We start from the raw sequence: 72089 nt of genomic DNA on the forward strand, positions 1-72089 counted from the left end.
TCCCTTCAAATTTGGCTGTTAGTGAATAGTTCCGAATGATCTGAAATAACGAATGCCGCATCTAAAACAAATGGAACGGAACAAATAATAAATATTAAAACTTTATTATTTAAGTACGTTTCATTTGTTTAGATACAGCATTCGTAACTTTGGATAAATTCATATTTGTTACTTTCTCTAACAGCCGAATTAGAAAGTAAATTCCAATACCTATAATGTAAGTCCCCTTTCACACCGAGCCACCCATAGCGTCGGCAGTAAAACGCCGCTATTTTTAGCAGTGTTTTACCGTCAGATTTGCGGCGCATTTCGGCCACTAGCGGGGCGCTTTTACCCCCCGCTAGCAGCCAAGAAGGGGTTAAAACCGCCTGCAATAGTGGTGTTTTGCCGGCGGTATCGCAGCGCTGTCTCATTGATTTCAATGGGGAGCAGCGGTGGAAGAGTGGTAAACACACCGCTCCAAAGAAGCTGCTGGCAGGACTTTTCCTGATGTCCTGCCAGCGCACCGCTCCAGTGTGAAAGCCCTCGGGCTTTCACACTGGAGACAATGGAGCAGCTGTTTGAGGGCGGATTGCAGGCGCTATTTTTAACGCTATAGCACCTGCAAAAACGCCCTCGGTGTGAAAGGGGGTCTTATAGTTAGTAATAGTAAGGTTATTATTAGTCAGTTATTTCAGCTTTTCAAATTTGTGGGTTTTCGAATTTACGAATTTGTCAAAATTCGTTAAAAAACAAATTCGGAATGAAACGAATTGCACATGTCTAATTGTTCTGGAAAGGGAGGCTCGGAAGTACTGCCCATTCATTAATTTCGTTTTTGGAGCACTTTTTACAGCGCTCCAAAAGATGCTGCTTGCAGGACTTTTTTGAACGTCACGCAAGCGCACCACCCAAGTGTGAAAGCACTCATGCAAATGAATGGGAGACAGTTTTCAGAGGCCATTTCTAGCGCTAAAAACTGCCTTGGTGTGAAAGGGGTCCTAGGACTAAAGACTGTCCCCTTACAGCTGCTACACAGAGATCTATTGCTTATGTGAAGAGGTACCTCTTAGGGGACATTGCACCCTATCCTAGCCATGCACTGTGGACTAGTTATAGTACTACAATACTAATATGTACGGTTTATTGCAGACTTTGCTGACTTATGTGTTGATGCCAGTCTAGTGGTACAGAACTCTATTCTAAGTTACCTTGGCATAGTAATTATACTGTCTAAGGGACAGTGTCTGAACCTACCTTCTGTATGTTCCAACCACCATTTACTCTAATCCATAGTCTAACCAATACATGGAGTTACTTTATCACTAAAACGGTCTTGTGTCTACTTCCCAGTACTAAGGCTGGATTCACACCTATGCATTTTTAGTGCTTTTTGCAGATTTGCACTACAGTCCATTTACCATGGTTTCCTATGGAACTTGTTCTGTAGTGCAAATCTGCAAAATGCAAATAGCACTAGAAGTGCATAGGTGTGAAGCCAGCCTAAGTCACAGTCAAGTTAAAAAGGTATGCACACTAGCTTTCACTCAACCAGGTGTAGAACAGAGAACCCAAATTACCAAGCGGCTCCTTCTGGGGTAGCACTACAATAGATAATCACAAGCATTCATAGTATAAGTAACCAAAAGTCACTAAGTTTTACAACATGTTTTATTGTACGGTCATTAAAATACAATCAATAAAATATGTATAAACCCATATGATTTTATTGAAAAACGCAATGATAGCAAACCATAATATACATAAAATATCTAGATTACTGAAACGGAGGTTATACCATGCAATACTGCCCTGTATGGTAAGTTATTGTCTTTTGGAGAACTGGAAAAATTCAGAACTTGTGTGGCTCAATAATGTGCAAATATTATGACACTCGTGGTTCACAAATAGAAGGCGTATTGAGAAATGTAACAGTGTGAAGCAGTGTGCCACATAAAACGTTCCCTTTCTCACGTAGGCTGAGCCTTCCTTACAGCTGGAAAGTGGAAAATACTTGAAGGCTGTGTGCTTTGCAGTTTGTAGTGAGACAAGTAAAAGTACCATCACACCGCAGCATAATATAGAATTATTTCTCTAAAACAGAATAGAAGATACATGTTATGCCACCTCTAGAAATACTACAGGACATGTAGTGCAGGCCAGCGGAAATCTCATTGGACTTTATTGAAGGCAATATACAGGGTACATTGAGATAGAGTTCTGGGTCCAGCATACACCATTTTCTGAAGCTAGGAAGCTGTTGGAAAAGTATTGTGAAATGGCTACTCAGTGCTGCATTTGCAGCTTAGATCTAGGTAATAAATGTAACTAACTAGAGGTAGTGCGTAAATAAATAATTAAAGCAGAGGTCTGGATTAAACCTATCTTGGCCTAAAACCCTCTCCCATCCCAAGCCCTATACCAACTAGTCTGTAAAAGGAAAGATGTGTACACATACCTGTTCTGAGGGAGCTCCAGTCCGGTCATGTGATCGACTCCCAGTGCCATCTTTAGGGGAGAGGAGGGACAGCAGACAATGCATGCCCTATAGTAAGTCTATGGGTGATGTCACCGCCCAGACACGGCGGTTTCTGCTCTCACATGACGAGACCGGAGTGTCCTTAGATTATATAAAAATAGACATCTTTTCTTTACAAGATAGCTAGTATAGGGATTAGAGCAGGTTTAAGCTTAGATAGGTTTAGACCGCACTTCTACTTTAAGATGTACCATTAAATAGCACTAATACGGGCATGTTTAAAACAGAAGGCATTGCCAGTATTTAAAAAACTCTAATAAAAAAGGAATACTTTTAAGATCACTATCTAATAAGACTGATCACTTGAGGAAATAATCTTTCATAAAATGGGCACCTCATTCTGGAAGGGGGGAAGATCTGTTATACATAAACACCATTTACTATATATTTTAAGAGGAAGAAGCAATTATATTGCTATTTTAGTTAACTAGTAAACATGGCCAGTCATTTGTAGGTATGCATTTATGCAGTACCAATAATGGGTCTTGTCTGAACATAAAGTAGGTGTTGCATATAGCAAGCCATACAATTCTTTCAATTTCGGAACCTGCACTGGGTAATGCCAGCTAGAATGTGACTGGTTGTTATTGGTAACATATTTTCCTTGATATCTTGGATCCAGCTTTTGTTAGAAGTTTTAGCTGTAAAGGAAAGTGGATAAAGCACAAAGGCAATCATTGCAGATTCATTTAGAAAATACTAGCTGGCATCTGTCATGTCTTCTTGTTTCAATGCTTTGAATCACTGACCTGGAACACGTTTGCAGATAAAAGACTTTTGACTCTTCTCTAATTTTGCTAATCAGAATATTTGGTCTAAAGCTGGCCATAGACAGTTCCTGCTAAACCGTTCGAGATTTGAACCATGATCAATCAACTTGGGTACAACCAGCCTGACAGATTTTACATTTGATTGCTAGCGGCTGTCGCCAGTAGCAATAACCACTGTGTACTTCCAGCGGGGACGGCTTCCTCCACCGAGAGAACACAGTGGCTCGAGGGAGGGATTCCCCTGTCAGCACCTGTAGTTGTAGGTAAGAAAGTTGGCTCGAATAATGTCTAGCCTTATGGGCATCAAATTTTGTCTGATTCGTAGTAAAATTGGCGAAAGTGGTGTCAGCTACCAGAATGCAATAGACTGCAACAAAAGATCCATTCAACTGCGCTGAACAAAATAAATCTTTAGGCATGACCACCTTAAAGGCCTCGTACACACCGTTTGATTGGACGACCGAGCATCTGATTTTTGTCAAAAGCGCACGTGCAGGATTTTGTCTAGCATACCAACTATCCGCAAATTGTCGCGATTTTCAGATCGTACAAAACAAATGCCTTTTAAAATCCATTTGGCATAAATACATGCAAAGCAGTTTCATTATTATCCCATTAAAGATGAGAATGTGCGCTGCATTTCGACATTTCATCAATTGCCACGTCACAAATGTTAATTCTAGATTGCGAACAGTAGTTTACAAGACTAAATTTTTACCAGTCGTTCCTTGATTCCGAGCATGCGTGTTTGTACTTCGACTTTTGTGCGACAATTTCTGTACTGACCATTCTAAAATCGGACGTTGAGTTCACATCCGACAAAAATGTTATAGCCTGCACATCCAGCTTTTGTCTGTCAAAAAAGTCAAAAATCGGCTGTCGAAAGCACCGTACGAATGATCTGAAAACCCGCAGACAGCTTGTCTTACGAATTTTCCCTTCTGATTTTTGTATCGTGTGTATGAGGCCCAAGTCAATGACTCAAGGTACTGAAACCAGAGGGTCAGCATAACAGCCAGGAATTCAGAAATTAAAAAATGGGTTTCCTCAGCTCACCGCTTGACTAAAGGTTTATTCAAAAAGATGCACGGTGTAGACAGATCTCAAGATCGCATACTAGGCACTTAACGGTAAGGGCAACCTTTGTGCGGAATGTGTAGAAGTTCCGTATCCTGATTGTCTAGTGTGCATCTGAATAATAACCTTTCGTTCTAATGAAATTCCTTTGCATTAAAAAGGGAAGTGTTACAAGAAAAATCAGTCTCAGGATTATAAGATACAGTATATGAGTATTTAAACAGTCTTCCTTCATGACTAAGGGCTTCATAAGTGTTCAGTAGACAGGTGGAGACAACTTCTAATGGGCTTCCCCTTTCTTTGGACAGTCTCATAAAAAGGAATTGTGATAATATTACACGTCATACTTTAGATGTGTTTTCCTCCATAGGAACAGCAGCTGTGTACACAACATTCTTGGTTTTCTTGCTCCTGCAAAATTCAAAATGGCAACACCATTGTAAAACACTTTACAGAAATGCCCAGGTGCAGGACCTCTTAAAAATGGACTGTTTTTCTTTTAAAATATACAGTACATGCAAGTGATTAGTAAATCTAACCTGTTCTAATATTCAGATTTTTTTTTATATACAGTGGGGGTGGGTGGTCTTAGACACCCGTTAGAATTCTGTCCGCTGCTACACCAAAAGCATGAGTGCTTGCGGCCAATTAATGTACTTGTCACTTGTACATAAAATGGTCAGTACCGGACATTGAGGTTTGAGTGTTCATACTGGACACCACTTCTTCAATCCGCCCCTTCCCTTCCTGGCCACTGCACCTGTCATATTGACTAAAAAGGTAGAACTATCTACAAATAATGGCACTTTTTAGATTTGGAGAATGCTGGAGGGGTTAGAACCACTGTGTGTCCCCATCTCTCGAACTGTCCTGATCACCAATCTCACCTATATTAAAAGGGAGGGTGAATCCATAATTTCAAGTTGCCACAGAACAGGAATAGGAAAAAAAAAAAAAATTATCTTCCAATGGGGACTCTTGACAACTGCATAAGAGGATTTCTGTCACACTGGAAAGATATCACCCTACTTTCTGTTGAGTCTATAGAACTAGACGTGAAGGGAAATCTCCCCAAATGTGAAACAGATATAGATGGGATTTTTTTTTTTTTTCTCTTTTGATCAGCAGTTTTACCCCTCTACTCTATCCAGGGGGGAAAAAAAAAAAAAAAAAAAAAAAAAAAAACACCACAAACACACAACTATACTATATTTTCTAACACATTGCTATAGGATTTGAGGCCATGCACCAACATTCCATGTGAATAGGTCAAAAGAGTTTCCTACCGTTTCTTCCTGTGAAACAACCAGCAGGTGATTGAAATAATGACTAAAACACCGAGCGCACAGGCCAAAACAACGGAAAGGACAACACCTGTGTACAGAGAGAAACATCAGCCAACAGGCAGATTTTTCAGATTATAGTTCCAGCTGAGCGACCATCTTCATCCAGACTGCCGACTTACCTTCCCTAAACGAAACAGAAACCAGCCTGTCACCTTCTCGCTGTAGCCGCCTAAAATTATTAGTCATCTCTATGGGTGCTGAAGTGTTCCTCCCTGAGCAGTATAGTGCCGTCTCCAAAACCGACAGCTGCAAGTCAACAGATTTGACACTTACCAAAAAATAGCATTGGTTTATTATTTTTAACAATATTAATGAGATTTGATTTTAGATAACAAAACAAAGCCCTGTATTGGTTGTTCATCTCACCTGCCTGTCCCTCCCTTTGCTCCCCCCCCCCCTTACCAAACCAGTTATTTGCTGCAAGGTGCATTATATGTACATTAGTGTGCGAATGAGATACTAGAGGACATTGAAGACACCACATTACCTGCTCCTCCGAAATGAACATAGGGTGGTGAAAAACAGACCATAAGACACTGGGGTAGCAGGGTGGAGTAGTAAGGGAACCCTCATACCGATAATATTCATCCAGGCTCTTGGGCACAAGATCTTGTATATTAAACCCTGGAATTTGGACAGTTTGCCCTGTATGACAGTGAAAAAGTTTAAAAAAAAAAAAAAAATCCATTCAAGAAGCCTTCCAAAGAAATCCAAAAAAGGTTGCAGAGAACAAAATTACCATAAAGTTAAGTTAGAACTACAGAAAAAAAAAATATATAAATAAATAAAATAAAAACACACAGGATATTGGTGGTAGGCAACAATTAGATATGCTTTAGCAGAGAGCCCAATTACTCACTGCGCTCAAATACAGGGTCATTTAACTTTCATATCTCCATGAGTTTCTGGACACCCCCAGCAAAGACAGGTATCTCTGCTTTCCTTCCTTAGCAGCTCAGAGAAGCTACACCTGAGGAGGCAGATGAGCTGGGCGAATGATCTACAGTCAGGTGAGGCCCTCCATTGTCAAGAACTGGTGTTGGGACAGCTGAACAGAAACCTAAAGACCCAGCAACTGTGGGATGCACCTCCCCAATTGCTACTAGAGTAATTCAGTTTCAGTGGGGCGGCTCTTCATTCTTTGATGCATCCACCTGTTCATCTGTGTTACCAGAATTATCTTGAACTTCTTTGAAAAGGGGTGCTGTATACGGATAGCTGCAAGTAGCAGTTTGTATTCTGTGCCATTTTACTGAATAGGCAATTCTCAGCTTGACTATTGTACAGTCTTAGAGACTTTACGCACATTGACAAACAAAATATTTGGGGGGCACACCCTAAAAAGATGCATTAAAGATGGTAAAGAAGAAGGAAGAAATTATAGCGCACACATGGAAAAAAAAACCAAAAAAAAACAAACAAACACATACCACACGACATTTAACTCATGCAAGGCTATTTAACACACCTGAACATTTTCAAAACAAAACATGGGGCTTTTCTCACACCATATTGCTATATGGTGCTTAAGCCCACTTACTGCGACAAAGTACCCCATTATTAGTGGGTCTTATGCACATTGAGTCACAGAAACATTGCTGTGAAGAGTCCATGTTTGTGCAGCTTTCATAGTCGGTTTTGTATTATTCTGTCGTGTATGCATGTTCTTTTTCATTCTAAACCAGTTTTGCATTACCGATTTAACTTTGCACCCGTTTAGAAGACTGCAAGCTAGTTACGCTGTCTGATCTGATTGATTTACTAGCATTGTAACAGAATGGCTAAACTAACACTCACCTTTGTATTTGACATTTGTCAGCTGACTAAAGATTTTATCATATGCAGGGTTGAAAGAACCAGTCTGTAAAAAAAAAAAAAAAAATTATATCTATATATATATTTTCTAATGAGCTCATAAAAGGGCATTGTATGATTATGTTCTGAAGTGAAAAATGTGTACATATACACTGCTGCAATACAGTAAACTATAATAACAATAAAAGTTTCTACAACATGCTGGATCGACACCCCACAATCATTTCTTGCAAGATGAATAAGTAAAACACATTTCTTAAAAGACATATATGGCGTCAAGACAGCAAACTTGAATGGCCAAAAAGTACAAGCTCCCATTTTAGGCAAACCCACAATCAGACAATCTTTTGGTACCAATGCTTTGGATCTCTAAAATACAAGCCTAGGACTTCCCCACTGGCCATCAAAATGGTCCTCTTTAAGTCAATAATCTCTTACAGAGTCTCTAGATCATATTGGTGTTGGCTGGAGGGTTATTTGGAAAGCTATAGTTGGGAAATCATGGAGGAAAATCCTGCTAAGATTATACACCAAGCATACTGGGCACTTGATATCCAACTCAAATCACCTCTTAACGTGTTACTTTCTTGCTCAAAACTTAAGCTACAATATCCCAATCTCACTCACCTTCTTCTGAGATCTTGTTACTACAAAAAAACTTTGGAAATTCTGTCTTTATGCATAAAACAGGTATTGAGAGCCCCCTTCATCCATGAATGATCTTAGGTTGTACTCATTTAAGTTACATAATGCTGTTGGAAAAATTGGACACAGCTCATAACAAGCCCAGTTAGAGGAAGACACTTTTAGGTCCATGGTACAGTTTTCTTACCCAAGAATACCAGACTAACCAAATGAGAGCTCATGCTAATCCTTTAACACATGATCTGGTATCATACCACAAATTACAGAGGACATTGGGCAAACTCAATGTTCTGTGATAAGTCTCAGTGTAAACTGGTTTCCAAATCACCAAGTTATTCTTAGATCCTTTCAGGCCATTTTGCTATATTACAGGGCCCTACCACTTTCCTCTAATCAATTCTTGCAAGGCATTGTTAATGTTTCTGCAAAGTCTACTATGTCTCCAAGGGTGGGGATGTGAAGTTGAAACATTCTAATAGTGTTGGTTCAGAAGAAGGCAAAACAAATACTGGCTAGACAGATAACCATGACGAAGTATGAAATGATGCAAAATATATTTCCTAGGCATGTCATCTTTGAAAATGCTCCCTGAACGATTCCCTTGGAAACCTCATGCAATGAGTTTATTGAAACTGCAGTATCTGTGCATGGCAACCAATCAGCCTCTGACTTCAGCTTGTTCAGTTAAAGCAAAACTATACTCTGCTCCACTCCAGCAATGCAATATCCTCAAAGTAATATTAAAATTTTTTTTTTATTTTTTTTTTTAATAACCAACATGTCATACTTACCTTCTCTGTGCAGTAGTTTTGCACAGAACCACCCCAATCCTCCTTTTCTCTGGTCCCTTGCCGATGCTCCTGGCCCCTCCCGCCTGCTGAGTGCCCCCAGAGCAAGCAGCTTGCTGTGGGGGCTCCCGAGCTGCTGGCTCTGCATGTCCATTCACAGAGTTGCATCTCAGCCCTGACCCCTCTCTCCCCATTGGCTCTCTGGCTGTGATTGACATCAGCGGGAGCCAACGGCTCCCACTGCTGTCTTAGCCTAAGAGGGAGAGTCGAGTCTCTTGGCACATTGCTGGATCATGATGGGGCTCCGATCAGTATTAGGGGGGGGACTTCTGCACAGAGAAGGTTTACCTTTATGCATAGAGAATGCATGAAAGTATAAAAGCTTGAGCCTTTACAACCACTTCAAGCACTCTTGCTACCCACTGACATCACTATCTCTCTTCGGCATTTAGAATCCTGTTGGTATATAAATATTTAGTAAAGTTCCACTTTAGGCTTTCAAAATAAAAAGGAAACCGATTGGTTGCCATGTACAGCTGCTCCAGTTGTGATGAATCGCTCTGTGTGCCTGGATGTCTAGACTGGCCTACTCACCCTGTTTCCCCCTCTAAGATAAGCAGTGAAAATAAGAACAGTTATATTTGCAAGACAGCCTCACCTCGTCTGAAAAAAATAAATAAACTTAGATGTCCGAATCAAGACGTTAAATCAACATCATATCACACATTTGCTCCAATTCTTTATATTTAGGTTTAGCTGTTTTTAGAGAAAAACCTAGGGCCCAATATAAGAAACAAAGTACCTAAGAAGCTCCATGTTAGAATACATCAAAATATCCGGAGAGAACGTGAACATAAAATTAATTCACACATATACAACAAATATGCTCTGTGTCTCACCTCAATGAGAATTCCCAGCACAGCCAAACCATCTGCCGCCTCCATCGCGATGGCCATGTTTGCATACTTGGTGTTATAATGCACAATGTGCAGCTGCAGAAAAATAAATAAAGTGTTAAATGTACTTGCATTGATAGCTTGCACGTTGGGCAATTAAATTGTGAGAGAGAATGGTGTTGTAATAAAATTAAAAGTATGTAGGGTGAAATAGCAAAAAGGGAATAAAAGTATTTAAAGTGTAAATTATGATAAGGGATGTTTTACAAAACCCAAGCACACAACTAGGCATTAATGTGTAAAGATCATGTACAAGACTGAACAGGAAAAATTAAATGATGTGCCCCTCCCCCACTTCTGTGTGACACCCACAACCCCAAACTATCAGGGTACAGTTTCATATACCCTACATCTATTCTAGCCAATCCTTACTGTCAAATAAAGAACACATTTGGGAGGTTGGACTTCCACATTGGAAGAGTTCAGTTGTAATGGAAGTGGTGGGCTTCTTCTATTCATATAGCCCAGGGAATTAACTAGGCTTACTGCACCATTATTATGGCACAGGAAACAGTCAGATGTTGCGAGCACCACATTAGAAGAGCAGATAGAAAACTAGCACAGGTCTGCCTTGAATAGATGGAATGCGACAGTTTGCCATATAGAAACCCCTGATGAGGTCAGTTGTGACGAAACGGCCGTAGAGTCACAACGCAAACACGCATCGCGCATGTGCGATTCCATTTTAAACGGCGGTGGAATTTTCACTTGCATTATCTCTGCTATGAGCCACATGTTTATGTTTTTAACTTTAAATAAACCAGCCAAAGATTTTCTACACTAGTGGAGTCTCTTTTGGCACTTATGGCTCACCTTTGCTGGATTCGTGGAAGCAAGTATTAACTGCTCTATGTGAAGCGCTTCAAGTTGTTGCTAACTAGTTGTTCATGAAGGAGGTTGGTGTTTTTCTCAGCAGTGTCTCCCGGAGCATACCCTCTGATCTACATCTTTCTACTAAGCCTGTTTTGACCCCCCTGAATAAGGGCGGTCGCAGGCTTTCCGGTAAGCCTCCATTACTTCTTCACCAGGTGGTGGGCAGCACTAGCGGTGGAATATTGACCCTGGGTCTTGCATTGAATACCAACATATATTTTTTGGACTTTATTTCACTTTGATCAAATGAATTAATTTAATATTTATGAGCACTTAATTGAAATATATTTGTAGATCTGTTATTAGTGATTGGGTGCTAGTCACTGTTGCTTGTTTTTTTATTAACTTATCACTGTTCACATAAATTTATTTCATATGTCCAGCGCTGCACTTTCCATTTTATAACTATCTTCTGTGCCCTCATATCGGGGTTATAGTGTCCAGCAGCAGGACTCCCCTCACGTCTTTATATATAGCTTACGCACCTAGCGCAATTCTTTTCCTTTATCTTATATAGAAAACTGCCACAGATTCTGGTGTTACCTGGCGTATGGGATGTGAGCCACAGCAGACAGCTCACATCCTTCTCTCTGCCTGTGTTGCAATTACACTGTATGTGCAGAGCCTGTAGAGATGATAACTCTCCTCCTTCCTCCCGCTTTGTGGAAGCAAGGGCTGGGATGGCAAAGAGCATAGGCGTACGCCCAGGGTGTGCCAGGTGTGCCTGGGCACACCAAGTGATGCAGATTTCACCTGTGTAGACCCCTGATATTTCCCCCAAAGCCCCCCCCCCCCCCCCAAGGGGTTTCCGAAAAAGTTCTAAACAAAAAAATAAAAAAATAAAATAAAATAAAAATAAACTACTGACATTGTCCACTGCCATGCTGACATGGTTCATTGTGCTATTGACACTGCCAGTATACTGTACATACATGCACATGTGTTTGAGCTTTTGGGTGCACACCCTAATGCAATAGGCTGTGCACACCTATGGCAGAGAGATAGGAACATGCAGCTCCAGCTCTCTATGCTGTATCTGTCACACCCACAGAACAGAGAACTGATCACTCCTAATTAACAAAGGGGCTTGCATCTTTTTTTAATTAGGTGCCAGCATCTGATTAAGTGGTTGTAAACCTCAGATGTGAATAATAAACAAAGCACATCAGACTATAGTGTGTACTAACCTGAAACCAAAGCACAAAGCCTGGTTCCTCTAATCTCTCCACTCTCTGCTAGCTGCGCGAGTCACTCCTATTATATTAAGCCAGAGGTAGGCAACCCTGGGCGCGCTAGCTGTTGTGGAACTACATTTCCCATGAGGCATTGCAAGGCTGGCAGTTACAATTACTCCCAAAGGCATGATGGAACTTGTAGTTCTGCAACAGCTGGAGGGCCCCAGGTTGCCTACCCCTGGATTAGGCTGACACCTTATCCTCCCAGAAGATGTACACAGCAGAGTACTCCCTTAGCTTTAGGTTTCTCTGAGCCTGTATAGATGGGGGCTCACTTTTCTTTCTTCTAATCTGATCTCAGATTACATTCAGCTGTTCAGTATGTGTGAAGTCAGATCCCTGTCCCCGCTTTTTGCTGCTGAGAAAAAAAAAAAAAAAAACACACACCACACACACACACAACCCTTTCAGCTGTGTATTTTAGAAGGCTGTACAGGACAGATGGCTGCAGATAAACAGGTTCAACGTACGTAGGAGGATTGGTTTCATCTCTATGTATCATTTGAGGGCAGTCACTTCACTGGGTATATGTAACAACTTACAACCACTTTAAGCATGGTGCTTGCAAAACCCTTTGTCGTCAATTCCCCCCTGTGTGCACAGACCCTCCACTGAGAAAGCAATGTCACCAGAGGGAGAAGAAAGTGTCAGAGAGCCCAGAAACTCCAAGCTCAGCCACTGGCAACCCATTCTTGATGAATGACTGTCTTAATGGCACCAAGTTTAGTGTGCTGATCTAACCTAACCCCCACCCCCACCCCCCCACCCCCCCCTTTGCTGTATACTCTCACAGATCTAACACCAAGTCTACCAATGTTTTGCAACATTTTATGGTGACTGGTGTTTTTTTTTTTTTTTTTTTTTTTAACTTTCCACTGCCAGCACATCTGCCAGTCCAATAGACTATGGGGCCAGGAGACTAAACTCCCAGATGTTTACTGGGCTCTAAGGAGCATGCTGCATAGGAAGCTGAGCAGGAACAAGCAGTTAGTTGCAGTGCTCCTGATCTCTTCTAACCTCCCAATTTCCCCACACATACCAGCAATTAGCTTCCAGCACAGAAGTCTTCCATCACCAATAACTTGCAGCACTCTTCATTAGATCTTGAGTGCTGCAAGGACCACAAGTTATGGGAAACTTTTCATGCTAGGAGCCCAATTTCTGTCACTACTACACATGAACAGTATGGACAGTTAAATGACAATTCCCAGAATTAGGAAGAATCCACCCTTGCAGTGGTGCTTTTATGTTGTGCCTAAGTGGGGCACCCAACGGGCAGCACATCCAAAGTTGTCCCTGCAGCAGATAAATCTATGTTGCAAAGGGAAGTTGCTTTCTAAATTTCTGGCCTTCCTACCCCTCAGCTTCCCCCGTGGCACCGATCTCTGTCCTGGCAACGTACACATCTAACACCCTGCCCAAATTATGCTGCTGGTCAGGAGGACTGCATCTGAAGTTACAGCTGATCCTCAAAGAGGCTCCACTTACCACCAAGCCAGCATCAAATCAATCCTCCTCTGCACTGCTAGACTGGTTCTGGCAGCCTCTTCTCCATTGCACTCCAGCAGTCTAAGGTCCTCTGATGCCATCATGGCCGATGTAGGGCCCATAGCCCTTTATTGAATGTGAGGACCCCGAGGGGGTGCTGGAGGATCAGGTAGGTAGAAGTGCTTTTCCCATCCCCTAGACAGAAACAAACATAACCCTTGCAGTTCAGGCGCACCACCACTGCAAGGGAGGTTTTTTACATTTTCCCAGAGTTGGGCTTTAAAGTTTAATCACACTATCCTATTTAGCGTTGTCCTTTTAAATGCGTTCTTTTGTTGGAAGGTACGAAAAGGTTTTTTTTCGTTGTTCCCACTCTTCCCTCAGATGCTTTATCCAGGCATATTACCTCAGCTGAAAACCTTTTGCCTTCAATACAGTGCTCTGAGCCTTTAGGACTGTCAAGGGTGCCCCAATGAAAGTGAAGCTGTGCTGCAACATAGCGAAAAGGTGGGATGTCCAGATACATATTTGAAAGCAGACTCATAGACACTGTTTGAAAAAAATAAAATAAAAATTGTATTCAGTATCTCACATTGAATAACTGCAAACTAGAAACAAAGAATTACCTAAGTATTGCGCTATACCTGTATGTCCGTTGTTTGATATAGTGAAGGATTCTGTACTGGAAACATTATATCCATACAAACGTATGGGTTCTAGTCTGGAATCATACTGCAAGATGCCGCGATGGAAATCAAGAGGTGACTGATGGACACCACCACAAAAACCATACTGTACTGGCCAGTTGTCCTCTCCATCATTACCTAGATTATTAAAAAAAAAAAAAAAAAAAAAAAATTATCAAGAATTTAATGTTTAGAAAAAAAAAAAAATATATATAGCAATTGTAAGGTCAATCCGTTAAACAAGTCTTCCTAATCGTATCATTTCTGCTCCCCTTCCAGTAATAAAACCAATGTATCAGCTAGAATATATCTTCTTCAGAAGTACACAAAACGTTACACCTATTGATACTGCAGTTACTGGATTTTAGAAGTGTAGAGAGTTAGATTTTACTCATCATAGAGGACATAGTATCCCCCCCCCCCCCCCAACTTGCATTTGATTGTAAAAGCAAAAAAGGTGATCAAGCAGTATTTACCAACCCAAAAACACTCCTTCATTCATATGTTTGAGAATGATAAAAAGGAAGGTGGGACTTTAAATGAGGCTATTGATTTGTGGGGGGTGAGACAATTAGAAAATACATTTAATTGGCATATGGAGTCTGACAATACATAACAATGATGCACATTAGTAGAAAAGGTTTAATATGTATAACACACACACACACACACACACACACACACACACACACACACACACACACAGTGTTGACGTCATGAATACATTTCATATACAAGGGACGGCATATACAATTGACAAGAGATTTAATATGGATAAAATGAATTATTGCAAATTCATATATGTACATATCATCTAAATGACACTATGCAGAGTAATCAATGGTAAGAAACACAGTATAATCATAGGTTTTGTTCAAAATGCAGTGCAACCAGCTGCGTGAAAAAAAAAAAAAAAAAAAAAAAAAAAAAAAAGCAGTTTCCTTAGGAGGTAATTACCAGGTGCATTTATCATGAACTGATACTACTGAAGAGCTTTGTGCTGCCAGTGACAAAGGCTCCAGTGTCCTACTAACAGCGATTGTCAGTGACAGCAAGAACTCCATAAGGACTTCCTCTTTGGAAATGTAACTTCAGACCCAAGCCGAATGGGGAGATGGAATCCTTGTTCATCACATGCTGAGGATACTTTACCTTTTCCATTACCAAACCTGGCCCAGTCATTTCTAAAACCACCAATACCAACATGGGTGCCATATGCAGTACGGTTTTCATGCACTTACTGTTTTTGTAATCTCATTTATAAAAAAGGCTCTAATCTCATTTATAAAAAAGGCTCTGACTACTGAAATATCGTTCATAGGTTAGTCTCACAAATATAAGATCTTCAGCAAATATTGCACCTTGTGCATTTGCTTGTTGTAGCCCTGAAGAAGAATTACCCTAATTTTAACTCTCAAGAGGACCAAGTGACAGATAGTAACCAATGTTTAAAAACCATCAGTTGTGCCGTGTTTAGAATAGTTTTTTGCATCTCCATTTAAAAAGTCTATAAACGAAACACGGCTAAACGCGAGTTAAAATCTGTTACAGGCATTTGGCATTTCAAATGCCTCTGAACATCTGTCCTGAACGCTTTTTTTTGCTTTCCAAAAAATGCTTCTAACTCAACTGCCTGGAAACGACTATAACCAACTCAGTGTACTGATAAGATAACATTGAGGAGAGTTCAGGGGCAGTTGGGGGGGGGGGGGGGAAATGGGGGAAAAAAAAAAAAAAAAAAAAAAAAAAAAAAAAGGAGAACGCCCAACTGCTCCTAAACATCTGTTTACCAGCAGCAGTGTATATGAGGCTTAAGGAGTCTCTTTTCTCTGTCCCCTACCACATCGTGGCATCCAATTCTCTTCTCAAAATTTTTTTATCCGTTGGAAGCACGAAAAACTTAATACATGCAAATTGCTGTCAAATTAGGTACATATATGCACTGAAGAAATAGCACTATGTCAGTATTGCTGAGATACGCATACATTCACTGTTTAATTTCCTAAGTAATCCTAACTGTGCAAAACACAGGTCTACCAATGTATTGTGCCATGGATATTTTAAAATGTTGTATCCGATCGTAATTTGAGGTACACTCTGACACATGTGAAACCTTAAAACTAATATAATTTAAATTATATTTTATTAATTACACACACAAGAAAAAAAAAAAAAAAAAAAAAAAAAAAAAAAATTGTTAAGGTTTGGTGTGGCAGAGAGGCAAATGTCAAAGTCCAATGATCATGGTGTACTGCATGACCTATTAGTTGTGCATTATTACAGTGGGGATGGAAAGTATTCAGACCCCTTAAAGTTTTCACTCTTTGTTATATTGCAGCCATTTGCTAAAATCATTTAAGTTCATTTTTTTTTTCCTCATTAATGTACACACAGCACCCCATATTGACAGAAAAACACAGAATTGTTGACATTTTTGCAGATTAAAAAAGAAAAAAACTGAAATATCACATGGCCCCAAGTATTCAGACCCTTTGCTCAGTATTTAGTAGAAGCACCCTTTTGATCTAATACAGCCATGAGTCTTTTTGGGAAAGATGCAACAAGTTTTTCACACCTGGATTTGGGGATCCTCTGCCATTCCTCCTTGCAGATCCTCTCCAATTCTGTCAGGCTGGATGGTAAACGTTGGTGGACAGCCATTTTTGGGTCTCTCCAGAGATGCTCAGTTGGGTTTAAGTCAGAGCTCTGGCTGGGCCATTCAAGAACAGTCACAGAGTTGTTGTGAAGCCACTCCTTCGTTCGTTATTTTAGCTGTGTGCTTAGGGTCATCGTCTTGTTGGAAGGTAAACCTTCGGCCCAGTCTGAGGTCCTGAGCACTCTGGAGGTGGTTTTCGTCCAGGATATCCCTGTACTTGGCCGCATTCATCTTTCCCTCGATTGCAACCAGTCGTCCTGTCCCTGCAGCTAAAAAACACCCCCACAGCATGATGCTGCCACCACCATGCTTCACTGGTGGGACTGTATTGGACAGGTGATGAGCAGTGCCTGGTTTTCTCCACACATACCTTAGAACTTTTTGGCCTTAATTCTATCTTGGTCTCATCAGACCAAAGAATCTTATTTCTCACCATCTTGGAGTCCTTCAGGTGTTTTTTTTTAGCAAACTCCATGTGGGCTTTCATGTGTCTTGCAGTGAGGCGAGGCTTCCGTCAGGCCACTCTGCCATAAAGCCCCGACTGGTGGAGGGCTGCAGTGATGGTTGACTTTCTACAACTTTCTCCCATCTCCCGACTGCATCTCTGGAGCTCAGCCACAGTGATCTTTGGGTTCTTTACCTCTCTCACCAAGGCTCTTCTCCCCGGATAGCTCAGTTTGGCCGGACAGCCAGCTCTAGGAAGGGTTCTGGTAGTCCCAAACTTCTTCCATTTAAGGATTATGGAGGCCACTGTGCTCTTAGGAACCTTAAGTGCAGCAGAAATGTTTTTGTAACCTTGCCAGATCTATGCCTTGCCGCATTTCTGTCTGAGCTCTTCAAGCAGTTCCTTTGACCTCATGATTCTCATTTGCTCTGACATGCACTGTGAGCTGTAAAGTCTTATATAGACAAGTGTGTGGCTTTCCTAATCAAGTCCAATCAGTACAATCAAACATAGCTGGACTCAAATGAAGGTGTAGAACCATCTCAAGGATGATCAGAAGAAATGGACAGCACCTGAGTTAAATATATGAGTGTCACAACAAAGGGTTTGAATACCTAGGACCATGTGATATTTCAGTTTTTCTTTTTTAATAAATCTGCAAAAATGTCAACAATTCTGTGTTTTTCTGTCAATATGGGGTGCTGTGTGTACATAAATGAGGCAAAAAAAAAATAAAAATAATGAGCTTAAATGATTTTAGCAAATGGCTGCACTATAACAAAAAGAGTGAAAAATTTAAGGGGGTCTGAATATTTTCCGTCCCCACTGTATTTATTAGATATCTTATAGTGATTTATATCTGGTTCTTACAATTGCTGATAGTTACCAGTTTGCTCTTACGAAAAAAAAAAAAAAAAAAGTCCATTATATGCACTGTATTTATTGTAGCAACGCAAAAGTTTACAAAATACATGTTAAAAAGAAACATGTCAATTTGAAACATTATATACAAAAGTATGATGTATAGAGTTCAAAATCAGAATGGGCTGCATATAATTAGAACAGATTTCCAGATAAGGCCAGATGCAACAGGCTGTACCTAGATGGTAAACGTAGTGACTGCAAACAGGAATGCAGACTTGGGCTCCTATGCTTCTAAGAATTCTTTTGAAAGGGACAGTTCACGTGATCATCCTAAACCTTTGCACGAGTTTAGAAAAATAGTTCTGTGACCTTGAGACTTTGGTGTAAAATCCTTGCAGTCAAAAATGGTCCAACCTCTACCCTTTTTAGTGAGCTGGCTAGTGGAGTGGCTGGCTGGTTTATTACAGATCACATGTTTTCCTGATGTGATGTGTTTTTTTTGTTATTAGGATGTAATACATTTTATACTCTACTGGAAACTATGCAGCTCGACTTTGTAACACACTCATCAACCTTGGTGTTGCGAGTAACTTTTTTTTTTGCAATTCTTCAATAAAAAAAAAAAAAAAAGAGCTCCAGGCACCTTCAAATACTGTAGCTGCTTACTTATGAGAACACTTACCTGTCCACGAATCCAGCAGTGTCTTCACCTGAGTCGATTTTTCAATCAGCTCTCAGGTGCTGCTGCCACCATTTCGGGTAAGCGAAACCGGCAGTAAAGCCTTGTGGCTTCACAGCCAGTTCCCTACTGCACATGCTCGAAGCATGCTGCGCTTTGCGAATGGCCCAGCGGTGGGAGAAGGAGGAGGAAAGGCCGAAGTTCCAGGTGACTACAGAAAACCCATTCTTCTTGCCCTGCAGGGGATGACCTAGCTAGGCAATTTCACCACAGCCACCATAAAGCAGTACAGCAAGTAACATTTTTAGGTTTGCACAAAGCTATTGTAAGATTTTTGTGTATAGATTTGTTGAATGAAGGATAAATGGTGATGTAAAAAACCCTCAGGGATAATATTCCGTAGTACATGAATATTACCCTTTATGTGGTTCTAAAGTCAGAAGGTTTTTTTTTACCTTGGTGCATTTTATGCATTAAGGTAAAAAAACAAAAAAAACAAAAAAAAAAAAAAAAAAAAAAAAAAAAAAAAAAAAAAAAAACCACAAAAAACCTTCAGTGTGCAGCGGCACGAGTGCCTCGGCCATCCGATTGGCTGAGACACAGCAGTGGCGCCATTGGCTCCCGCTGCTGACAGACAGATTTTTATTTTTTCCTTTCAAAATAACAAACTTTAGCATCACTTTAACCTGGGTATACACTACTACAATTTTGTTCAAAAGTTTTAAGAAAGTCTGTTCAATTTTCTAATGGCATCAAATCTTCATTTGTTTTCAGCTGTCGTGATGAGAAAATTTGAAGGATCGGGATGGATTTTCTCAAAATGAACAAATGTTTGTTTAACAGTGTACATGTTTTTTCATTTGTTAAAATCCATTACTTCCAAAATCAAATATTAAGTGCAAATTACATTTTTAACTACTTTTAACTAACGGGCTCAAGTCTGGGAGTACCTGTTCTCTGAGAAAAAAAAGATCCCCAACTGGCACCACATACTAGCAGATCTACTCTGATTCTTCACCCATAAAAAAGTTTTTGTTTGTCAGTTTGCAGTTTATATGCAGGTGGTTTTCCAAAGTGCACACAAGCAAAATTATTAAAGGGTATGCAAAACTCAACAAACTTCTTCCATTTGGTCCCCTGTAGTCTGTTAATGTACCATTAAAAGCATTTTGTACATTTGAGAAGTGCAAAAAATACCTGTTTAGCCTGCCATTTAACCCCTTCCCACTTAAGGGTAAAACAAATCTTAAATGCCCAAGCAAAATTTTGCAACTTAGAAATATGTTAGTAAAACTGTACATATTATCACAACTACTACGTGCGTCCAGGTGGATCTTACCTTGTTTTTTTCAGGACAAATTGAGCTTTCATTGTGTGGGTAATGGTAGTATTATTATTATTAAACTGGGCCAAAAAATAGATATATAATTTTATCTTATCTATCTATCTAATTTCTTGCTACTACCATAACCTTCCAAAGAACAACTCAAAATAAATTCTCTTGCTCCTAATTGCAGAGATACCACATATGTATGTTAGTTGTTGTTAATACCCATGGTACAGCACAGAAGCAAGTGTGCGTTTTGCTTTTTTATTTTATTTTTTAAAATCATACCTAAAACAGACACTGATAAAAAAAAAAAAAAAAATCCACCCGTGACCTTGGACTCAAACACTAACCCTAGCACTGACCTTGATCAAACCTAGGTAATTAGGTCTAGGTATTTTTCTGTATTTTTTTTCCCCCCATTACCATTTTTATTTATACACATTTCCCCCCCCCCCCTTTCTCTGCAAGGGAAAAAAAAAAAAAAAAAAGAAGATTGCTGTAACTGCTTATAAGGATTCATGCACACTGGATACTTTGGCCAGGTCTCCTAGGCACCTTGCTCTATGGTAACAGCAGATTGGCAGCAAAAACGCGTGATGCTTGTAATAGCACGTAAAGCATGCTCAAGTCCTAAATGTGCCTAATGTTGTCATGCATTCAGGTGTGTCAAGCGCTTTATTCTGCCAAAACACTGCTGTTCCTGGAGGAGCTGGCAGTGGGGTTTTTTTTTTTTTTTTTTTTAATGCCTCTAAACCCATATGTCTTCATGGGCATATAGGCTAACAGGCAGGGGTGTTTAGAGGCAGAGGAAACTCTCCCCCTCCCCCAACAGCAGTGCTAAAAACATCCAGTGTGCATCTTCAATTTGTTAGTGTATTTAAATCTGCTAATACATCCAATAACCCTTTTTTCCCCCCGGAGGTGTGCAAGGCAGGCCATACCCTATGCAATTTTCTTTCCTTCTACCACAGCTTGAAAGTGATGGGGGGGGGGGGGGGGGGGGGGGGGGAGAGGGAGGAAAAAAAAAAAAAAAAGAAGAAGGGGAAGAAGGTTGGGTGGAGGGGTTAATACACAGCACCTGGAAAAAAGGTTCTTGTACAACATGGGTGCTCGACCTGGCCCTCCAGCTGCTGCTGAACTACAACTCCCATGAGGCATTGCAAGTGGCTGACAATTACAAGCATGACCCCCAAAGGCAGAGGCATAATGGGACTTGTAGTTTTGCAACAGCTGTAGGGTCACAGGTTGAATGCCCATGCTCTACAATAAACATTATATTTTTGGATAGGTTGCCTACTGTGTTCAGTTAATTAGGCTTGTCTGGCTTCCCAGGTTAGAGGGAAGGGATTAATACCGCCTTACATCCTTCCCTGCTCACTGACTTTTTTGGGGCCTAGCCTCCTGTCCTGTGCGATTTAAAAAAGGAGAGGTTCGGGTCCCAAGAGAGTGCGGGGTAGCGGGCTAAAGAACAGAAACATTGCAGGAGTTGAGACTTGTACCTCATCTATGGAGCCACTGGTCTCTCGGAATACACTCAAGCTATGGACTTCTCAAGCTGAATCGTGCCAGTCATGGACTTCACCAAGAAGACCTTTACCTATGCACGCGGCTAAAAAGTTAGTTAGGAAAAGGACATTTTGCTTTATTATGTATGCCATGCTGAACTTTCAGTAAAAGTTGTTTACCCACACAAAGCCTGGTCTGAAGTTACTCAAGGGGTGCATGTGGGGTCCTGGCGCTTCTTCTGAGTCTTCAATAGCATACTAAGGATCTTGCAACATTACAACAAAAAAGGTCAAGTTGCAACACTAAGAAGATAAGGGAGTTACCATGAGTAAACAGCAAGAAGAACTGCAACCAGTCGTTGGCGTGGTACCTGGTTAGGCATCATGTCCTCCAGTAGCGAGGAGGTCCAGTGTTAAGGCTTCCTCCCTAGCGGTCCATCTCCGTCAGTCACCAGGAGCGGATTGGCATTATGGAGATCTATAGCCTGATCACTAGGTACGAAGAGGCAAGAGAGTTAGGTTGAGCACGTATGGAGGTACACGCTTTGTGCTTAGCGGGACCAGATTCTGTTACGGGGAGAGAGGTAACAGAGGTACGCTGACTGGTGGAGTGGGCATTGGCTCTGCACGTCTCTCCTAATGCAACACATACACCTCTACAAGTGTGTAAGACAGGGGGCGACATGGTATGGAGAAACTCTGCACATTACACTACACACAAGTGGCTCATCTCTGAGTTGGGAGACTGCTCCAATGCTGGTTTTGCGCATGACCTAGGCCCCTGCCTGGTCCCAGGAATTGGTGTGCGAGCCATTGGGCAAGGTATGACATCTACGCTAGAACAGGTGACCCTCTATATTGCCTGGCGCAGCCCAGGGTATGCCTTCTATGTGACCCACACTTGGCACCTAACAAATCGATTGGGAAGCATGGAGGAAGTGTCACCCCCACCTACAAGAGCTGAGAATGTATGCCTTCTGTAACTTAAATTCTTTTTAAAATAGTTGTACAAAAAAAAAATTGTAATATTGTCTTTAACTTGTCAGAGATTTCCATTAAAAGACTTCATCAAAGTGACTTAATTGGTAGAGATACAGAGAAACAAAAAGCAATATTTCGTGAACATTTGCTGCCTTTACATACAGGTTATGCTGAATCTACCAGACCAGAGAGACTTAACACTCAGGCTAAAACAAATATAGAAAAAGGGCTACTGTCATTACTTGGCTGAAAAAAAGTTCAGTTCAGTTTTGAGATCCGTCATTTACACTTTCACTGAGTGGGGAAAGCATGCTATCCAAAAAACAAAGCACTATACTATAAAATTTACCAGTCCTGCTATGAAACGTTATTTTTTACTTGGCCAACGAATAAAGCACTGTCTGTTGTGGGGAAAAAAAAAAAAAAAAAAAAAAGTTTGGTTTGAGTACTCAGCAAGGCAGACTTTTCCGCCAAAATGCATGTTTTAGATATTCACACCATATACAGTTAAAAATTAATCAGCACACCGATAGACCAGGTGATGCACATTTGTATATAACCAAAGTACTCTTGTAGGACAAGATCCTTTAGGGCCGGTTCAGAGTGATCTGACTTCCAGAGCACAAGTCGCATGACACGTCATAATCAATGGTTCCCTATGAGAGCCGTCTTAACTGGTCCAACTTGAAAATGCTTCCTGCACTACTTTGGTCCAACTTGGGCACAATTTCAGCCCATTGATGCAAAATGTAAGTTGCATCAGCATCTTAACTGATCATACATACATACATATATATATATATATATATATATATATATATATATATATATATATATATATATATATATATATATATATATATATATATATATATATATATATATATATTTTCTCTCTCTCGAACTTTTGCATCACCAGCGGTCCTGGGATTATTCTTAAGGTTCAGCTTTATTCTTGGTAAAAGCTACTGGCATTGAAGGATATCTGTCATGAAGAAATAAGGAGTTGCTATTGCTGACTCTCTCTTGAAATATTTAGTCACCTGTTTTTGATTAACATGACAGACAGCATTCTACATTTTTTTTTTCTCTTGAGCTAGGCAAAACAGGGAGAAAAAAAAAAAAAAAAAAAAAAAAAAAAAAACCCCATGCGGCAATGAACATCATTTGGCAATTGACATACCTGTACTAATGAATGGTTTAACTTTAAAACAGTAAACTGCCGAGGTACAGTATATAGCTCCCATAAACAGTTACAAAGATCAAACATGCTGCATACAACAGTCGTGCTAGTTCATTGCAGGTTTGAAGAAAGAATATTTCAGAAAAACCAAGATATAAAAAAAAAAAAAAAAAAAAACCACCACAAAACAAACACCAACCCCACAACCTAATAAAGAAAAGAGACTTTACACAAGAGACATTGGTACACCCTCTAAAACCAGAGCCCAGAGCTTTTGTGCAGCACATTAGGAGCCCCTGAATAGATACACTGCTCTAAATGTAGAGATCAAACCACTTTCTGCCTCTTTGCAAGTTCACAGCTTCACTTTGCAAACCCATTTTATTTGTCCAAAATTGTATTAAAATACTTAGGCGCTGAAGAATCCTAATAGCTGCATCCTGTGCAGTGAGCCATCTTCCAATGGAATGGATGGTTTCAATGTCCTGGTTTTTAAGTGAAAATCCTGTCAAACCTAGAGTGTGGAAGAGTTAGGCCTCATTCACATGGGCATACTTAAGTGTACACCTCCCAATATGGCAGCCATGTAGGGTCTCAGCCCAAACCCAGAGACAGTGCAGCTGCCGTGTCCCAATTGACATGAATAGGACTGCATGGAACAACTTTGCATCCCTGGGTGGACAAACAAGGCCCTCACACAGGTGTACCCTTAGGTATGCCTATGTGAATAAGGCCTTAGATTGTCATTGTGACCCAAAAAGGTCCATAAGCAGCACATCATGAAGCAGACCCATGTGCATGATGCGAGATGAATGGCAGCCTCAGTCCAGACTCCAGCCAGGCCATATCCCCCAACACGTTTCGCCATGGCCTGGCTGGAGTCCAGGCTTAGGCTGCCAGGCATCTCGCTTTGTGCACATGAGTGTCTTCTTCATGATGTGCAGCTTATAGACCATTTTCTTAGAATGTCATTGTTATGGCAGTCTTTGTCCCCATTTAGAATATTTCCCCTCATTTATTTTTTATGATTGCAAGAGGACTTTAAAGTGGATAGATATAGATATAGAGATATATATATATATATATATATATATATATATATATATATATAAAAAAAAAAAAAAAACACCCCACACAAACTCACTTAACAGCTGTTGCAGCGGTCCCTGTACACTGCTGTGACCATGTGACCATCAACATGTCTCCCAGAGTTTTTCCTGGGTTCGCGGGCTCTGCACGCGCCCCAGGAGTCGCCAGTCACGACATAGCTACTGAAGAAATGGCATGAGCAATACAGTGAATTTCTCCGAAATGGTGCAAGTTTAGGAGATATTCACGGTACCTACAGGTAAGCCTTATTATAGGCTTATCTGTGGGTAAAAGTAGTACAGTGTTTACAACCACTTTAATACTAATAGCATTTAGCTAACCAGATACAAATTGGATTTGCCTATATTCTACTGCTGTTAAAATATATGGAGGTCTGTCATATTACCCAAATACTTTCAATAGTAAATCAGCACAACTAGGAAGTGGCATCAGCCATAGAATATTCACACATAGAAATGGGAAATATTCCTTTCTGAATACCTAATAAAATATCAGACATTGGGGGAGGAGAGACATAAGTTATAGCACTGCCTTCACAACTATAGGGGATATCACAGTAATGTAGAACAGTGCCTGCTGTACAGAGGAAATGCCGATAAGTCAGATCGTGCATATTGGTATGGTGAAGACTGACAACTAATGGTTGAATTGGTTTGCATTACATTCACTGAATCACCGGCCTTGTGCAGTTTAAGGGTTAAAACCAGGCATCACCAAATCAACTGATATGCACATTATCCACAATTCTGTAGTTTTACATATGAATGCGCAGTCCGATTGGTTGATCAACTTCTGTACAATCGACTTCTGTACAACCAGCCTGTGTTTTTTCCTGAACAATCAGTGTCGATGTCGCTGTCTATAGCCAGAAACACTGGATGATTGGTATTTTCTGATGGCAGGGGAAGGTACCCTGCTGTCAAAATACGCTAGCATAGCGGGAGCAATTCTCAGATAATTTTTTTTCGTTCAAACCGCTGGTTGACCGAAAAAAATAAATAAATTGACCAGACAAAGTCACCTGGCCAGCTCTCCTCTAGTTAGAGCTCTTTCTGCTGCATTAAGCAGAGGGGCACTGCAGGCTGCACACCATTCCTCACATTTTATGACTGTATCCTATAATGAGGCGCGAGATATGCTTTCATTGCAAAGCAGAACAAATGCATAGCAATATCTGCTAAAATCAGTCCGTCATTTATGATAGTTTGTTACAGAAGTTGAAAGAGGATGTTACGCAAAGCAGAAATTGAGCATCAATGTTGGAAGGCTGGCCGCAGGCTAGCCTGAAATTGTAGGAGGAGTCTGAGGGCTTTATATCCCAGATCCTTCATCGGCTCATTTCTGGGTTCCCACCCACCCGTTCCCCATACTTTCATCTTTTAATTTACATATTCATTCAGGGTATACCCTCTTTTAGGCATACCTCAAGTCTTGATAGTTAGGATTATTGTATTTCCAAGTGAAGACTGACTACAAATTATATATATATATATATATATATATATATATATATATATATATATATATATATATATATATATATATATATATATATATATAAAAAAAAATTATTAATAATAATTTCCCAACGATTCACTATCGCTCAATTTTGCAAGTGTTCTAATTTACTATCGCTGTTTTCTAGCTGGTCTAAAGCCACTTTTGACGTAAAGGGACACTTTTTGGTTGCTATGGACGATTTCAAGTTTCCAGGCAGAAAGAACAGTGTGTGTGTATATATATATATATATATATATATATATATATATATATATATATATACACACACACACACACACACACACACACACACACACTATAAACTGCATGCAGGGCATGGGCCAAAGCACTGGGGACAAAAGGGAAGTGAAATGATTTCATACAGTACTGTAAGTTATGACTGTTACATTTTTTGAATTTGCTGCCAGGCTCCGCCCCGTGCGTCGCAACGCTTGCAGGGAACGGAGCCTGGCACTGAGAGGCTTCGGAGATGGACAGAGCCCATGGACACCGCGGGGGGACATTGCAGGACCCTGGGGACAAGGCAAGTATACCACACCAGGATCCTGCAATGCAATCCCATGAGCCACACTCTGGAAAACTGTCAGGGAAGTTAAAAAAAAACAAAAAAACAAAAAAACAAAAAAAAACACCACACACTCTTTGGTTGCTTTCGCAGTATGCTTCGGGTCATTGTTCATCTGCACTGTAAAATGCCTTCCAATGAGTTCTGAAGCATTTTGCTGAATATGAACAGATAATATTGCCCGAAACACTTCAGAATTCATCCTGCTGCTTTTGTCAGCAGTCACATCAATAAATACAAGAGAACCAGTTCCATTGGCAGCCATACGTGCCCACACCATGACACTACCACCACCATGCTTCACTGATGAGGTGGCATGCTTTGGATCATGAGCAGTTCCTTTCCTTCTCCATACTCTTCCCATCACTCTGGTACAAGTTGATCTCGGTCTCATCTGTCCATAGGATGTTGTTCCAGAACTATGAAGGCTTTTTTAGATGTTGTTTGGCAAACTCTAATCTGGCCTTCCTGTTTTTGAGGCTCTTCTCTTGATTGTTGACTTTGGACACACATACACCTACCTCCTGGAGAGTGTTCTTGATCTGGCCAACTGTTGTGACAGGTGTTTTCTTCACCAGGGAAAGAATTCTTCGGTCATCCACCACAGTTGTTTTCCGTGGTCTTCCGGGTCTTTTGGTGTTGCTGAGCTCACCGGTGTGTTCTTTTTTAAGGATGTTCCAAACAGTTGATTTGGTCACACCTGATGTTTTTGCTAGCTCTCTGATGGGTTTGTTTTGTTTTTTTCAGCCTAATGATGGTTTGCTTCACTGATAGTGACAGCTCTTTGGATCTCATATTGAGAGTTGACAGCAACAAATTCCAAATGCAAATAGCACACTTGAAATGAACTCTGGACCTTTTATCTGCCCCTTGTAAATGGGATAATGAGGGAATAACATACCTGGCCATGGAACAGCTGAGCAGCCAATTGTCCCATTACTTTTGGTCCCTTAAAAAGTGGGAGGCACATATACAAACTGTTGTAATTCCTACACCGTTCACCTGATTTGGATGTAAATACCCTCAAAATTAAAGCTGAAAGTCTGCAGTTAAAGCACATCTTGTTTGTTTCATTTCTAAGCCATTGTGGTGGTGTATAGAGCCAAAAAGATTAGAATTGTGTTGATGTCCCAATATTTATGGACCTGAGATATAGATATTCCCCCCATCATCATGTACTAGTACCAACCCCTGCATTGATGGTCAGGTGGCATCTTTCACACATCCATCAGGGTGGTCAAAGTTATTGTAAACTCTCAAAAAATAAACAACCTGCAAGACAAAGGCATAATGAGCTAGTATGCATCACATACTAGATCATTATGAAATACTCACCTTAGATTGAAGGTGTGACGGCTGGAGCCGCGATTACTTCACTCCTGAGCATGCGAGCCACCGGTCACGGCACAGCTTCTGAAGAAATGGCACGAGCATGTGCCGATGATGTAGACACATACAGTTACAGTGAATATCTCCTAAACGATGCAAGTTTAGGAGATATTCACGGTACCTACAGGCAAGCCTTGTTATAGGCTTACCTGTAGGTAAAAGTGGTAGTATAAGGTTTACAACCACTTTAACTAACAGAACAGTTGCACTTCTGCAGGATTTGACAACACACACAAGTCGTGTGAATATTCCCATAGCTCCCAACTGTCCCCGCTTTTTAATTTTTTTTTTTGAAAGATAAAAAAGTGTTTTGCAGTGTTAAACCTTTCATCCAAATGGCTGCATTTTTACATTTAAAAAGGAATAGTAGTGGGGAAAAAAAAAAAAAAAAAAAAAAAATTATTATATATATATATATATATATATATATATATATATATATATATATATATATTTAACTTTTTTTGGTAATTCTTCTTTAAGGGGTGTGGCGGGGGCGTCCTATGCCTACATACATTTGCTTGTAGGTGTCCCTCATTACAATCTCAAAATGTTGGGAGTTATGTATTCCCTTCAATTATCCAGTCACGTGCAGATGAAATAAGTAAACAGGGATTTTATTTTCACATCACTGAATAATTGAAGTGAATCTTTTCACAATTTATGGTGTGAATTCTCTAAAATGCTTTAGTAGATCAGCCTCATTGTGTTCCTTCTCTTCTACAAGATGGAAGATTGGGTTCACTTGCAGGAAGAATCTCCAACAAGCTGCAATGATGAGTGCCACATTGTTCAAGTACTTCTCACTCCCCAGGAGGTCAGAAATGGCCTCATCAAAAGGTAATGCTCACAATCAGGAGTATCACTTACAATTATTAGGCTGGTTAACACTTTTAGGGGTTTATTTTTCCTCCACACAAGATTCACTTGAAAACATTAAACTGGAAATTCAGTAAATCCTTGGTAAAAGCATTTGTAAATAGACCACTTTATATTCAAAGCAGGATTAAACCCAAATTTTTTTTTTTTTTTTTTTAAAGGCTTTTCTAATCAGTTTTCACCTGGTGATCTGGCCAGTAATATATCTCCTGTATAAGGCCTGTACACAGGATACGAAAATCAGAAGTAAAAATTAAGTCCAACAAACGATCTGCTGATTTTCGAATCATTCGTACAGTGCTTTCAACAGCCGATTCAGGATTTTTTTTGTACGACAAAAGCTGGATGTGCAGACTAGAACATTTGTCAGATGCGAACATAACATCCTGATTTTCATCCGAAAAAAAAAAAAATAGATATAATAGATAGAGAGATAGATAGATATATATATATCTCTATCTATCAGCAAGACTACGCATGCTCAAACTAATGAATACATACAAAACTATTCAACACATTACATCGCTGAAGTTGAATTCGGTCGGACGAGTATCCTCTTCAATGTCGACATCAGACTAGCATGCCACAAAAACAAAACACCCCAGTTTGCAGTCTGGAGCATTTCTGTTCACCAGTTCAGGTGCAAATTTTTTTTTTTTTTTTACCCGAATTCGCACCTGAACTGGACCCAAAAACCCACAGGACCCTTTTCAAAGCCGCACCACGGCCACCCCGCACATGTGTGAACTGGCTCCAGTAAAAGTCGGTCACATTCACATGTTATGCGAATTGGATGCAGTTAAGACTGCATCCAATTCGCATAGATGTGAACCCAGCTTAGAGTATTGGGCAGCACCATTGTTAATCTGAGGGGAGGAGAGTTTTAGATGTACTAGCAGATTTAGAGACAACACCAAATGCCAAACTCCAGTTAACATGCTTTAAAGCAGTTCTTCAGAAAAGTTCCAACACACAGTTTTTGTTCCTTTTGATAAAGGTAGAACATAAATAAATATAAAAAGCAGAGCTTAGTAAGCACCACGGTCGGTGTTAAACAATTTGTCAACTCTCTAACTGCTACATCTGCAGGACAATTTTTTTTTTTTTTTTTTTTTTATTCAACAGAACAAACAAACAGACTTACTGCCTGGATCACCCAGTGGAAATAAAAAGGAAAGCCTAAAATAGAAAACTAAGCCAATTGGTAAGCTGCAATATAAAATAAAATGTTTGTTTTTTAATTTAATACCACTTTAGGCAATAACTAAATCAGCTAGAGATCTGTATTACTAACCTTAAACGCCACAATCTTTTTCTATTGCTTAATTGTAAGAGATTTAGTGCAGTGTCACTACACACAGCCTTAAAATGCAACAATTCCACAAGGAGGAGATCTAAAAGCTTGTAGGATTACTTTGCTCTGGATTTTACAACATCATTACCTACCATAGAGAACATCAGTAAGGCTGGCCATACATTATACAATTTTCTCATACAACTTGCCTTAAGATTTACCAAAACCATATAATATTAAGGTCCAACCTAAACACTTTGTATGTAATCAGGCAGGCTCCTGCACTACATAGTTGAAGACAAATCGAATAAGAAAATTTTATAATGTATGGCCAGCTTTAGATTGGCTCAATAAACCTTTATAGGCATTACAACCTGCTTAAATAAATAAAAAGTGCAATTTATATAACAAATCTTTCAGACAGCCCCGGTTTACCAACCAAATGACAGCCCCCTCCCACGGTGAGATTTCTATACAATTCAGCTTACCATTAATAAAATCTGATGCAAAAACAAAAAACAGAAAGCACAGCAAAAGAGCCGCATAAATGCTCAAAAGCAACATGCATAGATGTGAATCGTACCTTAGGAAAAAAAAAAAAAAAAAAAAAAAAAAAAAAAAAAAAAAAGGGGGGGGGGGGGGGGGGGCTGGGGGGGGGGGGTCGAAGGTACGATTCACATCTATGCATGTTGCTTTTGAGCGTTTATGCGGTTCTTTTGCTGTGCTGTTTTTTTTTTTGTTGAGGTGGGGAGGATTTGTGTTTGGGCAGATTTTAAAATTAAAATCTCAGGAGAAATTGCAGAAAAGAAAAAAAAAAAAAAAAAAAATTTATATTTATATATATATATAAAATTTTTATTATTATAATAATAATAATAATAATAATAATAATAATAATAATTTAGATAAATAAAAAGCATGAAAAAACGCATTGGTGTGAATGGAGCCTAAGCCTATACATAGCAATAGCATTTCTCATCACTTACCTGTATATGCCCATTGTCCTGCAAATAAAAGGAAAAAAAAAAAAAAAAAAAAAAGACAATCACAGATCATCATCAGGTATCAGAGAAGCTCAGATCCTAGCTGCATTTAGCGATTATGGCGTTTAGCATTCAAGTTATTGCTGGAGTTTTTTTTTTTTTTTTTTTATCTGCTAAAAAACAAAAAAAAAAAAAAAAAAAAAAAAAAAAACCACCACTAAGGACTTTGAGGTTCAGGATATCTGTACTAAGCATCTTTACCTCTGATAGGGTTCCTTAGACATACACCCGTGCATATTTCATTCAAACAAATGTGTCTTTGAACAAGGACAGGTAAAATCAGACATTGGGAATTCTAATGACATTTCTCATGTAAAGGGTCTTACCATCAGAGGCTGCCTGTGGAGCAGATAGGGTCAGCAAGCAGAGGATGAGTCTGTACATCAGTGAGTGTTTCAGTAACAGGAGCTCTGATTCACCTCTATTCCTCTAGCCCTGTCCTCACTCCCAGCCCATACACAATCAGCTCTCAGTTACATACAACTGTCTACTCTAGCTCAGCCCAAACTTCTTCCTTCACCAATAACCTGTAACCTGGCTCACACTCCAACCCCTCCTCTTTCTACCTGCCCTGCATCCCAAAGAATGATTACACCTGAGCTGTTGAGAGCTATGCTGTTCAAGAACCTTTAGGTTTCTATTTAACTTCACGGCTAGAAACCATGCTGTCATGGATTGCCACTGTAAACACAAAGCTAATTGTTGTACACGTACCAAAACAGTAAAGAGTATATATATCACATATAAGTCATTTGACAACTGGATCTGCCTATGTATTGTGGTCACCTTGTGATTTTTCTTTATTCAATGCAGAAATTCAGCATCATTTGGATTTTCTAAATCTGTCAACAATCATAAATTCTATATGTGGATTGCCATCTATACACTAGTTGCATGAGAATTATCTGACACTAAAAAGTGGATTTAATGTCCTGCATATTTTTTTCGCCCTAAATACATGCATGATAAGTAATGCAGTAAAGTAAAACACGGTTATTTATTGAGAAATCTCAGTACTTGACGATGCCTTCATCCTCCTTCCCCTCTTAGGCTCCATTCACACTAGTGCGTTTTTTGATGCATTTTGCAGAAATGCATGGGAATTTTTTAACATGGGTTCCCATGGAACATGTTCACATCAATGCATTTTTGCATAGAATTCAATGAACCAGCATCAAAAACACAAGTACAGCGTTTTTGCAGTGTTTTTTGTAAAAAAAAAAAGAAAAGGAAAACGCGCCAAAAACGCAGCAAAAACGCTGCTCAAAAATGTGGCAAGCACCAGAATAAACACTGCAGAAACGCTCAAAAGCAACATGCATAGGTGTGAATCAAGCCTAAAAGCCCCAAGCCCTTTTTATTTAAGTAAAATCCTGGGCAATCACTATTTGTGGATTTAGGCTGTCCATTAAAATGGATGTAAACCTAATGTCATCCTTTCTAAACTACTGCCATAGGGGTTATCTATAAGGATATACATACCTCCTGCATGTATCTTTACCTGTCAAATGTCTCCCCTCTGTCTGTTATGAGAGCCGAAAAACTGCAGATTCTGTGGGTGGGTCTGTTGTCTGGAGCTCGGTGGGTGGAGTCGTGATGTCAGTAGACTCCCCGCCCACCTCTACACTCCCCTTGTCAATATGCATTTTCTCCTGTGTATTTCTTACACTGAACTTCTGCTATGATCTCTAACATCCAGTGCAAAGACAGCAAAGTAACCACATGACTTAAGCATGCCCAATTATGATGAGGTGTGGAACAGCCAATCCTTGCAGAGCTGCTGAAGAAAGGAGTGGGGGTGGGAATTAAAAAATAATGCATGTCAGGCTAGTGCACGAGATGTAAATCACCTGTCACTCACAGCAAGGGGGAGGATTTGACAAAGTTTTTCTCTGTCAAGTTTTATCTCACTGAACAATAAAAGAGGATTGCTCAGAGATGGATTAACTATTTGTGGCAAGACTGGGCTCAAATGATAGGAAATCTTATACTCTACATTATAACATTAAAAAAAAAAAAAATTCGGGTTTACATCCACTTTAAGGATGAGCACAGGCATGTTCGCAACTCCACATGCCTGCGCCCGACAGGAAGCTGACACTCCGCAGCGCTAATCACAGGCAGTGAGACATGTCCTGATCCGTGGCTGCACAGATCGGGAAATGTCTCACTACCTGTGATTAGCGCTGTGGATATGCCTGAGCTCATCCTTACTGGACATACACATGTCTTTTTTTTTTTTTTAATTAGCCAGTGGGCCAGTGGGCCAGGGGTGCGATTTTGGTGATTTTTTTAATTAGCCAGTGGGCGAAAAAAACTGAACAGATTCCCCCATCCACACAATTGAGGTGGATTGGGGAATCCTCCCAGGTGTGTCATTGGATTCTGACAGCGGGGTTCCCCATTGTCAGAATACACTGATCAGCGCTGAAGCTGATTGGCTGCAGTGCCGATTAAGTATCCATTTACACTTGTATGACTCCAAAGTTGCTCCGACTTTGGAGTGCAACTTTGGTGCAACTTTGGATGAGTGCAACTTGGATACGACTTTAGCGTTGACGAGTGACAATGGACAACTGTTGCATTGTATAACATTCAGGTACGAATTTCATGCAACTTTTGAGGGTTATCATTGAAGTCTATGGCCCTCAAGTTGCACGAAATTCGGACCAAAGTAGTGAATGAACTACTTTCAAGTTGCTATAACTTGAAGTTGCACATATATGAATGGGTATCATTGGAAAATATGGGGAACGACTTTGTCATGCAACTTAGGTGTCCGAAGTTGCATGACAAGTTGCACAAGTGTGAATGGAGCCTAATGCCCCGTACACATGGTCGGAATTTCCGACAGAAAAAGTCAGATGGGAGCTTTTGGTTGGATATTCCGACCGTGTGTATGCCCCATCGGACTTTTTCTGTCGGCATTTCCGACGGACTTAGAGAACATGTTCTAAATTTTTCCGTCGGAAATGCCGACGGAGGTTAGCCCGTTGGCAAGTCCGACCGTGTGTACACGCCATTAGGCTACAGAATGTTCATACTGATCTGACACGAAATTTGTACGACTTCCGATCCGACTTTGCCCTACGACTTCATGTCCGACTTCCATGTGACTTCAATGAACGGGACCTGACTTTGATCCAACCATACCAGGCCCTTTGAGTCTGGTATGAATCTTGAGGGGGGAACCCCACGTCAAAATGTAAGACAAAACGGCGTTGGGCCCCTCCCCAAGACCATATCAGTCTGGTATGGATTTTGAGGTGAAACCCTATGGCAAAAAAAAAGGGGGTACAATGGGTACCCCATACCCATTCACTAGGGGGCCGGGATAAGACCCCTGCCTGCAGACCCCCACAACCACTGCTTAGGGTTGTCGGGAAGAAGCCCTTGTCCCCATTACCATGGAGGCAAGATGCTTTGGGGTGGGGGGGGCAAAGCCCCCTCCTGCCCCAACCCACCCCATGTTGAGAGCATGTGGCCTGGCATGGTCCATGCGGGGGGGCAGCTCACCCGTCCCCCCCCTTTTCTGACCAGCCTGGCTGCATACTCGGATAAGGGTCTGGTATGGATTTTGGGGGGGGGACCATTTCTGACATGGGGTTTCCCCTCAAAATCCTTACCAGACCAATGGGTCTGATATGGTCTCCGGGGGGATCCCACGCCGTTTTTATTTTTTTAATCTTGGTGTGTTTACCCCTCAAGATCCTCAGAGCACAAGTCGCATGTCACAAGTCGGATCAGTTACGATTATTCCGACTTCCACTCAAATCAATGGGCTGAAATCGTGCTCAGGTTGGACCAAAGTAGTGCAGGAACCTTTTTTAAAGTTGGACCGACACAAGTCAAAGGGAACCATTGATTTTGACATGTCATGCAACTTGTGCTCTGGAAATCAGAGCGCATGTGGGACTAGTGTGAACCAGCCCTTAACCAAAGTTTTCCAATAAGCTTGTTCAAGAGCAGTCGGCCCTTACATCCACTGCTCTTGAATTCTAATGGCCATAGACGGATTGAAATTCGTCTGATCCCTGCTGATCCACGTGAATTTCAATCCATCTACTGTATGACCAGCTTAAGTTACCAACCTTGAAATGATTCAAACATTTAAAATCCCATTGCCTTTGCAATAGCCTTTGGATCCATGCACATGGATTGGATATCCTTCAAACTCATCTCTAGCTGAACTCCAAACTCAAGCACTTTTTTTTAATCCAGTGATCTGTGTGCTAAGTCATTACTTTAGATCAGGTAAACAAAGATGCCAACTGCGGGGAATGAATGACCCAGGCTGCACTCACTGGAGTGAAAAAAAGAGCGCAAATTTGGAGTTCAGCTAAACAAGAGGTCAGAGAATACCTGAGCTCATCTTTAAAGCTTATGACCATAGAATACTCTGCATTCAGATCTGTAATTTATATGGATCTGGATGCAGCAATATTGTATTCTATGTTCATTACATTATTTGGTCAGTGATGTCACCCCGGATTCCGAGATGGTTTCTTGACAGTAGCTGACCGGGAATCTTTTGCAACACAAGATCATCATGTGCAGAAGTTCATCATGTTGGGGGGTCAGAATCAATGGATTGGATTGATGTGGATCCTTCGTAACAAGGGGTACTATCTATCTCATATCCATTCACCTGGGAAGGGGAACAAATATCTGGGAGCCACTTTATTTCAAAGAGGGCTTCAAGATTCTGATAAGCCCCCACCCCTGCAGACCTCGACATCCTTTCTGAGGCACGATATGCCCCCCAGCATGGTGACAATGTGCCTTCACAAGGAAAGAAGGCTTTGTTGCATGGTATGCTACCAATGTTGAAGGAAAGTGGCCTGATATGGTTCAGGAGGAAGGGGGGGGGCATGCTCACTAACCCCCTTTCCTGGCCACTTAGGCTGTATATCTAAATAACGGTATTAATTTTTAATTTGATCCTACCTCACACTTTTTTTGTCAATGATCTTTCCCCTAAAGGTATGTAAAAGTCTCTGAGGGGGAATTTGTAAGCCTTATTTAGTATAAGATGGCACCCAGGTATCCCTCCCCTCCAGGCGAATTAGTAAGGGGTACATAGTACCCCTTGTTCTCTGTCACAAAAAATGTAAATAGTAAATAAAACACCCTAACAGTTATTAAAAACACATTTATTGGAAAAAAAATCCAACAAAAATCTTCTCATCCAGCGATGAATGTAAACATAAGGACCAGGGATGCTGGGTGATATGATTGACCCAATATGGTCAAGACTATATTGGGTCAATGACATCACCCAGGATCCAGGGCCCATATGTTCACAAACGAGCTGGAAGGAATCTATCATTTAGCTGTGATAACACTACCTTCCCCAAAATGACAGATTCCCCTATTTTTTGACCATCATTAAGTGGCCGGGGATCTATCGTTCAGTGGCAGTTGTGCTACAGACAGATCTATGGCTGCTTTTTGCAACAAAAAAAAAAATAAAAAATGTATGTCACTTTTAAAGAAGTACATAATACTGCTGCACAACTTCCCATGCAGGTTCAGGTTTCCCCAAAGCATGTTGTTTAAAGGATTTGTGTATATTTAATGTCACTCTTTAAAAGAGAAGTTTGGGATTTAATAAAAAAACAAAGTAATATCATTTACCTAGGTGGATGCAACATCGATCCAATGCTGCATCTGTTCCTTGCCGAATCTGCAGTGAGAACAGACCGATCAAACACTGCTGATCACTCAGTTCTCCCCCTCCGCTCTGAGCAGAGAGCCATGACTGTCAGTCACTAGCTCTCTGCTCTCCCCTCCAGCGCTCACTGGAGCGCTGGGCTGTGAAGGAGGTGGGAGGGGTTGGTTAAAAAAAGAAGATTTGGCTCTGCATTATACAGTATTTGGGTATAGTGTTTTTTTTCCCCGTGTTGGCCAAACCTCCTGTTAACCAAACTTTGCCCAGTTTGCTCATTCCTACCCAGGAGTTGTCACTAACTGGGGGTCCTGATCTGATCTGTCTGAAAGGTGCAGTATCTCCGCTCAGGGCCATCAGCCCAACATATCATATTTGTACTGGCCTGGAGGAAAAAATGTCCCCTTGCCTGCCAGTCCAGTTCTCTGCTGGTGTATATATGTTTTCCTATATACATCACCTTGTTAGCAGCAAAAAAATAACAATATTACAACAGTACAAAAGTGTACTGATCTCTAGAGGAGGGAGTCTGTATTATTTAGAGTTTACACAGAGCTAATGGCCTACATCCTGTGCCTAGCGATTAAGCACTCTGTCATCATTCAGTTGTAAGAATGAGTGAAGGAGGGAGATTGTCATATAAAGAAAATATGTTCTTTTACTCAGAAACTTACATGCATTAAAGGACATTTGGCTGTCCATGCATAAACAGGCTGTTAAACAATATTTCACATGAAAGGCTGCAGATTGCCATCCCTCGTTTCACATAGGGGTTGCCACTCTCCTTTAGAGGTTTAGATAATGAGACCTTCCAGAAGTGACTAACAGTTCCACTTTGTTCAAACTTAAAGCATGAAGCATTTTAAATGACCTGTGTAATTTCTGACTACTTTGTTACGAAAATGCTTGATTTGAAATGTGGTTAAGGAATCCAGCGGATACAAGAGCATGGTCTTAATCCGCATTCGGTCAAGCCCGTCCTGATTCAAGATAAAATGTATAGTTCCACCCTTGCCTGCCTCCTGGAAAGTCTGGGTGCCATATCTCTGGGCAGAGAGGGTAAAGAACAGGAGAGATCTTCAAGACCGGAAAGGTCCTACGTACAAAGTTCTTTAACCTTGGCTGAGGTGAAACTGTGAAGTTTGAAGTGTGAGGAATTAACTAAATATAATCATTAATTATAGTAGCGCTGTTTTAATGACATTTGGATATCAATGTTGCCTAGTAGAATTCATTGTATGCACTTAAAAAATTGTTGAAAAAAAATCTAATGTATCTTATTATTCTTTCTTCTTATTCAATATGGCTTTTCATGTAAAAAAACGGCTGTAGAATCTGCATAAAGTCTGTTTCCATCTATGAAGGTGAAAGAATATGGTAAATGTAACATTACAAGTATCTGATAACAGCACGATGATTCCCGAAACTGGGTCCAGACAGTGAACTAAAAAAACTGAAGTGGAGCGTCATACCTATATTTCTGCACCAATGGAAGAGACCAAAGACTTTCTATCGTAGACAATCCTGTTGTCGATGTCTTCTTCTTAAGCCTATGGAATTCTGATCCAAAGTGATTAAAGGTGCCAGCTGCTGGTCAACTCTGCTATGGCATTGTCTGGACACAAGTAGTTATACAAAATAGCTGCCCCAAGGATGTACCTTGTATGACATTGTAAGATTAATGTGGAATGTAAAACCTCTAACTATTGACAGGAGCATGTATAGTACAAATCTTTTGCTGATATATGATTTTTTCAATGTACTTTAGACACTTCCTGATTTTGATGCCTTTTTATACCAGCTTAGCAGCATATGTGCTATAAAACTTTGCATTACACATGTCTTTGAGCCAAAAAAAAAAAAAATAATAATCAATCTGTCGGAATGTAAATGTTCATCTTATTCCCACTGAAAATTGTCTGAATGCAAATTTTGAATAATTATTGTATGGACTGGACTGTTTTTGTTTTTGTCATACGTTACATTAACTATTAACAGAACTATTAACTTAACCAGTAACTTTATTACCAGCTGTTCACACTTGCAGAATTTATAACATTTCCTGTACTGTTACAGGTACAGTACAGGACTTTTTATCAATTTATCTTTTACAAAAAACATTTAAAAATTGTGTAGTTCTCCATGAGAGATAACCACCTGGCATACCAGAAATCTATGCTGGTGTTCAAGCCTAAGGGAGATGAACATTTGGCTCCTTGTCAGTATAATTGCAGCCTTTATGCCCTCTGGCACAAGGAAGTTTCTTAAGAAAACTTTAAAAAAAAAACGTAAAACCTATAGTGTTAATAAACCTAAAAACATTTTTTACTATAATGCATTGTAAGGTAAAAAAAGTTTTCAGTTTCTCTGTGCCCCCCCCCCCCCCCTCCCTTCCCCTGTGTAAAGGGGAAGAGAGAAGAGAGGAGAGAAGAGATGAGCGCTGTGCACGGCTGCATTTATTTTCCCCTCTTTTCCTCTTTACACACCATTCGAGCAGCAGCAGAAGCCATTGGCTCTTGCTGCTGTCAATCAGATGAAGTGAAGAGGAAGTGGGGGGCTGGCCTAGGTCCTGCTGTGTAAGTCTATGGAGCGCGGCTCCATGGAGACACAGGTCAGGAGCACGGGGACTTCTCCATACTGTACCTGCATTTGGAAGTTTAGCTCCATTATGACTAATGCTAACAGAACTGGACTGTGGGATTCTGAGAGAGTCTGAAAGAACCTATTTATTTTTTATTCTTTTTGGTTTTACGTAAATGACTAAAAACTGACCATTGTAAGCAACTCTGTCAGAGGTAAATTGTTTGCCTCAACTCTCTAAATGAAATATTTGCTGGACAGCTTGGTCTGTTAAAGAAAGAAAATTGAAAAATTGAAAAAAGACTTACTGGTCAGATCAAATGAAGAAAATAAAGGAAAAAATACTTGAAAAAAGACTAATGCAGCCACCAAATCTAGGAATTTAAGCTTCAATATAACACAGTTTATGCTCTTAGGCAGAGTTCTGCTTAAAAAAAAAAAAAAAAAATTAAAAGTCAGCAGCTACAAATACAGCAGCTGCTGACTTTTAATAATCGGACACTTACCTATCCCAGGGTCCAGCAATGCGGGGGAACGAAGCCCCGCTCATCTCCCCCTCCTCTCTATGGCTACAGCATTGTAACTGTGGGCGCCCGGCTGTGTCTTCACAGCCGGGCCATGCACTGTGACTGTCCGGGTAATTATCTGGGACCTTTGAGGTGTCCCAGATGATTGCCGAGAGGGAGGGGGAGAGGTGATCTCCCTTCCAGTGCCGCAGTGCGCCGGGAGGAAGTGGGAGCTGGGACCCTCTAAAAAGAGGGTACCGGCTCCACCCCAAAAAAATGACATACCAAAATGTGGCATGTCAGGGGGTCACCTCCCTTAAAGCGGAAGTTCCATTTTGGGTGGAACTCCGCTTTAAGTCTTTTTTCACACCGATCAGTTTTTCTTCCGTTTTTGCGTTAAAAATAAGCGGGAAAAAAAGAGCATGACCATTAAATTCTATGGAACTCATCACACTGGTCAGTAGCGGGTCCATTGTGTTTTCTAAAGTCCTGCAAGCTGCAGTTAAAAAGTTGCACCAAAAACGCACCTCCCCATTGAAAAGAATGGAATACTCGCACGCGGTTTTTTGATGCATTAAATGAGTCAGGCATGCTTTTTTTCACAGGTGCAAATTGCACTGGAAACCGCATTTTTGCAATGAAGCACTGTGAAAGTAGCCTTAATACTCAATGTATGTGTTTTGTTTAAAATTTTCTTGCATTAATTGGACCAAATGATTTTTATTTATGTACTGTAGTGGGGTTTGATGGTGTTTAGGAAGAATCTCCTTTTCCTCTTAATTATTTTTCCCCATTATGATGTTATGTTGACTTTGAACAACTTTCACATAAACAACAACTAACAAAATGTACATTATAAGTGCTTCAATCAGAATTTGGCCCAGTCAAGAAAGGTTTACATATCACTTCAGAAATAAAGAGGTGTTGACAGGCAGGTACAGAAGCCTAATACTGTAGAAACAAACTTGGCTGAGACATTATTTTATTTGCTCACACATTATGGAAAGACTCAAAGGACACATAAAATATGTTTAAGCCACAAGGAAAGTTTATTCTGTATAATATCACAGGCTTGCTTTGGACTTTTTACATGAAAAGGACATTGTGGACTGAGTTCATTACAATTTCTGGTTGGAATGTTTATATACAAATCAGACGATTTAAGCAAAGTGTACCACGGTTCGTATTCCTCTTGGTTAAAGTAACCCCATTGTACTGGTCTTTTTTACATTCTCTATAGGCCAGATACCTATAATTTGGCACGACCTGTTATTAGAAAGATTGTGTCCTCCTTTTTACCCAAGTCAAAGCTCTCATCAGGTTCAAAGAAGTGAGCAGTGATCTCCAGGAGTTTGTATTGTGATCCCTAATTACACACCGATGATCATAATTACCATACTCAATTTTAAAGCCAAGCATTTCATTTTAGGCTGAATATGGTGATTAAATTAAATACTTCTGAAAAAAACATGCGTAGCATTTTGTTTCATGCGCAAAAGAAGTGACCACAACTTGTAAGCATTTCGTTCTCTATGAAGTAAAACAGAGAAAAGACAACAAGAACAAATCTTTTTTATGTGGACTCATCATAAATACAGTATGAGAAAACATATAATTTACTCAAGAGTAGCCTATCTCAACCTTTTACACCAGAGGAACAATGGAAATAATTTTTAGGTCTTAGGGAACCCCCACTTAATCATATTCATTGGTGGTCAGTGGGAAAATTGCCCCTTACATTGGTGGCCAGTGGAAAGAATGTCCCCTACAGTGGTGGTAGGAATGGCACCCTTACAGACAGCTAAAAAGATCATTAGTATCCTGCAGCTGGTTCTGCCAAGTGGTGTTCGCCCTGGAACTCTGCAATGTACCACCAAATGGCAAAATAAACAGTAACAACTCAAGGAACCCTTAGCAACCTCTGGAGAAACCTTATGGTTCTATGGAACCCTGGTTGAGAAAGGTTGCTCTAGAGCAGTGGTTCTCAACTCCTGTCCATAGGACCCACTAACAGGCCAGGTTTGCAAGATAACTGAAATACATCATACAATACATTCTAGTCTGCATCTCCCCAAGGCAATACTTAAAATACAGTATACAGCAGGGTTTCTCAACTAGGGTTCCTCCAGAGGTTGCTAGGGGCTCCTTGAGAATGGGTAATTTCTGCCTCTCAGATAAGTTCCCACTGACTCCATTGATCTTTTTAGCTATCTGTAAAGGGGTAATTCTTCCCAATGACCACAAGTGTAAGGAGTTTTCTTCCCACTGACCATCACACTAAATGTATTATGAGTTGTAGATATAATCATTTTTAGCAGGAGTTCTTTGAGCCTGTAAAGTTATTTCAAGGGTTCCTCTGTGTTGAAAAGATTGAGAAAGGCTGGTATACAGTATGCATGAAAGTGACAACGTGTAGGATAAAGCTGTTTTCAATATTTATAAACAGCTAAAGGACTTTTTAGGTTATCCATTGTATATGAAAGGTGGATCCTGCTTCAGACTATTCATAAACTTAAACTGAGGAGTTTCCACTTGCACATTGGAATGGCAAGATAAAAGATGGCACAAACCCTGCTTCCTTATGTCTAATAGATGTCTCAGTTACTTAGGCTGTCCTAATCTGCGCCGTCCAAAACAGGCTTTTGGTGTTTGGGTAGGGCTTAAAGTTGAAGGGAAGCAGGATGTATTTAGTTGCTTGACTGGAGTTCAGCTTTAATCAGTTATAAACAATCATTACAGAAGGTAATCTATCCTGCCTATAGTGGCTAATCTACAAATAAATACATTTAATAAAATAACAAACGTTCACTTTAAAGCAAAATAAAGTTTACGCTCTCTGCACAAATACTTAAGGTTCACACTGCTGCACGACATCACATGTGAATCGCAGCGCACATGTGATGTCTGTGCGATGCAAATTCAGCCAGACTGTATGCCGGCGCCTCCAACCGGGAGCCGAGGGACAGGTCGGCTTCGGGTGAGGACATGGTGGGCGCCCTGGACAGGTAAGTGTCCTTATTTTAAAAGTCAGCAGCTGCAGTATTTGTAGCTGCTGACTTTTAATTTTTTTTTTAGCATAAGTATTAAAATAAATTATTAGTAATTTCCCTTTTTAATAAAATTTAATTTTAACTTTTAAATATTTTAACAAATTGTATCACCTTATTTCATAAAACTAACAAAAAACATTATTCTCTAGTTCATTCTAAGAGGACAGATATGGTTGCCAGACAATTGACATATAAAAAGGATTGTATTTTTGCAATGTAAGGCATGGTGCAGTTTCCCTACCTGAATAGCTGCTTGTTATTTTTCTTATCTTTTTTTCTGTCTTTCCCCATCTAAACTTAATTTAGGTAATGCAGCCCTGCTACAAATTACACACAGTGGCCAGTGTTCCAGATCTTGAACTGATAAGGGCTTTTAAGATCAAAGCAGGCATATGTGTTATGTATACAGTAAATATATGGATGCCCTTGTGAAACTGACTTCCAATTTTACAATGTCTATATTTTGGCCCTCAATCCTTTAATAGGGACCACATTTTAAATTGATTATGATCTATTGTTGTGATCAGTAATTGTTGTGATGTGTTGCAGTAATCTACAGCATCCACCCAAATTTCACCTTTTATCAGCTTAGAGCATTCGGACAAGTAAAAGAGGATTGCTACTTGGTTGCTAGATTGGTATATTGATTAAAGAAGCCATATGGCTTAATTTAAATAGACAAGTATGGGTGTGGGGAGTGCAGTAACCTAGAGTAATTCTTATTAACAAACTGTTCTCAGTGGATTTAAACTTGAAATCTGAATGACTGTAAATAGAGACCACTTTGAAGAAAAAAAAAACAAAACAGAAAAATGAGCACAAGCCCTTAATTACGTAGAAGTAACACATTCCATTACGCAGTACTCAAAAACTATGTACAGTAGCTGCTACACTAACAGAGCTTAAAATCTGATTTAGCTTGTCTTATACATTAGATGCCTGGGTTCAGTTGTAGCTTTCTGATCATAAAAAGTAACAGAATGACCAGTACAAGAACTACTAATTACACTCAAATTTGTTTTAAGGTTAGAAGATGAGATGACACAATAAAGTACAATGGACCAGAGCATTTTCAAAGTAACTCCAGTTTGTGCTATTAACATCTGTATTCCTTAAATATTAAGTACAGCAATGGGACCCCACAATATAAACCATGCTGGGGAAGCTCTGCCTACAACATGGTTGGTGGCAGTTTTCAAGGAAAAAAATTGTCCCCTTCCTATATTTGTTTATTAAAAATAACATTGCCCCCCCGTCTGAGGGCCGTGTATGCAAACTCAAAGACCTTCTACCATGATCAATTTATGGCTGGGGTGACCCCTCATCTTAGATGAGGACGATTCCCGGTCATGGGAATCTTCCTCTTTGGAGGATGTATTCTTTGCTATTAAGAAATATAGTCACAGCCCAGAATTAACGATACCTTTGCGATCAATGATGTCACTAACGCTATCATGTACCGGTACTTTTCTTTACTGTAGTGTATGGTTTTATATTTGTATGGTTTATAACCTTAATGAAAAAGATTGGGAAAGAAAAATAACATTGCTAGTCCTGTTCCATTAACCACCATTGGAGATTTTTTTCCCCTGCAAATATGCAGTGATTTGATCACCTATCAGTAGTGCATAATTACCACCTATCATTGGACGTGGTTATTGTTAAGAAACATAACTTTTGTACAGCAGGTAGAATAAAATCAAACTGACAGATAAATAAAACAACTAAATACAAATTGCAGGGTGCAAACAGAGCAAACCTGAATAAGGGCAACCATTAGAAATGTAGCCCCTACGTTTTCCAAAGCAAATTTTCAGCCATCGGCAAATGTGGGCTGTGTGCTTATGTCAAGAACTTTGTGTAGCAAGTGCTGATTTTCGAGTATGACTTGCACATACTCGTGAACATAGGACTTCAACAACACATGCAAGGGCGAGAATGTGCATGCGCATGCTCACGCATGCGGCACGGCACATGTGCACGCACAGATCCCAATGCCCAGTGGCCTATCCTCATTGTTGGATTGTCTTCAGCTCTGATCCCTGTGTTTTGTGCTCCTGAAAAACTGCTGATCTTGCCACTGACCTGCATATGTCTGAAATTTCTCTTCGGATCCTCTTGCTTGTTTTATCTGCTACTGATCTATGTTATTGACCCTGGCTTGGACTTTTGACTAAGATACGGCCTGCTGATCTTGTACCGCACTGCCTGCTCATTGCCAACCCTTGCCTGTATCTGACCTGGTATGCGATCGTGATCCTGTACCTACCTGCCTGGCCGTTACTGAACTTGGCTTGTGACCTGACTGCTTGATACTGCACATACATCCTCCGTATCTCCAAGTTCAAGTTTGTTGAGCCAACTTCCTTGCCCCTGCGCCCTTCCATTGCCCAAGCAATTATTCGTTTTCATAATGTTCTTTCGATCTTCTAATGGTTACTGGAGTCAAATCGATGATCGTTTGTGTTGAGAAAATTTGCAGCAGGATGGAAAATATTTTATAAATTTGAATTCATTTCTAACAATGTATACTGTGTTGTTCAGGAAATTCAAAGTATTCATAAATGGAATGTTAAAAGCAAACTAAATTTTATTTGAAAATCTACCAGTGTACGGCCAGCTTTAGGCTATGAGGAGCCTGCTGCAGACCCCTCTGGTCTAGATGTTCAGGGGTAAATAATTATGAGTTCATTTATTTCCCCCAGAAGCTTCAGCCTGCTATATCTGTGACACTATATTACGAAAAGTATTGTGTCTTTACACGCGCATGAACTTGGCATCCCAATCTTAGTCCGTAGGGTTCAAAATTGAGTTGGCCCACCCTTTGCAGCTATAACAGCTTCAACTCTTCTGGGCAGGCTGTCCACAAGGTTTAGGAGTGTGTCTATGGGAATGTTTGACCATTCTTCCAGAAGCACATTTGTGAGGTCAGGCACTGATGTTGGAGGCATGGCTCACATTCTACGCTCTAATTCAACCCAAAGGTGTTCTATCGGGTTGAGGTCAGAACTGTTGACTGCAGACCAGTCAAGTTCCTCCACCCCAAACTCGTTCATCCATCTCTTCATGGACCTTGCTTTGTGCACTAGTGCACAGTCATGTTGGAGCAGGGGCCATCCCCCAAATTGTTCCCACAAAGTTGTGAGCATGAAATTGTCCAAAATGTCTTGGTATGCTGATGCCTAAAAGTTCCCTTCACTGGAACTAAAGGGCTAAGCCCAACCCCTGAAAAACAACCCCACACCATAATCCCCCCTCCACCAAATGATTTGGACCAGTGCACAAAGCAGGGTCCATAAAGACCTGGATGAGCGAGTTTGGGGTGGAGGAACTTGAATGGCCTGCACAGAGTCCTGACCTCAAACCGATTGAACACCTTTGGGATGAATTAGAGTGGAGACTGCAAGCCAGGCCTTCTCGTCCACATCAGTGCCTGACCTCACAAATGCGCTTCTGGAAGAATGGTCAAACATTCCCATAGACACACTCCTAGACCTTGTGGACAGCCTTCCCAGAAGAGTTGAAGCTGTTATAGCTACAAATGGTGGGCCAACTCAATATTGAACCCTATGGACTAAGACTGGGATGCCATTAAAGTTCATGTGCGTGTAAAGGCAGGCGTGCCAGAACTTTTGGTAATATGGTGTATATCTCCATAGACATTAGACTGCTGCCTAAGCCGCTAGAAAAGGTTGAATTGGGTGACCGTAACCTCATCTTTATTGATATTTTCGAAAAGTATGTAATATCTGGCTTTGGCTCATTCATAATCAATGGTAGACCAGCCTTTGAACGTAAGCAATGACACTTTGTAACATCACCAGGGCATTTGTCAAATTTGTGAAATGAAAAGAACATTGGTAATAATCATAACTATAATGGTCATAGTGCCTATTATTTACATAAATTGGTAACTTATCTCGCTTTATGGCCTGTTTACGCAAATTCTTTAAAATGGAACATAATGCTGTGTAAAGTATGAACAGACACAGCTAACCTTGAACTACAGTAATAACTGTAAAGTTATTTTGGCTACAAAACTTGTTTTTTCCCTAAACTAAGCCTGTTTTTGTTTCATAGAGATCAGAACATATTTACTGATAAGAAGAGATATGAAATAAATGTGACCAGTGCTTACGTTTTGCCTACCCTTATTCGGCTTTTGTAAGAAATAAATAATATATTTAATGTGTGATGAAGGTTACAGAATGCTCACACAAGCCAATAATGTTTGGGTGGAACTGGAGTTGAAGCCGAAGGTCAAAAGTTGACTGATGGTTCACTGCAAGTTCAAGAAAAAAGTAACAATTTACTTGGTTCATCCAGAGACTTCTTCTCTGACTCTTCCATTCCTTCGCCGCAAGCCAAGGGCATATTCTGTGTGTGACAAAAGCAATGATTGCCTGCCTGCTTGGTTGCAAATGTATTTTTTTTCATGACAACAAGTGGAGTAGCAGCTTTTTATGTTCAAATGGAGTGGCAGCTTTTTACTTTAAAGTGAACCTGCATTTTGCCCATGTAGAATAAATAAAACAGGTTCACTTTAATGGCAGCTCCACCTGAAATAATATTCATCTTTCCTTCACTCCCCCACCTTCCCATTTGGCCACCAGGAGTGAATAAAAATACCCATTATTTCCAGATGTGGAACAGCATGGGGCTCACTCTACCTCCTCCCACGTTACAGTGCTGGAGCTTGGCTACTGACTGTTCAGGCAACTTTCACATGAGGTCAGGGACAAAGTCCTTAGCCCTTTGGAAGTTCTAAAACTTGACTTGGAGCTGAAAGCCATGTCTGTTTAAAATTTGAACTAGTTGCTCTGCCTTGCAGTAGTGGAGTCCCCCTTTAGAATCCTTGTTCAGCAGTGGTTGTAGGCCACTTTAATTTATTTTCCACAATCTCCCACAATCCCAGGAATTATTGGAAATGCCCAATGGATTTAAATTCCACAGGTAATCAGCGAGACTGTGTCTAATGGCATGGCAGTGACTGGGCACATTAGCTGTCACTAGAGAACTTGTGTTCTCCTTTGCAGCGTAAGAGCGCACAGCTTAATCCCTATGGTGAGCACTGTGCTAGCTGACTCCAGAATATTACCTTTCCAGTGGGGCAGCCCTATATCTTCAGCCGCCTCATTGTACACCAATCCCTGGGACTTCTCTGGCTACCAGGACATCCAGACCACAAGCTCCTTCCACCTCCCATCTGTGAAGGCTTTCCAGAGATCTCTATGTTCAACCACCTGGAATACCACCTTCTTATGAGAGAGGTCACCCCCCCACTTCCCCCCAAAGGGAACCACACTTGATTGTGTTTGCACTAGACAAAACTGTACTGTGCTGTTTATTACTAGAGATTTTCCTATACTCTGTACTCTAAAGCTGGTCATAGATTGACCGAAATTTGGTCAGTTGGACTAATCGAAAAAAAAGAAGATTATTCTATGGCCAGCTTTAGATATTGTAATAAGCTGCCATCTAACGGTCATTGTGGGAATTACCCTTTAGGCAGCTATGCACTACAATAATACACTGCCTATTATACTTTATTTTATGCATATTGCATACCCCATTAACATTTTATTGGCATTGCCAATTTATCTTGCATTTATACAACAAACTTCCAGTTGCATATTACTGTTTGTCTGATCTTTTGGCTGATACCTCTATATAACACTGCTTTGAGGAAAGCATAGATCCACTTCATGCCCACTTTATAATATCAAAACATGATGCTTGTAGTATTTTCATTATGTTTGTTATATAATAGAATACCCCCCACGCAACTTACTAACCCGTGTGTATATATTATTACCCGGAACTACCACAAATATAACTTAAAAGCAAATATAATAATTATATAGTGCTGCGTAGCTCCTTCCACTCTTAATTCATTGCGTGTAGGGTTCAGGAGTAGGGATGAGCCGAACACCCCCCAGTTCGGTTCGCACCAGAACCTGCGAACGGACCGAAAGTTTGCACGAACGTTAGAACCCCATTGACGTCTATGGGACTCGAACGTTCGAAATCAAAAGTGCTCATTTTAAAAACTAATTTGCATGGTATTGTCCTAAAAAGGGTTTGGGGACCCGGGTCCTACCCCAGGGGACATGTATCAATGCAAAAAAAACTTTTAAAAACGGCCGTTTTTTCGGGAGCAGTGATTTTAATGATGCTTAAAGTAAAAAAAAAAAAAGTGAAATATTCCTTTAAATATCGTACCTGAGGGGTGTCTATAGTATGCCTGTAAAGTGACGCGTGTTTCCCGTGTTTAGAACAGTTCCTGCACCAAATGTAATTTTTAAAGGAAAAAATCTCATTTAAAACTGCTTGCGGGTTTAATGTAATGTCGGGTCCTGGCAATATGGATGAAAATCAGTGAGACAAACGGCATGGGTACCCCCCAGTCCATTACCAGGCCCTTTGGGTCTTGTATGGATATTAAGGGGAACCCCACACCCAAATTAAAATAAGGAAAGGTGTGGGGCCACCAGGCCCTATATACTCTGAACAGCAGTATACAGGCGGTGCAAACAAGACAGGGACTGTAGGTTTGTTGTTAAGTAGAATCTCTTTGTAATTTTGAACGGGTACATTTTTAACGTGTTTAGCTCCAGCCAAAAAATCTTTTTTAAGCTTTTTGGAAAACATAGGGAAGGGTTATCACCCCTGTGACATTTGTTTTGCTGTCTTTCCTCCTCTTCAGAAGATTTCACCTCACTTTTTGTCCCAATGGATTGGAAAGCATCAGTGGAAAGGAGAAATGTTTTTCCCATATTAACTCTTACAGGAGAGAATTTCCCTTCCTAGGGGTAGATTTCATCTCACTTCCTGTTGTCTCCTTCCGTTTGCAAGTAGGAGTCGTTTGTAAGTTAGTTGTTTGAAAGTAGGGTCCTGCCCTATATACTCAGCAGAAATTTGGGCCTTAGGTGTTGCTGTGGCCACAACACTGTAAGCCCTCACAGGGCCCTGCTGTGAAATATTAGATCAAGAATTGTAATTACATGCCCCTGTTGAACAGGAGCTGAAAAATTAGGCCTTAGGCACTGGTGCTGGTGCCACAACACTGCAACCCCTCACAGACACTCTAGTTGGAACGCAGGAACGAGCCCTGCTGCAAAGTATTGCATCAAAAACTGTAATTACACGCCCCTGTTAAACAGGGGCAGAAAAAATGGGCCTTAGGCACTGGTGCTGGTGCCACAACACTGCAACCCCTCACAGACACTCTAGTTGGAACGCAGGAACGAGCCCTGCTGCAAAGTATTGCATCAAAAATTGCAATTACACGCCCCTGTTAAACAGGGGCAGAAAAAATGGGCTTTAGGCACTGGTGCTGCTGCCACAACACTGCAACCCCTCACAGACACTCTAGTTGGAACGCAGGAACGAGCCCTGCTGCAAAGTATTGCATCAAAAATTGTAATTACACGCCCCTGTTAAACAGGGGCAGAAAAAATGGGCCTTAGGCACTGGTGCTGGTGCCACAACACTGCAACCCCTCACAGACACTCTAGTTGGAATGCAGGAACGAGCCCTGCTGCAAAGTATTACATCAAAAATTGTAATTACGCGCCCCTGTTAAACAGGGGCAGAAAAAATGGGCCTTAGGCACTGGTGCTGGTGCCACAACACTGCAACCCCTCACAGACACTCTAGTTGGAATGCAGGAACGAGCCCTGCTGCAAAGTATTACATCAAAAATTGTAATTACACGCCCCTGTTAAACAGGGGCTGAAAAATGGTGGTGGCGCCCAGAACCAAAAATGTTCTTACAAGCTATCAGCGTGATGATTGAGGAGGAAGAGGATAATTACTCAGGGATAGTCACTCAGCATCAGCATAGGCAGTCTTTGAAGGGATCTGAGATTTCAAAAAAAATTATTCGGTTACATCAGCATCAGGTGCTTGGTAGCTGGTGGTGATCCAAGACTGATTCATTTTTATGAAGGTCAGTCGATCGACCGAGTCAGTGGACAGACGCACCCTGTGATCGGTTACCACGCCTCCAGCAGCACTGAATGTGCGTTCCGAAAGAACGCTGGATGCAGGACAGGCCAGTAGCTCAATTGCATACTGTGCAAGCTCTGGCCAGTGATCCATCCTCAAGACCCAGTAACCCAGAGGATTTTCGGTGGGAAAGGTGTCCAAGTCTGATCTTGCCCCTAGGTATTCCTGCACCATGTAAAACAGACGCTGGCGATGGTTGCTGGAACCGATCATGCCTTGGGGCTGCGGACCAAAAAATTGTCTGAACGCATCGGTCAGACGGCCACCTTCTCCACCGCTCCTTCTTTGACTGACCGAAGCCTCAGCAACACGTTGTCCAGAAACAGGAGTTTGTAACCTCCCAGTTTCTGGGAACGCGTTGCACAGACCTTTCTGCAAGGCCTCCCGAAGATGTTTCATCCTCTGCTCCCTCTGCGATGGCAATATAAGGTCCGCAACCTTACCCTTGTAACGTGGATCAAGGAGGGTTGCCAGCCAGTATTGGTCCTTCTCCTTGATACCACGAATACGAGGATCCTTACGCAGGCTTTGCAGGATCAGGGAGGCCATGCAGCGTAGGTTTGCTGAGGCATTCGGTCCGGAGTCCTCTGGGTCACTAAGGACGACATGGTCCGCAGCCACCTCCTCCCAGCCACGTACAAGTCCATGTGTTTTTTGGGACTGATCCCTTAAAGACTGCTGCTGATGCTGAGTGCCAGGCTCCACCTCCATACTGACACAATCTTCCTCCTCCTCCTCCTCCTCCTCGTCCTCTTCCTGTGTGATCGGTGGGCACGCAGGAACACTGTCTGGATAAAGGGGGCCTTGAGAGCTAAGGAAGTCCTCCTTTTCCTGCCTCTGTTCTGCCTCAAGTGCCCTGTCCATTATTCCACGCAGCGTGTGCTCCAACAGGTGGACAAGGGGGACAGTGTCACTGATGCATGCACTGTCACTGCTCACCATCCTCGTGGCCTCCTCAAATGGTGACAGGACAGTGCATGCAACCCTGATCATGGCCCACTGGCGTGGGGAAAAAAAACCAAGCTCCCCTGACCCTGTCCTGGTGCCATAGTCGCACAGGTACTCATTGATGGCCCTCTGCTGCGTGTGCAGCCGCTGCAGCATGGCCAACGTTGAGTTCCACCTGGTGGGCATGTCACAGATTAGGCGGTTCTTGGGCAGGTTAAACTCCTTTTGGAGGTCCGTCAGCCGAGCACTGGCATTATATGACCGGCGGAAATGCACACAGACTTTCCTGGCCTGCCTCAGGACATCCTGTAAGCCCGGGTACCTGCCCAAGAACCGCTGCACCACCAAGTTAAGGACGTGAGCCAAACAGGGCACATGGGTCATTTGTCCCTGTCGGAGGGCAGAGAGGAGGTTGGTGCCATTGTCGCAAACCACCATTCCTGCCTTAAGTTGGCGTGGCGTCAACCACCTCTGAACCTGCCCCTGCAGAGCTGACAGAACCTCTGCCCCAGTGTGGCTGCTGTCCCCCAAGCACACCAGCTCAAGCACCGCATGGCATCTTTTGGCCTGCGTACTTGCGTAGCCCCTTGAACGACTACGGAGCACCGCTGGTTCCGAGGAAGAGGCCATGGAGGAAGAAGAAGAGGAGGGGGTGGAGGAGAGAGGTGTGTCACAATCATTAGCATTTTGGAGGCGTGGTGGCGGAACAACCTCCAACACTACTGCACCTTATCCTGCATCCTTCCCAGCTGCCAGCAGAGTCACCCAATGCGCCGTGAAACTTAGGTAACGTCCCTGTCCATGCCTGCTGGACCATGAGTCAGCGGTAATATGCACCTTACCGCTGACCGCCCTGTCCAGTGAGGCATGGACATTGCCTTCCACATGCTGGTAGAGAGCCGGAATCGCCTTCCATGAGAAAAAGTGGCGTTTGGGTACCTGCCACTGAGGAACCGCACATTCCACAAACTCACGGAAGGGGGCAGAGTCTACCAACTGAAAAGGCAGCAGTTGAAGTGCTAGCAATTTTGCCAAGCTAGCATTCAACTGCTGGGCATGTGGATGGCTGGGAGCAAACTTCTTTCGGCGGTGCAGCAGCTGGGGCAGGGAAATTTGCCTGGTACAATCTGACGTCAGTGTACCAAAATCAGATTGCCCACAAGTACTTGGCTGTGACACACCTAATTCTACACCTTCATTCCTCTCAGTGCAGGTCTCAGAGAGGACTGAAGGTCTAGTGGGGTTGGAAATCTCAGCTGATGAGGAGCAAGGAGAGGTCCTCTTTGTTCTTTGGTGTGGGTCTTTTAGATACGCTTGCCAATGAACTGCATGGCAGGTCAACATATGTCTGGTCAAGCATGTGGTACCCAAGCGGGAGATGTTTTGGCCACGCGAGATACGCTTGAGACATATGTTGCAAATAGCAGCGGTGCGATCTGATGCACTCGTCTCAAAAAAGGCCCACACCAAAGAACTTTTTGAATAACGCGCAGAGACTGCAGCGCCCTGCACATGTGGAGCTTTGGGGTGTGATGCAGTCAATGTGCTGCCCTTAGGCTGGCCCCTGGAGGGCATCCTGCCTCGTTGGTGATGTGCCGCCTCCTCCTCCTCTCTCCTATCAGGCACCCACGTTGAGTCAGTGACCTCATCATCCCCTCCCTCCTCATCACTGGAGCAAACCTGGCAGTATGCTGCAGCAGGGGGAGCATGACTGCCAGATTGCTGTCCTTCTTGGGCACCCCCTCTGTCCGTGCTCATGTTACTGCCTTCATCGAGCTCAGTATCATCATCAGAGCCTTCCAAACGCTGGGCATCCTCCTGGAGCATGTACCCAACACTGTGATCAAACAGTTCGAGGGACTCCTCAGGAGGACATGGTGGGGCTAGGGAAGGAGTCACTGATGACATTGAGCCGAGGGAAGAGGCCGCTGCTTTGCCAGACAAAGTACCCTGGGCATGGGTGAGAGAGGATGAGGAGGATGAGGACGGCTTGGTCATCCACTCGACCAAGTCTTCCGCATGTTGCGGCTCAACATGACCAGCTGCCGAAAAAAAGGCCAAGCGTGTCCCATGGCCACGTGCTGATGAGGATGCACCGTTTCCACGACCAGCACTAGACACAGAGCCTGCTTGCCCTCTCTTATTGGCTTGTGACTGTCTGCCTCTCCTTCTTGGCCTTCCAGACATACTAATGGCCTGTAGCTGCACTAAGCTGGGATATATATATATATATATATATATATATATATACTGATACTGATACTGCAGCTAGCAAAATCAACTGCCTGCCTGTAGTATGAGAACACCACCAACCTTCTACAGGTAGCTTTAGCTGAACACTGTGAGGTGGACGCACCCCACTAACTTGTAGGTTTAGCTGAACACTGTGAGCAGGACGCACTGCACTAACTGTAAATAGTCTAGCTGCCTGACTGTGGTACTAATAGGATTAAAAGAACACCAGCAATTTTCTTCAGGTAGCTGTATTTACTGTAACAAGACAAGCCTGCCTGTCAGTAAGAAGATAACAGAAACAGATCTAGCTGAACACTGTGAGCAGGACGCACCCCACTAGCTTGTAGGTTTAGCTGAACACTGTGAGCAGGACGCACCCCACTAGCTTGTAGGTTTAGCTGAACACTGTGAGGTGGACGCACCCCACTAACTTGTAGGTTTAGCTGAACACTGTGAGCAGGATGCACCCCACTAACTTGTAGGTTTAGCAGAACACTGTGAGCAGGATGCACTGCACTAACTGTAAATAGTCTAGCTGCCTGACTGTGGTACTAATAGGATCAAAAGAACACCAGCAATTTTCTTCAGGTAGCTGTATTTACTGTAACAAGACAAGCCTGCCTGTCAGTAAGAAGATAACAGAAACGGATCTAGCTGAACACTGTGAGCAGGACGCACCCCACTAGCTTGTAGGTTTAGCTGAACACTGTGAGGTGGACGCACCCCACTAACTTGTAGGTTTAGCTGAACACTGTGAGCAGGACGCACCCCACTAACTTGTAGGTTTAGCAGAACACTGTGAGCAGGACGCACTGCACTAACTGTAAATAGTCTAGCTGCCTGACTGTGGTACTAATAGGATCAAAAGAACACCAGCAATTTTCTTCAGGTAGCTGTATTTACTGTAACAAGACAAGCCTGCCTGTCAGTAAGAAGATAACAGAAACGGATCTAGCTGAACACTGTGAGCAGGACGCACCCCACTAGCTTGTAGGTTTAGCTGAACACTGTGAGGTGGACGCACCCCACTAACTTGTAGGTTTAGCTGAACACTGTGAGCAGGACGCACCCCACTAACTTGTAGGTTTAGCAGAACACTGTGAGCAGGACGCACTGCACTAACTGTAAATAGTCTAGCTGCCTGACTGTGGTACTAATAGGATCAAAACAACACAAGCAATTTTCTTCAGGTAGCTGTATTTACTGTAACAAGACAAGCCTGCCTGTCAGTAAGAAGATAACAGAAACGGATCTAGCTGAACACTGTGAGCAAGACGCACCCCACTAGCTTGTAGGTTTAGCTGAACACTGTGAGGTGGACGCACCCCACTAACTTGTAGGTTTAGCTGAACACTGTGAGCAGGACGCACCCCACTAACTTGTAGGTTTAGCAGAACACTGTGAGCAGGACGCACTGCACTAACTGTAAATAGTCTAGCTGCCTGACTGTGGTACTAATAGGATCAAAAGAACACAAGCAATTTTCTTCAGGTAGCTGTATTTACTGTAACAAGACAAGCCTGCCTGTCAGTAAGAAGAGAACAGAAACGGATCTAGCTGAACACTGTGAGCAGGACGCACCCCACTAACTTGTAGGTTTAGCAGAACACTGTGAGCAGGACGCTCTGCACTAAATGTAAATAGTCTAGCTGCCTGACTGTGGTACTAATAGGATCAAAAGAACACCAGTAATTTTCTTCAGGTAGCTTTATATACTGTAACAAGACAAGCCTGCCTGTCAGTAAGAAGAGAACAGGAACAGATCTAGCTGAACACTGTGAGCAGGACGCACTGCACTAAATGTAAATAGTCTAGCTGCCTGACTGTGGTACTAATAGAATCAAAAGAACACCAGTAATTTTCTTCAAAATACTGTAACAAGACAAGCCTGCCTGTCAGTAAGAAGATAACAGGAACGGATCTAGCTGAACACTGTGAGCAGGATGCACTGCACTAAAAGTAAATAGTCTAGAAGATAACAGGAACGGATCTAGCTAAACTGAATACAGTGTATATATATATATATATATATATATATATATATATATATATATATATATATATATGCAACACCTGGGATGCATATATATAGACAATACACTTTAAGTGCAGCTAACTGACTGACTGTCCTGCCTAATCTAGCTAACTCAAATGAAATTACACTGTCTCTCTCTCTCTCTATTTCTCAGCACACCGGAACACACTGCACAGGGCCGCCGTGCAGGCGGCCTTATATAGTGTGGGGCGTGTACTAAATCCCCTGAGCCATAATTGGCCAAAGCCTCCTTGGCTTTGGCCAATTACGGCTCTCTGTTAAGGCGGCGCTGTGCTTGCGGGTCATAGTGCATGCTTGGCCAATCATCAGCAAGCAATGCACTGCGATGCCGCAGTGAATTATGGGCCGTGACGCGCCACACGAATTTGGCGCGAACGGCCCATATCGTTCGCAATTCGACGAACGATCGAACAGCCGAAGTTCGAGTCGAACATGGGTTCGACTCGAACACGAAGCTCATCCCTATTCAGGAGTAAAAAATGGAGATTGCAGGAGTCAGGGGTGTGTAACGTGTAGATGTCACAAATGCAGGGGTCAGGAGTATGTAATGTATGAAAAACAGGTGTGTGCAATGCACGGTGTGAAAGGGGCAGCAGTGTGTAATGCACAAGGATCTCAGAGAGGAAGAGGAAACTTAACTGTTGTGGATTCTGGGAAGGACAGAGCCTGCTGGGAGCAACTATGGGGGGACTTGTGGGGAATGTAGTCCTCAGGAAGATTGAGCCCATTTTACAGATTGGCTGTGGGACTTCATTTCCCAGCAATACCAGAGCTCTGAGACAAGGAAAAAGAAGGTGTATTTTGGAGCTCAGGCCAGTCTCAGAGAGCACATGGTGGAACACACACAGAGTAATGTTGGGGACATAGAGAGGCTGAGTAGCGGGCATCTAATGCCCGCTACTCTGGTGTTGCTGTCTGAGCGTAGAGAGTATGCCACTGCAGCTGGCATCACTGAGCCCTAGGCAGAGAGCTAGAGGAGATGCAGGAGGTCATCACTCTAGCAGTTGGTGAGAGGCTGCTCGCCATACCCTACCACATCCTACTTAAAGGAACAGTATTGCTTACTGGAAAAAACTTTCAGATACTTACACCAGGCTTCATTTTGAGCACTCCAAAGCCAGATTTGGGCTCCAAGGCACTGGCCAGTAGCAAAGGGTTTGCAAAAGACTTCCAGACTATTGTTCTAGCATATCCCTTAGACAGAACCTTCCATAGTATAGAGATAAGAAGTCACTCACTGGTCTTGTTATTACTAACTGTATATGTTATTTTGCAACTGTTTAACATACTGGTTGAAGTATTTATTGCCATTTTCCAATCTTTGATTGTTGAATTATTGTGTGTTGCAATAAATATCCACCCTTCAAACCTGATGTGTCGGAAAGCATGGTGCTGTTTGGAGAATCATAGGCACTTTCAGTAGGAGACCCCAGAAAACAGTGACTTCTTCAGGGATAAGCACTACATACTGAATGTTATGAATCTGTACTGGCATCAGGATGTTAGGTGCTCCAAAACCAAGCCTTGCCATCCAAAACATGACTCTTTCTAGGAAGTTGCAATTAACCAGCATCCTTCAAACTTCACTGATTAACAGTAAAGCTTGGAAGGTAGGTACAATGCTAACTTATTAAATAAAGACCCTTACCCAATGGTGTCCCTGGGGGGGGGGGGGCAGAGGGGGCCCTGACCCCCCAACATTAATTTTTTTTTTTTTTTTTACAAAAGAGGCAATGTCTAAGAGGGAGAGCGTCCCCAGTCAGCTCCTGCGGGTGATTCCTCCCCCCTCCCTCAGCTCGCTGACACTGCATAATGCGAGCGCTCACACAACCATGGCCGCCCGATCTGCTCCTTCCCGTGCATCCTTATTGGCAGGGAGAAGAGCGAGTTGCAGGAAGGACTCCACCAGGACTCTCAGTTACTGAAAAAACAGACTGATTTCTCCCATCCTTAGGACAAGAGAACCAGCCTGTAAATTCCAAGAAATGCCAGACCAGCGCTGTCAACAGCAGGGGCAGGACAGCAAGAGGAGGCTGGGGAACCCCACAGTGGCAGAACACCAGGGCCTGGTGGCAAGACAACCTTTGCAACCCTGATAGTTCTCCCACTGCTTTGGACCCTTATATTTTCTTAGTATGCTGGTGACATATATCTCTTGTTTTCTGCCACCCTGGGGGGGCCCAATACAGTAGGAAGGGAGCTCACTGCAGAACATGTGAAAGGGCCATTGTGGGATCGTAGTAAAGGGCCCCAGGATATATATATATAATTGCATTTTATAGTTGCCCCCCTACTTTTGTCCCTGCCCCCCCATGTGCCCCCCCTAAATATGAAAGCTGGAGACGCCACTGCCCTTACCAACTAGGCTCAAAAGGTGATTCGTTTACTGTGACTGAGTTAGCCATGTGGCTATAAATGCTGTGATACTGAATGTTACTGACCTCATATGAAATGAGGAAGTCACTTGACTTGAATGAATAGTGACACATCTTCAACATTGTAGAAGAAATCCAGTTGAATGTGACAAACTACTACTAGTACCTACTCCTGATGATGTCATCTTTGATGAAACTAGTAGGGTAGAGATGGAACACATGCCACTATGCATATGTGATCCTGCCACAGCCATCTTGGATTTTGGAATATGAGTTGTTTAAATGATATGAAGTGCCTGGTTGTCATCTCTTCATTGTAAGTGCATTTACCACATTAAATTGGTGTTTTAATGGGGTATCACGTACCTGGTAGCAGAGCACCCATGCGGATATTATAGCCTTTGGATAAGGATCTACACTAATAGGGAAATAACTGTTTATTTGGCTGGACTATCTGCATCATCACGGGACTGACAAGCACAGTTAAAGCAAAGGTGTCATCTTACCGACAGCGATTAAAGATCTTACCTCCCAAGGTTTGGCAATGATGGTTCTCTTACACCTCCTCCTGTCTTCATTGAGTGGACTTACTGACACCTGACCAGTATATTCCCCCCTCCAAGAGACAGCTGAGTCTCTTTGGGGGGGATTTCATTCATGAGGTTTGCATCATCTACCTCAGTGCAGTTCCAGCCTTTTCATTGCACAGTTACATCGCTGATTCTGCAGCAGTGATCCATCCAGGCTTCAACTTTCTGTGACATCCACCTTGAATTATGGGCACTTCCTGTCTTTGGGGTGACCATTCAATGAGAGGTCCATAAACAGCAGCAACCTATACACGGCTTCTTAGCAGTCACTACCGATTTGCAATTTTCATTGTGCAATCTGTGCTTCTCAGTGTTCAGCTCCATTGAAGTTTAATCCCTTTTTCCCCCCATGTCCTGGTGGTGTGAATGAAAGACATGCATGATTGACCTCTGCCGGGTTAGCCCCCCCATATCAAAATTTTTGAAAAAATCTTATGCAGTTTGTTAGATCTTTGTTAGATCAGGTTAGATCAACCGTTGTTTGCGCTAGATCTCACACAGAAGAAGCAATATTAACAGTTATTTGCTGGGATGGCTAACCCGTCATTAGCCCCCCCTTATCAAAAAATTGACCAAACAGTTAGCTATTTTGAATAGCTAACACTGAATCTTGGGAAGCCTGACACTAAGCTCCCAGGAGACAGTGCGGCGCCGGGGAAAGGCAATAAACACGCCTACTCCCATGGGACAGGAAAAAGTACAATATAAAGGTAATTACAGCGATAAAAAAATATTTCGTGCGGCATTTGAACATCTATGCAATTAACTGAAGGGGGTAAGATGAAGTTAAAAAATTGAGTGGAACCCCGCTTTAATGCATAGAATGAATTAAGGTGAAAAACCACAAGGGTTTACAACCCCTTTAAGCTTTGACAAGCGATTTGACATGTCAAATCGCTGCTTATTGCCGGCAACGGCACCTCTTAAATCGGTGCGATGGTTTGTGATGCTGCACCGATTCCCAAAAGTAGTTCCTGCACTACTTTTGGCGACTTCAAGGGCATTTTGTATAGACATCTGTGCATGAAACTGCAGAGATGTCTGTCAAATTGCCCCCAAAGTCAGACTGAAATACTGGTTTCAACTGAACTCGCATTTCAAACCGGCCCTCAGTGTGAATGTGGGCTTAGGCCCGGTTCACACTGCTGTGACTTTGAAGCCGACATCCCAGTGCGACTTCGACACAACTTCTTTAACAGAAATCAATGCAAGTCATGCCGAAGTCGCACCAAAAGTAGTGCAGGAACCTTTTTCTAAGTCGGAGTAACTCAAGTTGCTCCTATTAGAACAGTTCCATTGCACTTAATAGGGAGCAACTTGTCATGCGACATGTTCTCTCAAAGTTGGAGTGCATGTCGCACCAATGTCAACTAAGCCTAAAACCTGGAAGCTGAGTGTTTTTTATGCACGACTGCACCAGTTTTAGTAGATCTCCGGCACAGTGTTCATTTTATTAGGTGCTCAGTCCTTTTTTTTCTTGTTAACTCATTATGTGCAGACTTCAAAGAATCTTCTTGAAACTTCTTATTCACCACTGTAAACAAAAATCCAATCTTTTGCAGCCCACCGCCTACTTATAGTCTCACACTCACCCAGGGCTGGACTGGGACAAAAATTTGGCCCTGGACTTTCTCATGGCCAGCCCACTTTAATTTTGAGTGTCCCCAACAGCATCCCCCTTACATCAGAGTGTCCCCAACAGCGTCCCCCTTACATCAGAGTGTCCCCAACAGCGTCCCCCTTACATCAGAGTGTCCCCGACAGCATCCCCCTTACATCAGAGTGTCCCCAACAGCGTCCCCCGTACATCAGTGTCCCCAACAACGTCCCCCTTACATCAGAGTGTCCCCAACAGCGTCCCCCTTACATCAGAGTGTCCCCAACAGCGTCCCCCTTACATCAGAGTGTCCCCAACAACGTCCCCTTACATCAGTGTCCCCAACAATGTCCCCTTTACATCAGAGTGTCCCCAACAGCGTCCCCCTTACATCAGAGTGTCCCTAATAGCGTCCCCCTTACATCAGAGTGTCCCCAACACCGTCTCCTTACATCAGAGTGTCCCCAACAGTGTCCCCCTTACATCAGAGTGTCCCCAACAGCGTCCCCCTTACATCATAGTGCCTCCAACAGTGTCCCCCTTACATCAGAGTGTCCCCAACAGCGTCCCCCTTACATCAGAGTGTCCCCAACAGCGTCCCCCTTACATCAGAGTGTCCCTAACAGCATCCCCAACAGCGTCCCCCTTACATCAGAGTGTCCCCAACAGCGTCCCCCTTACAACAGAGTGTCCCCAACAGCGTCCCCAACATCGTCCCCCTTACATCAGAGTGTCCCCAACAGCGTCCCCCTTACATCAGAGTGTCCCCAAAAGCGTACCCCTTACATCAGAGTGTCCCCAACAGCGTCCCCCTTACATCAGAGTGTCCCCAACAGCATCCCCCTTACATCAGCGTGTCCCCAACAGCGTCCCCCTTACATCAGAGTGCCCCCAACAGCGTCCCCCTTACATCAGAGTGTCCCCAACAGCGTCCGCCTTACATCAGAGTGTCCCCAACAGCATCCCCCTTACATCAGAGTGCCCCCAACAGCGTCCCCCTTACATCAGAGTGTCCCCAACTGCGTCCGCCTTACTTCAGAGTGTCCCCAACAGCGTCCCCCTTACATTAGAGTGTCCCCAACAGCGTCCCCCTTACATCAGTGTCCCCCTTACATCAGAGTGTCCCCAAAAGCGTCCCCCTTACATCAGAGTGTCCCCAACAGCGTCCCCCTTACATCAGAGTGTCCCCAACAGCATCCCCCTTACATCAGAGTGTCCCCAACAGCGTCCCCCTTACATCAGAGTGTCCCCAACAGCGTCCCCCTTACATCATAGTGTCCCCAACAGCATCCTCCTTACATCAGAGTGTCCCCAAAAGCGTCCCCAACAGCATCCCCCTTACATCAGAGTGTCCCCAACAGCATCCCCCTTACATCAGAGTGTCCCCAACAGCATCCCCCTTACATCAGAGTGTCCCCAACAGTGTCCCCCTTACATCATAGTGTCCTCAACAGTGTCCCCCTTACATCAGAGTGTCCCCAAGAGCATCCCCCTTACATCAGAGTGTCCCCCTTACATCAGAGTGTCCCCAATAGCGTCCCCCTTACATCAGAGTGTCCCCAACAGCGTCCCCCTTACATCAGAGTGTCCCCAACAGCATCCCCCTTACATCAGAGCGTCCCCAACAGCGTCCCCCTTACATCAGAGTGTAGCCAACAGCATCCCCCTTACATCAGAGTGTCCCCAACAGCGTCCCCCTTACATCAGAGTGTCCCCAACAGCGTCCCCCTTACATCATAGTGTCCCCAACAGCATCCCCCTTACATCATAGTGTCCCCAACAGCATCCCCCTTACATCAGAGTGTCCCCAACAGCGTCCCCAACAGCGTCCCCCTTACATCAAAGTGTCCCCAACAGCATCACCCTTACATCAGAGTGTCCCCAACAGCGTCCCCAACAGCGTCCCCCTTACATCAGAGTGTCCCCAACAGCGTCCCCCTTACATCAGAGTGTCCCCAACAGCATCCCCCTTACATCAGAGTGTCCCCAACAGCATCCCCCTTACATCAGAGTGTCCCCAACAGTGTCCCCCTTACATCATAGTGTCTCCAACAGTGTCCCCAACAGCGTCCCCCTTACATCAGAGTGTCCCTAATAGCGTCCCCCTTACATCAGAGTGTCCCCAACACCATCTCCTTACATCAGAGTGTCCCCAACAGTGTCCCCCTTACATCAGAGTGTCCCCAACAGCGTCCCCCTTACATCAGAGTGTCTCCAACAGTGTCCCCCTTACATCAGAGTGTCCCCAACAGCGTCCCCCTTACATCATAGTGTCTCCAACAGTGTCCCCCTTACATCAGAGTGTCCCCAAGAGCATCCCCCTTACATCAGAGTGTCCCCAACAGCATCCCCCTTACATCAGAGTGTCCCTAACAGCATCCCCAACAGCGTCCCCCTTACATCAGAGTGTCCCCAACAGCGTCCCCCTTACATCAGAGTGTCCCCAACAGCGTCCCCAACATCGTCCCCCTTACATCAGAGTGTCCCCAACAGCGTCCCCCTTACATCAGAGTGTCCCCAACAGCGTCCCCCTTACATCAGAGTGTCCCCAACAGCGTACCCCTTACATCAGAGTGTCCCCAACAGCGTACCCCTTACATCAGAGTGTCCCCAACAGCATCCCCCTTACATCAGCGTGTCCCCAACAGCGTCCCCCTTACATCAGAGTGTCCCCAACAGCATCCCCCTTACATCAGAGTGTCCCCAACAGCGTCCCCCTTACATCAGAGTGTCCCCAACAGCGTCCCCCTTACATCAGAGTGCCCCCAACAGCGTCCCCCTTACATCCTCAACAGTGTCCTCAACAGTGTCCCCCTTACATCAGAGTGTCCCCAAGAGCATCCCCCTTACATCAGAGTGTCCCCAACAGCGCCCCCCTTACATCAGAGAGTCCCAATCAGCAGCCCACTTCACATCAGAGTCCCCACCAGCAGCTCCCTTCACATCAGAGTGTCCTCCCCCTCCCACATGTACTCACAGTTTTGAAGGCAGCTTCTGGTTCCTCTCCAGTCATGTGATAACAAGTGATAAGGGGAGAGAGGAAGGAAAGTCTGCCGTTGGTCTATCTCCCCCTGCAGGCTGGAGGGAGCATAACGCCTAATGCTCTCTCCAGCATATGACGGAAGCTGCTCCTCCTGGCAGGAATGAAATTGCGATCACTCACAGTCAGAGAGGACCGCACCTGACTGGCCTACTGAGCCATCGGCCCACCGGGAATCTCCCGGTAGTCCCGATGGCCAGTACATGCCTGCATTTACCAGCTTCAAATGCCCAAGATGAAATCAATTGGGCTAAAACAGGAATATACCAAAAATGGATGGATAAATGGATCTCGACTCTCAGCATTTCCACTTAATTATGTAATTATATGGCACATAGACAGGTTGAAAAAAGACACAAGTCCATCTTGTTCAACCTATAAAAGAAAAAAAAAAAAAAAGAAAACCTCCATATATACAATCCTATACCCACCATTGATGCAGAAGGAAAAAAATTATATATATATATATATATATATATATATATATATATATATATATATATACACACACACACACATACATATATATATATATATATATATATATATATACACACACATACATACACATGATCTAATTTGCTCAAGGGGGGGAAAAAACTTTGCCATCCCCGTTACTTTGAATGGTAACCAAATCACAGCACAATTTTTCCGCGATTGTTGTCTGAGGAATCGCGGTAAAATCACACAAACAAGACAGGCGCCCTGCGATTCTATATTTGTGATTTTACCGTCAACCGTCGGGCGACAAAGTTGCGCCGCATTTGGGGTGCCATTGGAAAGTACAGGGATCGCAAGTACGTCCAGCGATTTTCAGTGATTCGAAATCGTGGGCAGATTCGCGCTGATTCCGCCCGCAATCCAGTACTAGATGTGAACGGAGCCTTACTGTGAAGAAACCTTTCTGTATTTTGAGATTACATCTCTTAATCCTCCAGGTGTAAACAGTGCCCCCTTATTCTCTGTAACAACCTGAAAGTGAATAACTGTACACTATATGGACCCCTTATGTATTTATACATATTGATCATATCCCCCTTAATCTCCTCTTCCCAAGAGAAAATAAATGCAGTTCCTCTAATCTTTCCTCATAACTCCTCCATGCCTCTTATCAGTTTGGTTGCCCTTCTCTGCTCTTTCTCCAGTTCCCCAATATCCTTTTTGAGAACTGGTGCCCAAAACTGAACTGCATATTGCAGATGAGGTCTTACTAATGATTTCTACAGGGGCAAAATTATATCTTTCTCCCTGGAGTGTATACCTCTTTTAATACTAGAGATTATTTTGTTAGCTTTAGAAACTGCAGCTTGGCATTGCATGCTATTATCAAATCTATGATCTATCAGAATAAACAAAAAGAAAAAGGAAACCAACAAAAAAAAAATACAAGATACACAAAAGGTACCACCGGATATTCATTCGTTCACTCCAATAGTGGGGCTCAGTGGCCATACCAGCATACAAAAATAGTGTGACACTGTACCAGAGAGGAGGCACAGTGCCAAGTGCCACACTGATAGAGCCCAGGGAAATAATATCCAGATGGAGGCAATAAATATCAAAGATACATTTTATTGAAAAATAATTTCAAAAAATGTTTGTGTTTGTCTTTGTCCCCAGACAACGTTATTTTTAGATGGTATAAGGTGCAGAATTGTTGTTTATTTTTTATGCGATTTTTGTAATTATTCTTCAATAAAATTTATCTTTGATATTTATTGACTCCATCTAGATATTATTTCCCTGGGCTCTATCAGTGTGACACTTGGCACTGTGCCTCCTCTCTGGCACAGTGTCACACTATCTTTGTATGATCTATCAGAACCCCCAGATCCTTCTCAACCATTGACTCCCAACTGTGTATAATGTATGCATGATTTTAGCCCCAAGTGCATAACTTTACATTTATCAACATTAAACCTCATTTGCAAAACACAGTTGCCCAATTAAACATTGCATTTAGGTCGGCTTGTAAATATCCTGTAAGGATGTTATTCCACTGAATAGCTTGGTGTCATCTGCAAAGACTGAAATGGTTCTTGTAATCCCAAACTCTATATATATTTTAAATAGGCTAAAAAGTAAAAGGTCCCAACACTGAACCATGGAGTATACCACTGATAACCCTAGACCATTCAGGATATGAATCATTATTTATTACTCTCTGAATAGAGTCTTTTATCTAGTTTTCTATCCAAGTCCACAGACTTTCATGCTTTTGCATTTATTACACTATGTGAGATATTTGTGAACGGTAAGTATTACAAATTATAGGTACTCTCATGGCGCTCTTTCAAATTTTGAGCTGTTCACGGAAATTCATCTGCATTCCTTCCGGGCAGTGAAAAAACAGAAAACTCACGTATCGGATTATATACATTTAGAATTACTTTTTTTAATTGTAAACTGCACAAGTATGTAACTGAAAATTACAAGGGATTGCTTTGTAGGTGAGTCAGATTGCACTTATGGCATTGGATGGATGGATAAAAAGGTCTTTTGTAGGATCAAGTTTCCATGTGGGAAAAGGCTGGCTTCCATTTCACATACAGAAGAACGAACAACAAGCAGGCCTCATTACTGGTTACACAAAATGCAATGCATTGTTTTTTGGAGTGCATCCAACAACAAAAAGCCAGGTAGACATACTATTTACATTGCATATTCCCATACCTCCCAAATTTTTGAGGTGGGAATAAGGGACACTTATTAGCAAAAATATGTATGCATAGGACAGACCCTTGCCACGCCCCCCCCCCCCCCCCCCAAGAGAATTTTTTTTTACCACTACTATTCCTTTATATTGGCGTTTTAAATTTACAAATGTAGCAATTTAGAAACTGGATGAAAGGTTTAGCAAAGGAAAACACTTTTTAAAAGCTAAAAAGTGCATTTTATATACAGCTATATAGATCAGATCAAAATGAGGGACAAATGAGGAGGAAAGAGGAAAGAGGGACAGAGAGACTTTGTTCCGAATGAGGGACAGTCCCTCGAAATCAGGGACAGTTGGGAGCTATGTATTCCTCCACCCATCATATAAGTTTCATATATGTTTAATTGTTCGTTGTCTTTTTAAGGTAGCCATGCACACAGACATATGCTCATCCTATATGAGCAGACCCATTTATTATTTGTAACTCTAATTGTGATAAGATTGATGGCAGCAAAATAATTCTGAAAAAAAAATGTGAGCATGCATGCTGGAAAAGTACAGCCGATTTAATACAATTCTTTAAGAAAGGATTTTATTTTGAAATACCTTTTTAATGGAACCAAGAGAATCCATTTAATATGTTTTCCACATTAATTTGTTCTTTAACACGTGCATCAGCTCCTACGTCACGCACGCCTTCAGTGGCGCGTTGCGCGCCCCCTATACCCCTTAAAGCAGCCAACCTTAAGCTAAGGCGATTTGCGCAGGGGAGCCAACCTGCCACCGTATAACGACGGTGGCTGATCAGCAAGGAGTTAAGCATATACTATTGCATAAGCAAAAAAATCCCAGAAAATTTCCTATCAAATACTTACCGTCATTTTCCTTTCCTGATGGACTCCATGTATATGGGTTAACCTTGCTTTCACTCCTCCCCTATGGGACCCCACTCCCATAGGGGGGGGACGACTCCTGCTGACATGGAGTCCATCAGGAAAGGAAAATTACGGTAAGTATTTAATAGGAAATTCAGTTTTCCTGACCGACTCCATGGCAGCATACGTATGGGAATTAACTCGCCGTACACCTCATGGGCGAGCAATGCTAATCCAAAGGCTTTAATTTGTCCTGTCAACAGACAGGACCTGCAAGCCAAAATAAACAGTGGATAAGGAAGCAAACTCTACACAATAATGAGCCATAAACGTATTGACTGAGAACCACAAGGCTGCCCTACAGACTACTTGGGAACCACATGCTGCGAAGCTACCTAAGGTGTAGACCCACTCCTGGTCGAGTGAGCAGACACTACCTCCAAAGGAGCCAAGCCCTTGGCTCTGTGAGCCTGCTGGATGGCCTAAGCAATACATGCCACAATCATCCTAGATGAAGCACATTCCTCTGTCCTTTCTGGTAAAAGAATGAACAGGCGTTCTGAGACCTGAAGGAAATTGCAGCTTTGTAGATATAACTTCACAATATCTGAATGATTCCTAAAACTGAAGGAAGGTACTGCTGGGAATCAACTCAGGATTCCCTCTTTACTAGACATGCGCTTAAACCAACTAAGCCACAGTGCGCCCTCTCCCACGTCTAAAGGATGCAAGTTAGAACACAAAGGTTGGCTGAATAGTTTCTTAGCTCCCATGAAAGACTGATGCACCCTTGGGAATTGAATCAAGCATAGGTAACAGCACCGCTCGAACTGGAAGAACATTAAGAAAAGCTGTCTATGACCAGTTAATCAATCTCTGAGGCTTTTTATGCCGAGGTGATGGCCAGGAAAAAGGCGAACTTGACAGAGAGGCCTTTAACGGAGACAGCCCTAGAAGACTCCGCTCCAATTTCTGAGGGGGAGTTGGGAACAAGAGGGAGCTTCCATTTGGAAAACCTCCACTTACTCCGAGGTCTGTGCCTAGCTGCTCCCTTGAAGAATTGTTGGACAGGAAAAAGATGCCTAGACCGGGATACATCTATGAAGGCTGACAGATAGAGCCAGATCTAAATCCAACTGGAGGAAGCCTAGTATATTTAAAACTTCTTGATCACTGCATGATCTGTCAGCAGCAAACATGCATTGAACAAACTGTGACCAGATTTTTCTGTAAACTTTGCGTTCATTCTTCTAGTATTCAAGAGAGCAGAGATGACTCTGGAGGAACAGCCAAGCACCTCCAATCTCGAGTACCAGGCCGTCAGACGCAACCGTGCTGGACATGGATGTAGAATTGCACCCAGTGAAAGACGGTCTGGCCTGAGGAGAAGGTGTACTGGGTTCTGGAAGCTGAACTGTGCTAGCAAGGGGAAGCAGGGTCTAATTGGCCAATAAGGCATCACTGCCACTACCTCCATAACCTTTGTTCGAAGTGTTCGTAGAAACCTGAGGTTCACCAGGACTGGAAGAAATGCACAGGTCATACTGCATTTCCAATGATCCATCAGGGCATCTGTGCCTGAAAACCTCCACATGTAGAGACCAATTGTTGTTGTCCAATTGGACTCTGGAAAGAAAGTCTGTTAGAATATTTTGGACTCTGGGGACATAAGTCGCTGAGGTGTAGGCTCGATTCTTCTGAGCCTAAGACATAATTGGCTCCACTTCTTGTAATAGAGAACAGGCTGTGAGTCCCCCTTGTCTTTTAACGTAGGAGACCGCTGTAGTGTTGACTAACCTAAAAGCACTGATGCTCCTTTCGTTATATGGTGAAAGGCCTGTAGAGTGCAGAAGGCTGCTCATAGCCTAAAACTGGCCTCCGCAAGCTGTTCTTCTTAATGACCATAAAGAGGGATGAGTAAATGCGCTGAAATCTCGCATTTTGCGACACCAGTGACTTTATGTAAGGCATGAGTATATGCTTCCTTTATCTCAGAGTGAGGTAAAATCCATTGAAATGTATCCAAGATGAGGACTTCTGATGGATCAAGCATGTCCTGAAAAGACCACTTTGACGTCTCAATAGTCTTCTTGGATACGCAAGTTCAAGCTTTTAGCATACTTCTGAGGGGAAATCTGGTTTCCATACCAACTCTTCCTAAAATCCTGACCTGGTCTGTAAAAACGTGCGACTCTCGCACGCTCCGAACTTTGTTCTCTAGACTGTCGTCTTCCAGCCTATCAGGTGCTGGTCCTGAGGCAGGACCCCAAATTGCCAACTGTGGCCCGGGTTGCGGTGCTATCTATCTTGCCAAAGATGAAGCTCCCTCAAAGGGAATGCTATATAACGCCTGTCAGAGGCGGAATCAGCAAGCCCAGGCCCCAGCCATAGCACTCACTTACTGTAACTGACGGGATCATAAACCGTGCCACTATGTGGATGATGTCAATTGGAGCCTCATCATGGAAACCATGAAGCCCTCCAGCGTAAAGTCACCGCTGAAAGGGTTGACCGGTTCCCCTTGTGTCTTCCAGGTTCGCAAGCTCCGGCTATGTGATTGGCCAGAGTAGCGATGACGTCACTCCCAGGCATGCACGCGGGAACCACCATTTCCGGCAAGGGCTCTGAAGGTCCAGCACTGTAAGCCAGATCTTCAGAGCTCATGCACCAATTATGTCATCAGCTGCATGCACTCTAAATATCTCCTAAACTGTAAAAGTTTAGGAGATATTCACAGTACCTACAGGTAAGCCTTGTTATAGGCTTAAGACCCCTTTTCACACTTGGGCGCTTTGCAGGCTTTGCTAAAAATAGCGCCTCCAAAGCGCACTGAAACAGCCGCTGCAGTCTCTCCAATGTGAAAGCCCTGAGGGCTTTCTCACTGGAGTGATGCACTGGCAGGATGCTGAAAAAAGTCCTGCTAGCAGCATCTTTGGAGCGGTGTATACACTGCTCCTAAGCCGCTCCAGCCCATTGAAATCAATGGGGCAGCGCAGCTATACCGTCGGCATAGCACTGCTACAGCGGCACCTTGCAGGCGGTTTTAACCCTTTTTCGGCCGCTAGCGGGGAGGTTTTAACACCCGCTAGCGGCCGAATAGCGCCGCTAAAACGACGGTAAAGTGGCACTAAATATAGCCCCCGCTCCAGAGTGAAAGGGGCCTAACTGGAGGTTATAGTGCACCAGTGGGATGGAGCTGTGAGACAGTTGGTAGGGGTGAGTTGGTTGTGGAGGGATTTATTTTAGTGGCAGTGTCTATGGGGTGACCGGGGAGCGATTTTGGGAAGGTAGAGAATGAAAAGGGACTATGGAATAATGTCACTCAGCTGGGGGGTAGGAAGTAGCTCAAAGTGATGTCTGTCAGCTGGATGTATGAAGTGGCCTGGGGTGATGCAAGCTGGGTGGAGGCAGGGGCTGAGAAGTACTCAGATAAAGATTTCTATAATCAAAAAACGTCTACGCTCATCTTCTAATGGATAAAACAATAAATAATACAATGGTACTGCTCAAAGAGAACAACCTCCTTTTATAAGAGATATATGCAACCCCCAATCATTCTGTGTATGTCTAGATAATGTGATGTTTTTTGTTTTTTCTTTGACCATTCTATTTAACTCTGTGTTATCCAAACCCTGTACAATCAAAAGTGTAAACTCAACACAAACTAAACACTCCATGGCTAAGTTCACATCTATGCATGTGGGGAATGCATGCAAAAAAAATGAATGGGCTGCCCTACACGTGATATGTGTGTAGCAAAGTCCCGGGCCTCCTTTAGTCTAATGAGAACCTCCAGAGCCAGGGACAGCTGACATCCTTCTGTATAGAGTGGGTTGCAAGGCATAATGGGTGTAATGTAAGGTAGATTCATGGGCGCCAGACACTTTTTGAATGCAAAGAGATTTATTTTCTCTTGAACAGAACAGTGGGAGAGAGGGTTTAGGGCCAGGAGACCCTTAGGTAGTTGCAATGTTAATTAGCAGACTCGGAGACTTCTACAGATAGACAGCCATGCAGGAAAAGGCATCCAGCAAAATACCACATCTGCATGTGTAGGAGCGTTGTCTCCTATGGCAACAGTCTCCTATGATACTGAACACAAGTTGTAACGAACTGCTTTACTTACTTTACAGTCACTTCTTGTAGACTCTCAGCCCACTGAGCTCCCAGTCTATCTCACTAGACTTGCTGATTCACTGCCACTGAATCCCGTGAGCTCTTCTAATCTTCTTACTTTAGTATCTTCCTCAAGCGTCACCCCC

The 72089-nt window shown here is 42.5% G+C and overlaps 1 protein-coding gene across 1 annotated transcript; it reads right to left on the reverse strand.

Moving 5' to 3' along the window:
• Window positions 1-1632: 1632 nt before the first annotated feature.
• On the reverse strand, window positions 1633-32246 carry CA12 (carbonic anhydrase 12). The gene is made up of 10 exons (XM_073619146.1): window positions 31968-32246; window positions 31585-31602; window positions 14156-14335; window positions 13918-14060; window positions 9859-9951; window positions 7509-7572; window positions 6199-6356; window positions 5831-5957; window positions 5652-5739; window positions 1633-4776 (listed from the first exon to the last, which is right to left on the reverse strand). The coding sequence occupies exons 1-10, from the start codon at window positions 32023-32025 to the stop codon at window positions 4707-4709; spliced, it is 999 nt and encodes a 332-aa protein (XP_073475247.1). The 5' UTR covers window positions 32026-32246; the 3' UTR covers window positions 1633-4706.
• Between the last annotated feature and the right edge of the window lie 39843 nt (window positions 32247-72089).

This window comes from Aquarana catesbeiana, linkage group LG03 (genome assembly GCF_042186555.1).
Source record: "Aquarana catesbeiana isolate 2022-GZ linkage group LG03, ASM4218655v1, whole genome shotgun sequence".
In the NCBI taxonomy this organism is placed as follows: domain Eukaryota; kingdom Metazoa; phylum Chordata; class Amphibia; order Anura; family Ranidae; genus Aquarana; species Aquarana catesbeiana.

What these genes read in the sequence shown, in the direction of transcription:
- CA12 (XM_073619146.1), bottom strand. Translation starts at nt 32,025, where the DNA reads ATGTACAGACTCATCCTCTGCTTGCTGACCCTATCTGCTCCACAGGCA. An exon ending in ATCAAACAACGGACATACAG is followed by an intron (nt 14,061 to 14,155) that starts GTATAGCGCAAT and finishes TTTTTCAAACAG; the next exon opens with TGTCTATGAGTCTGCTTTCA. An exon ending in TGTTCATTTCGGAGGAGCAG is followed by an intron (nt 5,958 to 6,198) that starts GTAATGTGGTGT and finishes GTTGACTTGCAG; the next exon opens with CTGTCGGTTTTGGAGACGGC.